Here is a 72,089-nt window from a genome sequence, read left to right as displayed (position 1 = left end):
AGCCCCGCGATGATCCCTTTCAGCATCTCTAGAGACTGCTCGTTGGGAGCCATTACACCTCGCTGAGTGCTTCATCGGCTTTGTTGTTCTGATCAGCCTCCCTACAGAGAGCTGACTGTCAACAAAAATTAAATTCGATTTAGCGCTGCGACAATCATATAGAAGATACGGCAACGTACCCGGGCACCCGAAAAACTGATATATTCGTATCTCTACAATTTTAGCAAACATGTGGTACAAGAACCTTCCTATCGATGTGTTATGTAAAGGGATCAGTCTGGCCAACCTCGGTTCCTAAAAATCCGTGAACATATCCTAATACTATACTACTCCTCATCAATCACCTGACTACGCCATCCTCAGGCTTGTTAATGGCCGTCGATGTTCTCCGGTGGTTCTCGAAGGCTTCGGCCACCTTCATCCACTTTGTCCTCCCACGACGGCTCTAGTAGGGCATAGTTTCTTAAACATAGTTTCGCGATCCCCAACTGCTGCAGGCACGCTTCGAATGTTCTATGAGAAGCGGGTAGACGCAAGACTGGGGGGTCGCGAGAACCAACTTTGGGAAACGATGCTCTAGGATTTTGTCTTTATTTAAGGACATTTTTTTATTATCGTACAAATTGGTACCAAGGTTTTCAGAATTCAATGAAATTTGTTTCACAGGTAGGGTTCATATATATATATATGAACAAAAACAAAATTGCAAAAAATCAGGGTCGCCTAATTTTCCGGAAAATTCCAGTGAAAAACCAACATTTTCCACAGACACCACCTACTTTAAAAAATCATACAGGGGATACTCAAAATAACTGGGACAGGTAAAATTTTCACTTTTCAAAAAATGTTCAACTCGGTGTAACTTTTCGAAAAGGGCATCAAATATTCTCAAATTTTTACTGTTATTTCATCAACTAGTTGTGTATCAGTGGACAAAATTTGGAGAAGATCGGGCCATTCTACACAAAGTTATAAAGATTCTAGAAAAAGGTATAATTATCCGATAGCCAACTTTGAGCTGTTATATCTCCGGATTCAATGAACCGAATGCAATGAATTTTTGATCATTTAAGACTTATATAATGAGCTATCAAAAACTTTTGACATAACTTAAAATTCTTTACACAAAAGAAAATTATAACGAATTGATTATTTTTCTGATATAATACTAATTTATCCAAAACTTCATCACCGTTTCAAAATTCGAGATAGTAATTATAGTTCATTTAAATTCCCTCTAATTGACTTGAATATATTTATGTTTCAAAGGAAAGCTACCAAATAGCCGGCATTAAATTGAAAAAGTAATGGGATGCACATGAAAAATAGATAAATTTACTAAAAAATCATAGAATAAATGAAATCGCTATAACTTTTTTTCTTATTAATAATTTCAAATCAAGTCAACTGTTTTTCAAAGTTCATTATATAAGTCATAAATGATCAAAATTTCATTGCATTCGGTTCATTGAATCCGGAGATATAACAGCTCAAAGTTGGCTATCGGATAATTATACCTTTTTCTAGAATCTTTATAACTTTGTGTAGAATTGCCCGATCTTTTCCAAATTTTGTCCACTGATACACAACTAGTTGATGAACTAACAGTAAAAATTTGAGAATATTTGATGCCCTTTTCGAAAAGTTACACCGAGTTGAACATTTTTTGAAAAGTGAAAATTTTACCTGTCCCAGTTATTTTGAGTATCCCCTGTATCTCAAGAACGAAGCATCGTAGACACAATATTTTTTTGTGAAATCATAAGCAAATTTTCTCAACAATTAAAAAAAAAATACAAAATGAAAATTGTTTTCCACAAAATTTTCCACTGTTGAGGAAAATCGGTTGGAAAAGTCGGAAAAACTATTTTCGTACTCCGGGAAAATTCTAAAAAAATATATTTTTGGAAGGGAATTACATAACCCGAGCAAAGTCTGACAGCAAATTGAAAACAAATTTTGATGTTGTGATATTGCAAATTATGATAACTCAGGTTGTTGTCGTTTTGGTCGTTTTAACGGTTAAAACATTAAAAATGAGAGCAGAAAAATGTTCCCGTAACAGCAAGTTGAAAACAATTCCTGCTATCAGTGATAGCAAATTGATAACTATTTTTGCTATCAGTACGAAAAAATGGAAAAATCGTTAAATATGTAAAAGATTGCCTAGAAGTAATGAAATAACTTAAAAACTTATTTTTTCAAACAGTTTGAAGTGACAGCAAAACGAAATCTAAGTTTGAAATCAAATTTAGTCAAGACCAACTGATATCAAAATGTGATATCAATTTGCTGTTGAATACAAATCGAGTTTTCGATTTGCTATCATTTTGTTGTCAGACTCTGCTCGGGAAGCTATATTCGGTGAAATTTTCAGGATGTCGTTTTTCTCCGTTCCTGAGTTATGACCAATTTTGTGACCAATTTTCCAGATGTGCTACATGAGCCGTTTGTTTTAAATCATAACTTAAGATCGAAGCATCGTAGACACAATGTTTTTTTTGTGAAATCGTAAGCAAATTTACTCAGCAATCTAAAAAAGGTACAAAATGAAAATTGTTTTCCACAAAATTTTCCACTGTTGAGCAAAATCGGTTGGAAAAGTCGGAAAACCCATTTTCAATGTTCGGAAAAATTCTAAAAAAAAATTTTTGGAAGAGAATTACATGAGCTATTTTCTATATAATTTTCAAGATGTGGTTTTTCTCCGTTCCTGAGTTATGACCAGTTTTGTAGAAATGGTCCAGATGTTGGATGATTTTCCACCGTCTTGATTATCAATTTTCACAAAATTGGTCATAACTCAGGAACGGAGAAAAACCACATCTTGAAAATTTTACAGAATATAGCTTATGTAATTCCCTTCCAAAATTTTTTTTTAAATTTTTCCGGACTTCAAAAATAGTTTTTCCGACTTTTCCAACCGATTTTGCTCAACAGTGGAAAATTTTGTGGAAAACAATTTTCATTTTATATTTTTTTGGATTGCTGAGAAAATTTGCTTACGATTTCACAAAAAAAAACATTGTGTATGCGATGCTTCGTTCTTAAGTTATGATTTAAAAAAAACGGCTCATGTATTTAGCATATCTGGAAAATTTACACAAAATTTGTCATAACTCAGGAACGGAGAAAAACGACATCCTGAAAATTTCACAGAATATAGCTTATGTAATTTTTCTTCCAAAAATATATTTTTTAGAATTTTTCCGGAGTACGAAAATAGTTTTTCCGACTTTTCCAACCGATTTTCATCAACAGTGGAAAATTTTGTGGAAAACAATTTTCATTTTGTATTTTTTTTCAATTGCTGAGAAAATTTGCTTATGATTTCACAAAAAAAACATTGTGTCTACGATGCTTCGTTCTTGAGATATGCTTTTTCAAAGTAGGTGGTGTCTGTATGAAATGTTGGTTTTCCACTGGAGTTTTCCGGAAAATTAGGCGACCCTGATTTTTTGCAATTTTGTTTTTGTTCATACATATATATGAATCCTACCTGTGAAAAAAATTTCATTGATTTCTGAGAACCTTGGTACCAATTTGTACGATAATAAAAAAAATGCCCTTAAGAGACTTTCAGCCCTTGGCTGGTTCGTCTGATGCTCTAGGAATTCTTAGCTGAACCTTCCTATGTGTTCTAGGCTTCTCATATTGATTGATCGGTCTTTGATCGACAACGTTGCCGGAATACACCCAGATTAGGGCCCATGGCTTCGTAGAGCTGGTGTTAGAAAATTGTTTTTTTTTTTAATAAAAACAGTGGGGTAAATGAAAAGATACATATTTCATACCAGGGTACTAGAGCAATGGTGGTTTACGGCAGGTACCTGGTATTCACTTCCACTTTTCCTCTTCATCCACGCTTTTCACTCACATTAGACTTTTAAAGCTTCTCTATAACCTGTTCGGTTTTTGACCTTTGATCACTTCTAGTCAATCTAACATTAACATCTATTGGATCAAGTGAACGAGTGGAATTCTAGACTCTGCCTAGCATGAGCCATCATTACCCCTTCATTTGGGTTTGTTATAATGGCACCTATTCCGCCGATCTTGTCTGAATGGACCGCTCGTCGGGCATATGGTGGTGTATTTCTGAAGCTCGATCGGTGGTAGCTAGCTAGTAGGTGGTGATTTTGGCTACTAGTAATATACTTGTATACAAGGCGGGACTGCTAAGGAAAAATATATTTCTAGATTGAGTTTAAATAAGGACGAAAGTAACATGAGAGAGTTCTCTTCATCGACTCTCTCTTCTCCAAATTAAAGTGACAAGATGCAAATTCAATTGAACTTTTTTACACTTAGACGCTAGATTGCATCGCAACCTAGCGATTTATGACCTAAAAGTGCAACTATACTAGCATCTTGTCACTTTAATTTGAAGAAGAGAGAGTCGATGAAGAGAACTCTCTCATGTTACTTTCGCCCTTATTTAAACTCAATCTAGATTTGTCCAATCACATTTCCACTTTCAGAAGTACAGTAGACGTTCGCTCGGTGCGAACGCTTTAACTGCAATGCTTTTAACTGCAAGTCCGCCAAGTGCAACAATTTTGCAGTTATCGAACCGCTATCCGTCAAAATTAAATGTCAACAGCGATGCGATGTTTAATGCATGCACTTTTGTTGCAATGCGATGTTTTTTGTATGTACATTGGTTGCATTCTGCAACAACTGACAGTTATGTGACGTCTGTCAATTGTTGCAGTTATCGAATTTCATTCGGTAAGTGAAACGTAAACATGTTGCACTTATCGAACGTCTACTGTACAAACCTACTTCAACACAACCAATTAACAAACCATACACTTATGAACAATATGGGATAGAATGAGAAAAATATGCTGAGAAAGGGCAGTAAACAGGTCGTTGAAGTAGCCAGCCTAAAACGAAAAAAAAACTTTGCTGAGCTATGCTTGTTGAGGTCTTATGTTCGGGTGACACAGGTTCTATCAGTAACATGATTTACCCCCGTATGACCTGCTATGAAAAACTTTGTCCAATACCCTCTGAGTTCATCGTACAGCAGCCGTTTTTTTTTGTTTCATACAAGCTTGAGTCATCCTTGGGTGTAATTCAATAGGGTTATCGTTCCGTCCGTATTTTTACGTTCCCAAATTCATTTTATTCGAATACAAACGATTGTAGCACCGATTGATTCCGTTCTTTTTGTTATTAGTCGTGAATACTTCTGACGAAAAATACAAACATAAGAAACGCTTCAATCCTTTATTTTGAATAGATGAAAATATGAGCATTTCCAGTTAAACCATCATATCTACTTAAAATATCCGAAAAGGTGTCAAGTCAGATAACAAGAAAGATAAATTTTCGTTCCAATTAACATTATCGATTCCTATTTGGTCCCATATTATGATGCAAAACTATAGCCCGGACGTGGAAACGAAATTTCAGTGATTTTCTGATTGGTTGTTATTGAATTACTTAACACAACACCTGTATCGAATCGCTGTACAGTCTTTGAAGATCTGATTCCTCGCTATATGCATTGGCGTAGCTAGGGGGGGGGGGGGTTCCAGGGGTGCCTGGCACCCCCTAGAACAAATTAGGCACCCCCTAGAATTTTTCCTTGACTAGCATCTAAAATTTAAAACTTTACACAATAATTCCAATATTTATTGATGGCACATTTAAACAAAACATAAGCAAACCTATAATTACTTATATAACTGGTGTTTTGGATATTGAAGAGCATTGTACAGACTTCTATATTTATTCAATGATTTCTCTATGCCTCCTTTATGGAATCCTTTCGATATTTCTTCAATAAACTTCCCTTAGGATTCTGCTTCCTGATGGGGTTGTACATACAAGAAATGTCTGCAGAGATTGATCCAGCAATTTCTCCGGTAATTCTTCTAGGAATTCCTTCAGAGATTCTTTCAGAAATTTCTCATGGAATTCCTCCAGGAGGTTATATTGGCCTTCCTCCAGAAATTGGGGCTATAATTCCTCAAGCAACTCCAGCTGAGATTCTTCCAGCAATTTCTCTTATAACTCCTTTAAAAAATCTCACTCTGGTACCTCCAGGAATTCTACTAGGGAAGTTTGAAATTCTTCCGGAAAATCTCTCTGTGATTTATCTAAAAATCCCTTCGGTGATTCTTCCAGAGATTTCTTCAAGAATTTATCTTCTAGAAATACCATAAGGGATTTCTCCAAGAGCTTCTATTGACCTTCTTCCATGAATTCTAGCTGGAACTTTTCAAGCAATTCCCTTTAAAACTCTTTCAAAAATACTTCTAAAGATTTCTTCTGGCATTTTTCCTGTGATTCCTCCTGCGATTCCATTAGGGATTCCTCCAGTATAATTTTACCGATTATTTCAAGGAGAACTGTAGGTATTCCTCCAGGTATTTGTTAGAGGATTTTCTCTTAGGATACCCCCGACATTCCTGGTTCAAGGATTTCTCTAGAAATTACTTCTATGATTACCTCCCGGAATTCTTGGAATTCCTCCAAATATTTCAGCTGAGATTCCTCAAGCAATTTCTGCGGTTCTTCCAGCTCCAGAAATTCTAACCGTGGTACTTCAGAAATTATGCTACGGATTCTTCTAGAGCTTTCTTCTGGCGTTTTTGCATGGATCTTACCAGGGAATCTTCCTGGAATTCTTGCAGAAATTCTTTTGGTTGTTCTACCAGGGATTTCTCTAAGGACTCATTCAGGAATTCCTCAAGAAGTTTTATCCAAAGATTTCTCCAGAAATTCCTCATGGAATTCCTTCAGAAACTCCGTTTGGCCTTCCTCCAAGAATATCTGAAACAACTCCTCCTGCGGTTTAACCAGCAATTCCTCCAGAAGTTCTTAACTATGATATGGCCAGAAATTATTCTAGAGATTCCTATATGAATTTATCCTAGCATAATGGCTGGAATATATCAGAGAAATCTTTCTGAGAATCCTTCATATATTCCTCCTGCGATTCCTTTAGGGCCTTCTTTACATATTCTTGCAGAATACCTCTACCGGTTCTTGCAGGGACTTCTCTAGGTATTCCAAGGATTTTTCTTTAGATTCCCCCCAGGCATTCCTGATGAGGTTTCTCTAGAAATTTCTGTATAAATACTCCAGCAATTCTTCCTAGGATTTCTGCTGAGATTTCTACAATGATCCATTTTAGAATCCTTCTAAGAATACCTCCTGAGATTTTCTTTGCGATTTGTTCAGACGCTCTCCGGTGATTCCTCCAGGAATTTTAATCCAAGATATTTTATCCAAAAGTTCTCTCATAATTTTCTCATAGATTTTCTCTCATGAACTCCTCTTGGCCTTCCTCCAGGAATTTCAGCTGGATTTCTCAAGCTATTTCTGCTGTTATTCTTTCAGCAATTCCTCCTTGGACTCCTCCAGAAATTCTTACTATAATACATCCCGGAATTTCTCTAAGGATTCTTCTATGAATTATTCCAGGGATTCCTTCAAAAACTTACTGGGATTATTCAAGGAAATCTTCCTATGAGCCTTGCAGAAATACCTTCGGTGTTTATTCCTGGAAATCCTAAAGGGTTTTTTCCGGAGATTTCTCCAAATATTTCTCATTGGATTCCTCCAGGAACTCTTCTTGACTTTCATCCAGGAACTCCTCCTGGAATTCTAAAGCGATTTCTGTTGCTTCTAATGTTTCAGGCATGCCTCCAGGAATTCTCACTGTGGTACCTGCAAAAATCCCTTTACGGATTTCTCCAGGCATTCTTGCTGGGATTCTTCTAGGAAGTTTTCCTATGATACTTCCAGAAATGCCTTTGATTTTTTCAGGGGTTTTTCTTAAAACTCATCTGAGAATTCCTCTTGAGTTTTTAATCATGGATTACTCTAGAAACTAATCATGGTATTACTTCTAGAACTGCTGTTGGCCTTCTTCAAAGAATTCCAGCTGAAGGAATCCCAACAGAAATCTCTGTAGGAATTCCTTTGCGAATTTCAAGAATAGTTGGAATTTCCAGAGAAATCCTAGGAGGTATTACTAGACAAATCTCTAGTGAAATCCTATAGGAATGAACGGAAAAAACTTATTGATTAGAAGGCACCGAATGTTGCTATTTAACAAATTGAGAGATGAATTTGTGAAAAACACGCGTTCTGGTGGGATTCGAACCCACGACTCCGTATTCGCTAGACCATTTCTTTGAAAGTTCCTTCGGCATGGTTTTTTTTTGAAAATTTCTGTGCTAGTTTTTAATCAGCAATTTCTTTGTTTTTTTTCTATAATTTCAATGGGTATTCCTCTGAATTTATTTCGGCAATTTCTTAATCCGTTATTTTGCAACTTTCTCAGGCAATTTTATCGTGATTACTTTTGTTATTCTTTAGGATTCAATTGTATTTACATCTATTGCTTCCGAAAATTGCTGAACTGGAAATTCAGAAATTCTCGACTGGAGTTGCTCAAAAAAAATCCTATAAAATTCACGAAAACCTTCCTGACAAATTCCCAAAGCAATTGCCACAAAAAAAATCCATCAAAATAACCTTAGAACTTTCAAAGTAGTTAGCAAAAAAAATCATATAAGAATTACCAGAGGTATTCCGGAAGTCTTTTTAAATAAATTGGCCAAATCCAATCTCGAAATAAATTGCCGAAATATATTCTATAAAAAATTACACAAACATTCACAAAAAAAAATCGAAGAAATTCTCGAAGAATTTTCCGAAATCATCAAAGGAATTTCTGAAGAAAATTTAGAAAGAATTCCAAAAGTGATTGCAGTGACAGAATTTTTAAAGAACCGCCAGAGATTTTTTTCAAAGAAATTCCCGAAGGAAATCTCTAAGAATATTGCCCAATCAATTACCAAAGAAATTACCGAAGAAGTTCCTAAAGTAATATTAGAAGTTTCCAAAATTTCAAAAGGATTTGCTGATAAAATTCTCAAATAAATGTTCAATGCAAGTAACATCGGAAATGCCCAAGGTGTTCCGAAATCATCTGCTGCAGGAATTCCTTACATAATTACTGAAGAAATCTATAAGAAATTGTCTAAAAAATTTATATTTATATTTTAGAACTGATTTATAAAAGAACTTCCGAAGGAGTTTACAAAAGAATTGGTAAAGAAATACCTAGCATGGATAATGAAAGTCCAAAAAATCAACGAAAATCGGAAAAAAATGTTGAATGACTTGCCGAATACATTGAGAGGAAGTTCCCAGAGTCAATGTCGAATGAATCACTGAAGGCTTCACTAAAAGAATTCGCAAAGGAATTGCCTTAAGAGAAATTAGAGAACTTTAAAAAGCAATTATCAATAGAATTGTTGACATTAACGAAACATCGCTTGAAAGACTACTATAAAATTGGCGAAGAAATTCCCGAGAAAACATTTTAAAGGATTTGCTAATAAAGTAAAAAAAACTGCTAATGGAATTGCCAAAGAAATTTATAAAAGAAATTTCCGATGAAATTTTCAAAGGATGCGTAAAAGGTGTTCAGTATCAAATTCTAGACATATGTATTACCAAATAAATTCCTAAAAAAAAATTGCCGAAGAAATTTACCAAATTCAAAGGAATTACTGAGAGATTTCATAAAGAAGTCTTAATTCAAAAAAAATGCAAAACAATTTCCAAATAAGTTGCCGGGAATATTCCCTGAGGAATTACCGAAACAATGTTTTGCCGAAAACACAAATTTCTTTATTATATTATAGCATAGAATCGGAATCCTGCACACTCAATCCTGAATTGCATGTTCAGTACTTTTTTGACGAAAATGGAACAGCAGAACTATTTCGGTAGCTTCGGTTTTCGATTTTACTGAGGCTCAGTACATCAACTGTCAAAACCTGGTGCAAAAGGTAAACAATGCAGTATAGCTGTATACAGCTGTTCTATTTCGTCAAAAACTTACCGAACACGGTATTCCAAATTAAGTGTGTACAGAGAAAAATCGAAGTTCGCTATCAATGTTGTGGTCAAACCAAAAATACAAATATGTATCCTGATTTTACAATTTCACACAAAAGATACACAAAAGATCAGCTTATTGGACGCAGTGGCTTAATTTCCACAACATGGGAGGGAAAAAAACTCTTACAATTGTTCTTGAAAACTATTTTATAAGGGTTGTTATCATGCAATAAAACAAGAGGGTGTCACGATGAATACAAGTTAAACGCAAATTTGTGGATATTTGATAGTTTCCGAGATTTACATTTCTAATAATTGCTCTGAACATGCATTCCTTATCAATATATTCAATCCACAAAGGGGTTGTGATGATTGTAAAGTTCCAACTGAAAATACAAATTCCATGTATTATAGGTAATCAAGTTATCAAGTTCTCAAACCTCACATGAGTGTTAAGTCAGTACAACGGTTTGGATTTTTCAAAAACAAAAAAAAACTGTTCTTTAAAATAAAGCGCGTTTAAAATTTTGGGCTTATTTGTCCCGCGATATTTTTGTACTAAGAAATTGAAGGTGGATCGGTATTTCTTTTTGCAAAAAAAAGCAAAACAACCTGGAAGCCACTGAAACTGGCACCCTCCAGGCACCCCCTAGGAAAAAATCCTAGATACGCCAATGGCTATATGTTGTACGTTTATTTTAGGAAAACACGCGATTACAGATGATTTTTTTTTTCTTAGAAAAAGATTTTTTCTTATAGGTAGTAAAAACAGAGAGAACAGGGTGAACAGCCTTATCAAACAATCTACCTTCATCTTTGCTATTAAGTCGTTGATCTCCTTCTTCAGAGCTGCCACCTCTGGATCATCCTTTGGAGCCATGGTAAATCACTAGAAAAATGTCTTCACCTAATACCAAATACACTTTAGAGCAATCACTTATCAGTAGGTATCCAGCTATCCGTTACTCGAGAATATGTAAATTTGAGGCAGTTCAATCACTACCAATCACTTATCATCTACTGCGGTGAAAACTATCGCGCAAAACGGTTGCTTCTGGCCACGGCTTACGACGAGTACGAACTGGTCCCTGTAAGCGTATGGACAACGCAAGGAAGTCGATGGGCAACGCACAGTGCGCGTGGACTCTACAGCTAATTAAATTTCCCATTTTTTCCATACAACGGATACCATATCCGCGCGACCAATTTTCCAATATATAGGGGATGGAAGTGACGTTGTGCGGCTCAACAAGAACGCAAGAGATATTAAATCATTGACTATCAATTCAAATCGCAAAAACCGAAAAAATGCATTTTACTTATTTAGATGACAAGTTTTATACATCCCAAACAATTTGAACTCTCAGAATTGATAAGTTAAATCGAATGCCAGAATACCCTATCTCGCCAGGTCATTTCTCTGGACTATTTTCCGTTCCATCTATCTTCGATTTTTCGCGTGCATATGATGAGAGACATGCAGGAATCCTTGTTTGCCACCGCGTTTTACTATATTACTATTATTGTCGTCGATCGATGCTTACCGAACACTTGGTGGGTTTCTGTCCCTCGCCGAGCAGCAGCTATTCGAGCTGAATTGGCTCGTTTCGCATGATAAGGTTGTGCAATTGGGTTCGGAAGCAACACATCGATGCCTGTTGACAGTTTCCCAAAATTGAAGAAAAAAATGTGCTTTTCCAGTCCTCTGTTTCTTGTTCGGGCTCACGTTGTAAAATCAATGACTGAAGGTATTTGGTGTACATACATACAAGGGTGTGTCTTCGCGAGCGATTCGGTAATAATAATTTAATTTAATAGACGGGAATCTCCCTAGGGATTTTTATTTATGCATTGATAGCAGGACACCATAGAGGGGTATAGACAGATATCTACAATCGTACACGTAGGATAAGAAGGTGGTGTAGTTCTGGTTCTACTCGAGGGTTACAAATTTAAGATATATCGAGAGAAACTATTCCTACTGGTCAGCCGGTTGCTCTGTTTTCATCCATCCATGAGGCAAAGAAATGGAGTAAGGATGTACGGGGAAGAATGCAGGGAAATCTTGAAGTTATACGCCAATAACAGTCGAAAAAAAAAGATGTTTATATATTGTCCTAACTTAACGTCAATATCAACATTGGAAAAAAAAAACGAAATTAGAGCCAGTGCAGCTTTCATTAACCCTTTAGTAGTCGAGCTGCTTTATTGTGTACAACACTTTGAGAAATAGAACTCGCTTCCCAAGTAACACATGAAACTAAAATGGAAATAATCCACGCTGCAAACAAGTTGTAACTGAGTTGGCATGTAACAGTTAGTGTTAAAATAGTTATACAGTGGTATGGAATGTTTCCATTTTGTTTGAGGGAATACTTGTAAAACAATAATACAAAGGTAATCAAAACCTGTAGTTTTTAGCAACATGATAATAACAACTTAAAATATCACATTTGTCATCTTTAGTAATTTGAACAAAATCTGGGCACAGGAGGTAAAACCCTTTATTCAGATTATAAATATATAATTTTGGTTATTTTATTCTACCCTTAGCTGATTTGAGGTTCTTTGAAAAACCGATTAGAGGCTTAGGGTAAGTGTGCCCATCTTTGTGGTAATAAGATAAATTCATAAAAAAAAGATCGTAACATCTAATGAAGGGTTTCAAAACGTTAATCGATAGTTTTCTATCCAAATTTGCTGGAAAAATATAAAACTTGATCTTATGTAAAAATCTTCAGATATTTCGAAAACAACTTGAACTGATATCATATCACTATTCGTGCGATTCGTGCGATTTTTATTAAATTTTTGTATACACATCGAAATCATATCGAGCTATGACTGTAAACATTGTTCGATTTGGGATATGATTTAAATATTCTTGTCTACCCGGGTTGTTGCACGTTTGCTTTCGTTTACGAAGGTCACTTCCCGACTCTTGATGATGTTCCTGGATTTGGGATCGTACAGCCTGTACCCTTTGGTACCTTCGTCGAAACCAGTCAGGATATACTCGTGGGACTTCGGATCCCACTACTGCATTTCTTCCACTTCGGCTTCGGAATGAACACCATCGCTTTGGTTCCAAAAACCGTCACGTGGGACAGGTTCCGCTTCGTTCCCGTCCAGGCCTCTTTAGGGGTACCGTCGTGACCGTGGAGATCGACTCAGCAAATACACGGCCGTCGTGATAGCTTCCGCCCAGAAAGCTTTTGGTAGTCCTACTTCTGACAACATGCACCGAGCACGCCCAAGTAACCACAAGCATTATATCATAACATTATTTCAATCGTATTATAGTATGGCTAATGCAAAATAACATTTATTCTACATCTGTCAAGTACATCTACATTATGAATGCATTGAAGCATTACGGGTTTTTGACAGTTCAATTTAGTTCGATATGGCCTTTGTTTAATGCTTCATTGGACGGATTTCGCGCCAACTCGAACAAATGTTGGCAGCACCCTCTCAGATTACAACGAACTTTCTTGGTGTGTAGACCTTGCCCAGATAAGCCACTTTGCATACTCATTTTTCTAATTTTTTTCTCGACTGACTTTTGAAAAGGGCTAAACTTTTTTTATGGATTTTTTAAAAATGTTTTTAATCAAAAAATGACTACTCCTACAAAAAAGTGTTGTATGGGTGATTATCACAAAATAAGTCAAATTTTAAGAAAAAAATACTGAAAAAAATCCAAAATGAGCCCTACACTGAAAAAAATCATTTCTAAAAATTCAAAGTTGATTTATAAAAAACACCATTTTTGATTTTGATGAAATTTTGTCTCAAGACAGGTAATTATGTTCCCTACCAACCGTCCATACATCACAAGATGGGCACTTTTAAGGAAAAAAAGTTTTTCTAACAAAAACTTTTTCTTGTTCGAATGATTTTTTTTTTCAGTGTATTTTGTTATCAACAATAAAACCAGTGAAGGCCATAACAATCCCAGAATCCAATGAAACTCAATTTTCTAGGAGATTTTGTGTTATTTATTCAATCATTTGGAAGGGTTTTCCTATACATAAAAAACTTCAAAATATTACAAATGTATTTTCTTAGGAAATGTAATGTTTGATCGCAATAAATATACAATTATTTATAATTATGAATTTTTCAAATATATATATATGTGTCTTAGAGCCAATTTCAAACATGTTCTTTTCTATTTTTTTTCCGATCATACTAAATATTTTTGGTTCATCTTCTGAATTAGAATACCTGTTTGCCTTTACTTTGTCGCCAGGAATAGGCAAAAAACTATGGAATTTCTGAGTGCCTGGTATTGTTTTGGCGTTATTATATATTTCTTCGAGATCTTCTGACATTTTAATGTACTGTTCAGTGGATACGTAACAGAAATTTAATTTAGTTATATTTTTATCTGTCTGTACAACTGCCCAGTTATATAACTCTCGTGGAGTTGTTATGGTATTTGGGTTGGGATATGGTATTTCGCTTGAGAGTGCCACCAATAGCATCACATGAACCTTTACCGTGGGACGTTGCAAAAAAAATGCCATTCTGCTCTTAATGCATGCTTTGACTGGAATCTACATAGACTAGCAAAGTTCTTCTTATTTTTGTATTGTGATGCTGCCCCATCAGACATAAAATAAATTTTAGAAAAGTTCGTTAATTGTTTCATAAAATCTATCATTTTTGAGATGAACAACTGGACCGCAACTGTATCGTGAGCCATTACTTCCGATATGATAATGAAGCTAACATTTACAAGTTTATTATCTTTCATATAGTAAATTTCAAATGGGTGTATTGTTGCTTGCGAGTTGTTCCAATGATATCCTTGAGCAGCGTTTTGAATTATGAATGAATAGTTTTCAGAGAAATCACAAATCGCAAGAATTTCATCATCCTTTAATGTATCTTTTTTATTTCTGAGAAATGATGATTGTTGTTTATGAATAAAGTCGTGTGTTATAAGTTTGTCAATTTTATCAACAAGATACGGAACAAATTCATCAACAGGTTTAATAATCGTTTCTTAATTACAGCGATCAGTATTCAACCACTGCTGAAATATAATCTCTTCTTTGTCATTTGATTCTAATATCAATGTAAGTTCCTCTTCAATGTGTTCATTACAAGCACACTTTTCACAAGCACGGAAAAAGCAATTATCTGTTCTGGTGGAAATATCGCAAAGCATTTTTTGTATTATTTCATCTTGTGACACAATTCTTATACCGTTGAACATTAAATTTACATTTTCATGAATAGTACATATGCATACATTATGTATACCAGTAGAATCAAGTAAAATACAATGCTTTGGTCGCAACTGTGTAAATACTGTGAAACCAATATTCACAGTTTTGTACATATCTACAAAAATCATATAAGCCTCTTTGAGCGACATCATCAAAAGTCGTTTTTGAACTTGTTGTTTTTTTTTCCATTTCGAACCTCAGAAACAAAATCATTTGTTCCTGGAATTGGCCTGCTGATATCATTATCATCAAAAAATTCTCTTACTATTTGTTTTGTATCGTCATCAATACCATGCCCCCTTCTTTTTTCGGTGGTACAAAGAATACCCTGTTCATAAACAAGATCCTTCACCTGCCTCGCCATATACATTGGTGCGTTAAACTCTCTTGTGATTTTATTTACCGACTTAGGAAGTACAGATAGTATTTTAATCTGTTCGCTTCTGTCAGTTGTAGGGTGATTGAACTTATCCTTTAACTGCATAATTATCTCGTCATACGCCTCCACTTTGCCAACATCCGTTGAATCTATTCCGAAGATATTTTTTCGAACTGCTTTCGTAATCTGCAATGATTTGTTTATGCGATATTCCATACTTCTCATGTTTCTAGATGAGATTGGCGATAAACTCAATGTTTCAGCAATGGTATTAAACTTCTCAATATTATGGGGACCCTGTAGTTGATCTGTTGACGGAATTGACTCCAATGATGGAATAGATGGTACCATTTCTGTAAGATAAAAGTTAAGGTTAACAATATAATAATGAATGCAGTGGAAAGTTAATGATAGTTATTTATGCAACGAGTTGCAAAAATGATTTTTTTTCGCACAAGTAGTACATTTATCCAACGAGGCTTGCCGGGTTGGATAAATACGAAGAATACTGAAAAATGTAGTTAAGTATGCAAAGTGGCTTATCTAGTCTTGGTGTACATACCCAGAAAGTTTCATTGTAATCTGAGAGGGTGCTGCCAACTCCGAATACGATTTGGGGCGAAATTCGTCCCAAACGTTTCTACCCCATGTTCTTACCTAATATTAGGTAAGGCTATTTATTAGATTCGAACTACCTAATCGAAAAAAAAAACAAATCAAGAGTTGTACCGTCAAGGCACCATTCACCGTGGATTTAAGAGGATTCGGGGCAAATAAGGGCTGTCATTTGACACCAGTCATATAAACATTGTTGGTGCCGCTTTTAATTGCCTTCATTATAGGTTAAAATTAAAGCAATATCCACAGAAGTAAAAAAATTTTCTCAAAATTTGGTGATATAGTACAATTAGTAAAGGGTAGTAGGGTCGCCTAATTCCGTGGTAGGTCACCATTCACCGTGGTAGTAGGGACCCATTCACCGTGTATGAGAAATTTTATTCTACTTTGTTTGAAAATGATCAAAACAACCCAGCCAAGGGAATTTTCTTCGTTTAAATTCATTTCAAGTAATAACTTGCCAGATTATATTAGAAAAACGAATGTTCAAATTTTCGATTTTTTCTAGATATATGGGACAATATGGGGCACGGTGAATGGAGACCATTGATTTTTAGGGTACCCATTTACCGTGCCTTTTTGTTTCAATTAAAAAGTACTAGTAATCGTACTTTCTTGTTAAACTTACTTCGGTAATGCAAAATACATACCTGATATGTGAATTTAATTGCTTCTTGGTGGAATAAAAACGTTACTACATTTAGTTCATCGCTTAAATCATCTTAGCGCAGTTTTCGTTTTTTCACTATGAATGCAGTGAACAAGCAGAAACCCGCTTAATGTAAACACACTTTAGTGTCAAAATGATACTTTTAAATGTTTCACTAGTTTACAACATTTTTGAACTCGGTAAGCTTATGATCATTTTTGGTGTAGAATCATGCCCTGAGTTCGAAAACGCGAAAGAAAAAAATTACAGTAGAGCGGAATTTTTTTCGACTTTCCATACAAGGTTGATGATTTGAAATCGATTTCTGTTCTATTTTTAAGCAAAGTCGCTCAATTCAAACATCTCATTCTCCGTAATCAATGCTCCGATTGAGCTGAAATTTTTACTGTAACTCGCCTACATATGATATGTCAAATAAACGTCGGGAAATAATTTTTAAGTTGTTTTTTTTCTTTTTGAAAAAATACATTTCTTCAAAAATATTTGGGAATTTTGCTAAAATTTAAGAAGATCGTCCCTAAAACTCGTCAATATCTTGAATTTCATCAATCTGACGCAAAAGCTGTTCAGATGATCGAATGATATCATATTCAGCTTTTAATTTATGGAAAATGATTTAAAATTGGTTGAACAAAATGCAATATATATGAATTTTAGTAAATTACATATTTTGAAAAGTTGCAAAACTCGATATTGAGCTAAAACTCAAAAACTGTTCTACTTAAAAATTTTTGAAGGTCGGTTTCGAAGTCAGCACTAAATTGTGTTTCAAAAATTTTGGTCGTTGACAGAAGTTCACGACTTTCGTTTTATTTTGTAAACTTGTGTTTCAAATGAGCGTTTTGACATGGTAACAATACATTAGTGTTGTATTGGTGAAATTGAAGGGAAATTGTCATATCATTCAATCATAATATGGAAATAATGAAAAAATATTCGAAGGCACACGGTGAATGGAGCCCCCACGGTGAATGGCGCCTTGACGGTACCTAAAGCAAATATGAACAAAACAAGAAAATGAATCGGTATCATTCAACGTGTTACTTCTCTTTGGTTATTAAAGGCAGTTCTGAAAAGTAATGGATCAATCGTATAAATCAAAATTCAACAAATTCAAGTGCAGTGCAAAAATAAACAATCCAAAGTGCAACCGTCATAATCTACGGGGCATGTCATTAAGATTGATAGATAAAATTCATTCCATGGGATATACACATGAAATCGACGAATCGATGAGTATTTGTGAGTCATGTCGTGGATTGATAAGTCACAACAGAAGCCCGAATACGAAAAAACGCCGATCGGATGGAAACGACGAAACTATGCAACCATCATTTAGTGGGCAGCAACATCATGATGTTCCAGAACCAGAACCGTCAACGAGTGGTCAACAAATCGAACATGAGCTGGGTAAGTAAGCCTTCAACGTGTTAGCTTCTTTTATATAACTCATTTTGCAGCTCGTTGCAAAACTACATTTTTCAGTATTCTTCGTATTTATCCAACCCGGCAAGCCTCGTTGGATAAATGTACTACTTGTGCGAAAAAAAATCATTTTTGCAACTCGTTGCATAAATAACTATCATTAACTTTCCACTGCATTCATTATTATATTGTTAACCTTAACTTTTATCTTACAGAAATGGTACCATCTATTCCATCATTGGAGTCAATTCCGTCAACAGATCAACTACAGGGTCCCCATAATATTGAGAAGTTTAATACCATTGCTGAAACATTGAGTTTATCGCCAATCTCATCTAGAAACATGAGAAGTATGGAATATCGCATAAACAAATCATTGCAGATTACGAAAGCAGTTCGAAAAAATATCTTCGGAATAGATTCAACGGATGTTGGCAAAGTGGAGGCGTATGACGAGATAATTATGCAGTTAAAGGATAAGTTCAATCACCCTACAACTGACAGAAGCGAACAGATTAAAATACTATCTGTACTTCCTAAGTCTTGGTCGGTAAATAAAATCACAAGAGAGTTTAACGCACCAATGTATATGGCGAGGCAGGTGAAGGATCTTGTTTATGAACAGGGTATTCTTTGTACCACCGAAAAAAGAAGGGGGCATGGTATTGATGACGATACAAAACAAATAGTAAGAGAATTTTTTGATGATAATGATATCAGCAGGCCAATTCCAGGAACAAATGATTTTGTTTCTGAGGTTCGAAATGGAAAAAAAAACAACAAGTTCAAAAACGACTTTTGATGATGTCGCTCAAAGAGGCTTATATGATTTTTGTAGATATGTACAAAACTGTGAATATTGGTTTCACAGTATTTACACAGTTGCGACCAAAGCATTGTATTTTACTTGATTCTACTGGTATACATAATGTATGCATATGTACTATTCATGAAAATGTAAATTTAATGTTCAACGGTATAAGAATTGTGTCACAAGATGAAATAATACAAAAAATGCTTTGCGATATTTCCACCAGAACAGATAATTGCTTTTTCCGTGCTTGTGAAAAGTGTGCTTGTAATGAACACATTGAAGAGGAACTTACATTGATATTAGAATCAAATGACAAAGAAGAGATTATATTTCAGCAGTGGTTGAATACTGATCGCTGTAATTAAGAAACGATTATTAAACCTGTTGATGAATTTGTTCCGTATCTTGTTGATAAAATTGACAAACTTATAACACACGACTTTATTCATAAACAACAATCATCATTTCTCAGAAATAAAAAAGATACATTAAAGGATGATGAAATTCTTGCGATTTGTGATTTCTCTGAAAACTATTCATTCATAATTCAAAACGCTGCTCAAGGATATCATTGGAACAACTCGCAAGCAACAATACACCCATTTGAAATTTACTATATGAAAGATAATAAACTTGTAAATGTTAGCTTCATTATCATATCGGAAGTAATGGCTCACGATACAGTTGCGGTCCAGTTGTTCATCTCAAAAATGATAGATTTTATGAAACAATTAACGAACTTTTCTAAAATTTATTTTATGTCTGATGGGGCAGCATCACAATACAAAAATAAGAAGAACTTTGCTAGTCTATGTAGATTCCAGTCAAAGCATGCATTAAGAGCAGAATGGCATTTTTTTTGCAACGTCCCACGGTAAAGGTTCATGTGATGCTATTGGTGGCACTCTCAAGCGAAATACCATATCCCAACCCAAATACCATAACAACTCCACGAGAGTTATATAACTGGGCAGTTGTACAGACAGATAAAAATATAACTAAATTAAATTTCTGTTACGTATCCACTGAACAGTACATTAAAATGTCAGAAGATCTCGAAGAAATATATAATAACGCCAAAACAATACCAGGCACTCAGAAATTCCATAGTTTTTTGCCTATTCCTGGCGACAAAGTAAAGGCAAACAGGTATTCTAATTCAGAAGATGAACCAAAAATATTTAGTATGATCGGAAAAAAAATAGAAAAGAACATGTTTGAAATTGGCTCTAAGACACATATATATATATTTGAAAAATTCATAATTATAAATAATTGTATATTTATTGCGATCAAACATTACATTTCCTAAGAAAATACATTTGTAATATTTTGAAGTTTTTTATGTATAGGAAAACCCTTCCAAATGATTGAATAAATAACACAAAATCTCCTAGAAAATTGAGTTTCATTGGATTCTGGGATTGTTATGGCCTTCACTGGTTTTATTGTTGATAACAAAATACACTGAAAAAAAAAATCATTCGAACAAGAAAAAGTTTTTGTTAGAAAAACTTTTTTTCCTTAAAAGTGCCCATCTTGTGATGTATGGACGGTTGGTAGGGAACATAATTACCTGTCTTGAGACAAAATTTCATCAAAATCAAAAATGGTGTTTTTTATAAATCAACTTTGAATTTTTAGAAATGATTTTTTTCAGTGTAGGGCTCATTTTGGATTTTTTTCAGTATTTTTTTCTTAAAATTTGACTTATTTTGTGATAATCACCCATACAACACTTTTTTGTAGGAGTAGTCATTTTTTGATTAAAAACATTTTTAAAAAATCCATAAAAAAAGTTTAGCCCTTTTCAAAAGTCAGTCGAGAAAAAAAATTAGAAAAATGAGTATGCAAAGTGGCTTATCTGGGCAAGGTCTACACACCAAGAAAGTTTCGTTGTAATCTGAGAGGGTGCTGCCAACATTTGTTCGAGTTGGCGCGAAATCCGTCTTGGGTAGAAATTACAGCAGCACGTATGAAATGCGTGTTCTAATTGTATATTGTTTCGTACTTCTAGAGTGCTGCTGCGTGAATATGGGTGCATTGCATTGTCGCATATGACACAAAAAGTTTCATTGCATTTTGAGATTACTAGATAACCTTCACTGGTTTAGTTTGTTTTTAAAAAAAGACGCTGAAAAAATAATAATTTGGACATGAAAAAGTTTTTGTTAGAAAAACTTTTTTTCCTTAAAAGTGCCCATCTTGTGATGTATGGACGGTTGGTAGGGAACATAATTACCTGTCTTGAGACAAAATTTCATCAAAATCAAAAATGGTGTTCTTTTTAAATCAACTTTGAATTTTTAGAAATGATTTTTTTCAGTGTAGGGCTCATTTTGGATTTTTTTCAGTATTTTTTTTATAAAATTTGACTTATTTTGTGATAATCACCCATACAACACTTTTTTGTAGGAGTAGTTATTTTTTGATTAAAAACATTTTTAAAAAATCCATAAAAAAGTTTAGCCCTTTTCAAAAGTAAGTCCAGATAAATTTTGAAGAAACTAAGTATGCAAAGTGGCTTATCTAGTCTTGGTGTACATACCCAGAAAGTTTCATTGTAATCTGAGAGGGTGCTGCCAACTCCGAATACGATTTGGGGCGAAATTCGTCTGCTTTATCATATTAAGTCGAAACTGGAAGCATTTCCTCACTTTTTGGTTTTTGATTTTTTATTAAATAACGAGACAATATTTTAAAAATCGGTTTTCGTGCACATGTAGAGTATGGATCAAGGTATCTTTTGATTTTTTTTTAGTGGAAAATGTTTTTCGTTTTTGCAAAAACCATTTTTGAACAAAATTTCACAAAAAAATGGTTTCTGCAAAAATGGAAAACATTTTCCACCTCAAAAAAATTCAGCAGATACCTTGATCCATACTCTACATGTGCACGAAAACCGATTTTGAAAATATTGCTTCGTTATTTAATAAAAAATCAAAAACCGAAAAAATGAGAAAATGCTTCCAGTTTCGCCGTAAGGAGAAACTTCAGAGAATACAAACATGGCTGCCACAATGTCCGACTTGGTCCCCTGTTCACGTTTTCAAGAGCACTAATCTTGAAAATTCGTTAACAAATGCTCTCGATTTGTAAAAGTTGCCTTTTTTTGCAAGTGAGCAAAGCCAGGAAAAGCAAGTGCGGCTTGGTTCGATGCTTCGATCGTCGGGGCCCTGCACCCCCCTCCCCCCTCCTTGCATCCGGCTCTGGGTGCCGGGGTTCGTTTTTGCACTAATCCGGCCAATATGTATATTTTGCTGAAGACGCGATTCTTTTTTAGAATAAAATAGACTCACTGAAAAAATAAATCACATATCCAATGGAAAATTTCCATTAGTTTGGCTATATAACTGTTATTGGATTTTCCGATGAAAATTTCTTCGGAAATATCACATGAAATCAATACGGTCTATGGAAAACATTGGGAAATCACATAGTTTCTATTGGAAAATCACATAACTTCGCAAAATCTATGTCATATTCCTATAAAATTCAATGGACACGCGTATGAAAACAGTCCATGTGAAAATCAGATGAAAACAATGTGAAAACTTTTTTCAGTGTGGAATAGACTAGAATAGAATTGAATAGAATACTGTAGATAAGAATAGAATAGAATAGAATATAATAATACAATAGGTAGGAGGATTAGGGGCATAATGGACACCCTAAGCAAATGATGTGAAATTAGTACGTTAGGCCTGTATAACAGAATTAGAGATGGGCAAAACAGTTCTTCTAAAAGAATCGTTCTCATTTGAACAGTTCTTTAGAAAGAACTAGTTCTCGTGAACCGTTCTACCGTTCAGTTTCTTTGGGTTTTTCGTTGTTTGCTTAATCTAAAGATCTACTAGCGAAGTCGTTATTTTACGTGTTAAAATATTTATAATTACGTAATCACAGAAACCATTTTATGTTTTGCAAACCCAACTCCGCAAACATATAAGATTTGTGATCTTGTGCATTCACTAGTCATTTCTCAAATGCCGTTCTTTGACCGGCTGCATGTCATCGGAGAACTGTCTCTCAGAAACCAATCTTCGTTCTTTGGAAAAGAAGAATAAGCGGTTTTCCCGATTTTGAGAGAACGAAGAACTACCGTTCTATTCAAACGAACGACAGTTCAGTCATTCTTTCCAAAGAACTAGTTCTTTTGAACCGTTCGCGAACGGTTCGCCCATCTCTAAACAGAATACAACTTAACATATTATCAGTTGACTTACAACTTAAATTTGTTTCCTACGTCTTTCAATCATTTACAGCAGGTAGGATGTCTTTATTGTGAAGAAATAATGAATTGTAAACCGAGTGTTTTCAGGGCTGGCAGGAAAGGTACGGGGCGAAAGGGACACCCATCGGGGCATAATGGACACCCCTATATATATCTATATATATAAAAATGCAGTGGCATACGTGGGACCGCGCATAACTTGAAAACGGAAGGTCTGATTTGGATCTTCTAAGTTTTGTTCTGTAAGTTTTCACCCAAGGAAGGCTTATGAGGCAAAAAACATGGAGATACTGAGAGTTTTTGAAAATCGATTTTTCTTACTTTTTGAACGGGGACTTGGATTTGGCGGGGGTCTTGAAACGTCAAAATCACAGTAGGCAAGACAAAGTTTGCCGGGTACAGCTAGTATATATATATAAATGCAGTGCCATACGTGGGACCGCGCATAACGGATGGTCCGATTTGGGTCATCTAAGTTTTGTTCTGTTAGTTTTCACCCAAGAAAGGTTTATGAGGCAAAAAACATGGGGAAATTGAAAGTTTTTGGAAATCGGGTTTTCATACATTTTAAACAGGGACTTGGGCTTGGCTAGGAATTTGAAACGTCAAAAAACGCAGTAGGCAAGACAAAGTTTGCCGGGGACAGCTAGTTTTAAGTAAATTTTGATTATAAATAAAATACTTCATCCATTGCTAAATCTTCGTATACATGTAGATAAGGTAACAGTTCACTTGTTTTTATGGTGGACACACTCCAACACTCGTAATACCTTATTTGATGCTGCTTTGGAATTATTAGTTAAATGCAAGGTTAAATGTCATTGGGGTGATTTGTATTACCTGTTGACTTTATGTAAATAAATAAATAAATAAATAAATAAATATAAGAATTTCACCATATGAAAAACATTTCAATTTCTTTTATATTTTGGTTATTTTGGAGCAATATAAATGATACTTTTGAAAAATAGAACCATGACTTGTTCCTTTACACTTATGCATTAAAAGTTATACATAAAAGTCAACGATTTCGGCAAAAACAGGGGTGTCCATTTCGCCCCGGATGTCTATTACGCCCCTAATCCACCTACATAGATAGATAGAAAAAAATGGATGGAATTAAATGTAATGGAATAGAATGTAACTGCATAGAATAGATTGGAATAGAATAAAATAGAATGGAATATAATAGAATATTAGGTATAATGATAAAAAGACTAGAATATACTAGAATAAATTTTCCCAAAGTTTCACGTCTTTTGTTATTGAATTAAAGGTAGTTCTTTGGTTTCATGAGTTCTTTTTCTTTCCTACTATTTTCCTCAAACAATTCCAAAAATATATTGTCATGGGAGAAAGTTTTATTGCTTTAAAAATATAAACATTCACTCTGCACATATAATTTCCATAAACTGAAAATTGCTAATCAGACACAATGGCACATTAAATATTCAAAAACTGAAATGCAGTTCTGACTTAAAGGGAACGTTCCCTTAAGTTTATTATAACTAAAGGTTGTCGTTGCACTGAACTAAGTAGTTCCGGTTGACTTGTGCGCTTTTCCAACGCTGCTGATAATTTGCGGACTTTCCAAATTCACGGATCAACGAACGAAATCATGATGTACCGTGTTCCACTGGTAGTTCTCAGCCCTTCGTGGAAGTGGGTTAGCCGTCCTGGATGCATCAGCATCCACCCTTTACGAGTGTCGGTTACCGAGCAGTTGTACCTGTTGGGGTGGGACGGTGTTTTTTTTTAGGAATTTGTAATGGAAATAAAGATACAATGCGAACTCACCTCAGGAAATGACAGCCACCTCCCTCGTAATCGATACCAGCTCGGTTAAGAGCGATGTTTATGGTATAGGTTGATGAATCGTGATGTGGTCTCAGCGATGGTTGCTCGTCTGGACGATATCGTACGACGAAGTTCATCAGCGATCGTGGGGGCTGTGAAAAATACCATTAGTGCATTTTCATTCAAACGAGTATGTCATTTTATACATTGTTTATGAATTCTAATATGGACAGCAATGGATAAAACCAATGTTGAAAGATCACCATTCCCTTACGTAACATTGTCATCACAAGCAACCTATAGGTTATTTGTATTTTTGTACTTTAGGGGGAGACTCAAATTCAACATAATAAGTACTCCCAAGTAACATTTTGATGGCCCAATTAGTCTTGTAGAGGTTTTTGGAACCGTCATAAAACCTAACACTTTTTAATTTGGTTTTATGATGGTTTTGATAATCTCTTCTTGTCTATTTGACTAAAAAAGGTTACTTGGGCTGTTAATATATTGATTGAACTTTGTCCTTTGGCCAGAGATGTGTACTTTTTCAACCTTTAGCGACAGTTTAACTTAAACGTCAGTTTGAAGTAAAGTCATAAGCTTGAACTGTACTTCCAAGCTCACAAACGGTTGCTACAAAACTTTTTGTTGAGTTACGTACGACGAAATCAAGTCTTGAACTTCTTAGTTCGCTCTTCAAGCTATATCCGAACTATTGGTTGCTTGGGATGTTCCTCAACTTGATATTACGAGATAAGTGCTTTTCGTTCAAAATGAAAATGTCTATCGAATGGAACTTATAAAAAGCGTAAACAATGTAAAATGACAAATCCTTTTCAAAAACTCCACTCACATCGTGATAATAACCGATGAAAACCTTCTCCTGCAGTGGTTTGACGTACAACTGTAGAAACTTCAACCACACCTGTTCCAGCCCAACCTGATTCATATGGATGTCCCTTGTTGGGACCGCTTCGTAACCTCCCTGCAAACGCTTATCGCTATGTGTTCCATCTGACCACTTTCCAAATGTTTCAACAATTTCCTTGAGGTGATCGCAAAACGTTTCCGTTGCAATAGCCAACCAGTACACGTCCGGGCAAGGTTGCGTCTGTACGTAGTCCTTTTCCAGCTGTTTGTAATATTCCGGCGAAATGTACTTGGTTTCCCAGTCATGCTTGTTGTTGAACAGCTGGTAGAAATCGGGATGAATTTTGGTCGTATCGTAGTAATCAGAATCGATTAGATGGCCGTACTGTTCTACGTTGATCACGTACATGAAAACCCCCTTAGATCGCATATGCCAGCAGAAGGCCATATCCGGATCAGTACCTTGTAGTTCGTAGCTGGCCAGAGGCAGTACGGATGACTTCACCAAATAGATTGTTGAGATAAAAGGAACGTTCCACTGCCCTAGGATTTTTCTGCTAACGATATCCATGTAGTCACTGGATCGTGCATAGAAGCCTTGACTGCTTAATGCACCCCAGAAATTGCTCCACACTTTCTCTGGGCGATTTAGCATAGGGCTAATGATGCTTTTATTTTGCACTATCAGTTTACGGAGCATATCTGGATTGTCGATGTGACCGTCCGCGTCAACCACCAGCAGATAATCGCACTGCTTCTTAAGGCACTGACTAACAGCTAGCGTTCGTCCTGCTAGCTCCTCATAATCGTCGGTGTAGTCTACCATGCGGTACGATCGGTAGCTACTGCTGTATTTCTCCACAAAAGCGTCGATCGTTGGTTTATGATAATCGACATTATTGTGGATGAGTAGATCCATCTTCTTCAACGGATAGTTGATCCTGGCGATTCCTTCAAACCATTCCTCGATAAACGGAGTTGCCTTTTCAATGAACAGTGCCAACATGACCGTCGGTAGATTTTCTTCATCCAGCTCAATGAGGTCTTCGTTAACTGTCTTGCACTCTCCGTCAACGAATGCTCCAGCTAGATAATTTGCATAACCATTCAGAACAAGCTTACTCGGCCCATTTCCGTGAATTAGGTGAGGAACCGTCGAATACTCCGTATTCTTCAGGAATGCTTCCTTAGTGTCCTCATCCAGCGCGAGTATAACTTGTTCTTCCATACCGTTCAAGTTTTGGAACAATGCAGCAGTGTGGTCTAGCTTAATTTTGAGCTCATTTCGCTGTTTCTCGTCCAGATAGGCCTTCGTGTAGTACAGCTGATCATCGTCCGTGTCCTTCACCGGAGTTTTCAACATGCGATACACCTTCGACGCATATCCCATGAATAACCCCGAGTTCAAATACCGCGTACCCCTGCCCTCCAGCACTGGGTACTTGGCTTTCAGTTCCTCATCTGGCCAGCAGAATCCTTCCGATCCGAACAGGATAGAGGCATCGAAGGTTCGGAATTTTTCGATGATTTTCTCCATGGATGCCAGGAACAGAACGTCGTAACTGTCGGTGAACAGCACGATGCGATCATCGTCGGCTTTGTAGGGTTTCAGGGCGTCTCGCAGCAGGTTGACTTTGTAGCCCCCGCCTAGTCGGGTCATGTCACCTCCGAGCCATGGCTTGCCCATGCCAAGTGTCGTTACCTAGAAGTGGTTGGAAAAACCGCTTTAATTTCTGTGCAATCTAAAACATTTATTGATGCTATACCTCTATTCCATGGTACTTTGCCGAACGGATATATCGGAGGTATCCTTCGGTTGCATTACTTGCCACAGTGAACACTAGAGGAGGTTTTTCTGAAATGAGAAACGATCGAAATTTACAAATTACACTAGCTATAGTTGCTTTTTTTCGATTTTCATAATTTCATAATTTTAAATTGAGTTGTTTGAGTAGAGGAAAAGAGTTTAAAATACACTAGTGGGCCCACGTGGGGTGAAATGACTCAACACATAAAACCTGACTGAAGTACTGAAAGTGACCTGAATATCAGTATTGGAGAATGGTGCTACGATAGATTTACATGAGAAACCTTGTAGACGCCTGGCAGCTGAACCTCCGAAAGTTTTTGATTTTCCAAAATGAATCGACAACTTTTTGTACCTATTCTTGCTTTTTATAAGCAGGTTTCTGGTGGTTTTGCAATCAAACGTGTTTTCTCGGAGATTGAGAAACACCTGGAGACGCAGGGTAGTTGTTGTCTAAGCTATCCGTTTACGAACGAACTTTTGAAATTGTTAATAATCAATAGACGAATCACTAAAGTTGATCTTTGCTACATGGCTTGTACATTCTACAACTGTAATTACTACAGTCGGCAATATTTTTGTGTCTGTGATTATAAGCATGGAACTGTTGCATTTTAAGCTTTTTGTGCTGAAATTCTTCTTGCATTCCTCAAATGCTTCAAAACTCAAGAACAAATAAATATGTACCTATTTCAAATTCCCCTTTATGCTCAATCAACATATTTCTACATAACGACCAGAGATGATCTCGCTGAATTCTGTCCAACGCCATGAGCAAAGCAGGAAGCACAAGATCACACATATGTATGTATGTCGCTTATGGTGCTCCCTAGTGCATGTGTTTACTTTAAACAGCAGATCACAGAATCCGTACCGACCAAAGCGGTAACATATGGCAGCGTAGTGACAGAAATATACCAGCCAGCGCAGCGTGCGGCCTACATGATGTGTGATTTGGTTGGCTTCCATAGCACTACGCAGAGTCGTGGGTGAATGCAACATGCTAAATTTGCATGGATGCGTACGGATTTTTTTAAACTATCGCTATCACCTAAACAACTACTAGTTAGAAGAAGAATTTTCGAAAATTAATCTTCTTCTTCTTGGCATGACGTCTTAACTGGGATAAAACCTACTTCTCAGCTTTGTGTTCTTGTGTGCACTTCCACAGTTATTAATTGAGAGCTTCCTCTGCCAATGACCATTTTGCATGTGTACGTCCTTTTTTTACGTCCATGCTTGGCTAAGCGACAAAAAATTCTACCGCCAAGACAATAAGCAAACTCAACATTTTTATATTTTTTATAACATCTCCGTGATTAGGAGAAGTGCACAAAAATATAAAAATGTCTATTTTGATTATTATTTTGGCAGTAGAATTTTATTTCGCTAAGCCAATAGTGGACGTAAAACAAGGTTTGGGTGTATATCGTGTGGCAGGCATGAAGATACTCTATGCCTATGGTATTTAAGGAAGTTTCCTTCACGAAAAGTTCCTGGACCGACCGGGAGTAGCACCCGTCACCCTCAGCATGGTCATGCTGAATATCTACGGCTTTACAGTTGTGGCCCACTTACCTTACCGGTCAGACTAAGGCCTGATTCGGTGAGAGCTAAGGATTCCTTCGTATAGGCGAATCATATTCATACACCAGTGGGACTTACCACTGTTATGGTAGTGTAATACTACACTTTGAGTAGCGAGAGCTGAGCTACCTCTCGAGTTTGTCTTGTACTATATGTGGAATGTATTCAGAAATGTTGTGATTGTGACCAGAGCAAGATGTGTTTTATTGTACACCGTGTCCCTACTCATTGGATATAATATTAAACCACCTCCGGAGGTGACCGAGCTCCGGATACATGGGTAGTTCAAGCGTATTAGACCTAGTTGTGAGGCAGCAGGGACGAAAGTCCTGGGGCCTGACGCACCCCCCCGCTTGCGAGTCAGCCGCGTAGTCGCCGGCTAAGAATAGGTCTACTAACCCCAATTCAAGGTGTCAAGCGACCCGTGCTGAGGAATGAGTGATCGAGGGGGTGAAAAAGATGCTCGATCTTTAACGGAGCCTGTGGGGTACCTGGGCACCCCCCACAGTAAGCTGTCCCTTACCGCGTTAATGCAGGGCTCTGGCGTGGTGGACATTCTTTCCCGTGCTACTCGTGGGATTTAATCATGAAGTCAAATAAAAATCAGAATCTAGGTGGAAATAGTGGTGGGATCAACCCCTTCGCAAGAAGCGGGTTGATGAGATCTCCGACAAGGAGAAGTGAGGAGATAGGCGCTGGGAGTTGCGTACGCAGCTCAAGCGTGGGTGCTCCAGTCCACTTCCCGGCAAGCCAGCCGGTGGAGGTTATGAACGGAGCGTGGTTGTTGAGGGCCGTCAACCGAGGATCCAAAGGACGGTCCGCAATAGAGGTGGCTGAGCAGCAGCTTGGCAAAATCATCGACTTTGCGTCCACTAAGTCGAACATAAGCAAGGACCTGAAAACAGCCTTGCTTCGACTTAGGGCGTCGATCGACGAAGCCAAGCAGGAGCACGCGGCACTCGCGTTGCTGACTGCTGCAGCAGCGGAGCCTGCAAATGAGAAAGTGCCGAAGTTTACCCAAACGGAGGCCTTCTCCTTCGCAGGAAGTCCGAATAAGGCGGAAGCGACTGCTCGCGACAAACGGGGCAAGCAATCGCAGAAGCGGGCGAGGCAACCGTCAGGCGAGGAGCTGTCTGGCGGTGCCCGCAAGGCCAGGCGAATCATTACCCCGAAAGTCGGTAATAATGCCGGAAGGTCGGACCCCAGCCAGGGTTCCCGGAAAGCTGGGAAGGGTGGGCCTGAAAAGGCTGGCCCGTCCCGGAACGATGGGAACAAGGGGTTGCGACCGCTAGTGGGCCCTCAACAGCCACAGAGTAGGGCGATCCAAGGGGAGGACCCCCCTTGGACGAAGGAAGAGGAAGAAGAAGGCGAATCCGCAGGTAGTAGCGCAGGACGCCAAGCCAAGGCGTAGGAGGGCAGGTGCCAAGCGCGAGAAAGGCGACGCTATCGTCATCAAGACGGAACAGTCCAAGTACTCGGACGTCTTGAAGATGATGCGAAGCGACGCCAAGCTTGAGGGTCTTGGAGCCGACGTACGCAGTATTAGACGTACTCGTACGGGCGAGATGATCCTGGAGCTGAAGCGCCAGAAGGAGCACAAGGGCGCCGCCTATAAGAGGCTGGCAGAAGAGGTCCTTGGTGAGGGTGTGCAGGTGAGGGCTCTGACACATGAGGCGACTCTGAAGGTCAAGGACATCGATGAGATCACCGAAGTGGAAGAGCTCGTCACGGCACTGCGGCAACAGTGCGATGTGCAGGTGGCCGCCGCAGCCGTTAAGCTACGGAAAGGGCCGGCAGGGACACAGATAGCTTTGGTTCAGCTACCTGTGGTGGACGTCAAAAAGTCCGTAAAAGTAGGGAGCATAAAGGTGGGGTGGTGTGTATGTCACCTGACATTCCACGAGCCACCAGAGGTTTGCTTCAGGTGTCTGGAACCAGGACACAAGTCGTGGGACTGCAAAGGCCCCGACAGGCGCAAACTGTGCAGGCGATGCGGCGCTGAAGGTCATAAGGCCCAAAGCTGCACGAGTCCGCCCATCTGCATGATCTGTACCGGGAAATCCTCGAACAACAGACATCCGATGGGTGGTCCAAGGTGCCCGGCCTTCAAGAAAGCCGCAGTGAACAACAAATCACAGTGCAGGTGACGCAGCTGAACCTGAACCACTGTGATGCGGCTCAGCAACTGCTTTGTCAGGCAGTTTCTGAGTGGGAGACGGATATCGCCATCATATCGGACCCATACCGAGTACCCGCCGGCAACGGCAACTGGGTCGCGGATGGGACCAGAAAAATGGCGGCGATATGGACGACGGGTAAATACCCCGTTCAGGAGTTGGTGTCTACTACCTATGAGGGCTTCGTGGTCGCCAAAGTAAACGGGGTCTTCTTCTGTAGCTGTTATGCGCCTCCGCGGTGGCCGATCGAGCAGTTCACGCATATGCTGGACCGCCTAACGACCGTGCTAACAGGGCGAAGGCCGGTGGTAATAGCGGGCGACTTTAATGCCTGGGCCGTGGAATGGGGAAGCCGTTTCACGAACCAGCGGGGTCAGATCCACTAGCGTGCGCAGGGTTCTTGCTTAGGGGGGGCACTATAATAATGGTGCAATATATGTATGATCATGGTGCAAAATAGAATTATGGTGTTACACGCAATATGAATTCCCAAGTAGGGGTTTCAACATGTTGTGGTGCTAACATCGCCAAATACTTCATATTGGGATTCTAGAGAAGGCTTCGGATGGTGATGATATCAAGGCAATACGAAACTTTAATATGAAGTCATTATCTCGACTCTTATAAAATTTTATAAACGTATCAAATACAATGGAGAATATCGAGAAAGTTATCAATTATAGAAAAAAAATATTGTCGTTGTGAAAGAATTTTGATCCTGGACGATTAGAATTGGAGAATGTCAGAATTCCTAGATAGAACATTTTGATCGGAATCCTTGTTGCAATCTACAGAGATTCCTCCAGGATTTCTCGAAAGATTCGTGCATGAGTTACTCCAGGAATTCCCCAAAAAAATAATTCCTTCAGAAATTCCTCCAGGAAGTCTCATATATTTCTCCAGAAATTCCTCAAATGATTCCTCCCGGAATTCCTCCAGTAAATACTCCAGAAATTCTTCCAAAATTACCTCCAGAAATTCCTCCTGAAATTTCTTCTAGGAAAAATCCTCTAGGAATGTCTACCAGAATTCCCCCTATATTTCCTCTAGGGATTCCTCTAGGAATTGCTCCACGGAATCCCCCAGAAAATCCTAAATGAATTTCTGAAGAATATCTTCCTGCAATTCCTCGAGAAATTCCTCCAGGAGTTCCTTCAGAAAATTATCCAGGAAATTCTCAACAAATTCCCCCAGAAATTCCTTCAGAAATTTCTCGAAAAATAACGCCAGAAATTCGCACAGGAATTCCCAAAAAAAAATCCTCCAAGAATTCCTCATGAAATTCCTCCAGGGATTTCGCCAGAAAATCCTCTAGGAATTTCTGCCAGAATTTCTCCAGAGAATCCTAAAAAAATGTCTCCCGGAACTCTTCCAAAAATTTCGCGAGGAATCTCTACAGGAAACCCTCCACATATTCCTCCAGTAATTTCTCCAGGATTTTTCCAGGATTTTTTTTTCAGAAATTCCTCCAGATATTCCTTTAGAAATTCCTCGAGGGGTTCCTTCAGACATTTCTTCAGAAATTCCTCCAATATGCAACCAGTGGTTTCTTTCAGGAATTCCTCCACAGATTCCTGCAGAAATTCCTAAAGGAATTTCTTCCAAAACTCTTTCAGGAGTACCTCCAGGAATTTCTTTAGGATTTTTTTTCCAGAAATTTCTTCAGGAATTTCTCCAGAGATTCATTTCTTCAGAAATTGCTCAGAAACTTCTTCCAGAAATTCCTCCAGGAATTCCTTCAGAAATTCCTCGAGGAGTTCTTTCAGACATTTCTCCAGGAAGCCTCATATATTTCTCCAGAAATTCCTCAAATAAACCCTCCAGGAATTGCTCCAGTGAATGCTCTTAAAATTCCTCCAGAGATCTCTTCTGACATTTTTCTAGGAAAACTTCTGAATATCTGTCTCTCAGAATTCCCCCAATATTTCCTTCACGGATGCCTCCATAACATGCTAAAGGAATTTCTCACGGAATTCTTCCAGGTATTCCTCAAGAAATTTATCCAAGGATTCTTCCATGGATTCCTCCAGGAAATTCTTAAACAATTTCGTCAGAAATTCCTTCAAGGATCCATCCATGGATTTCTTCAGAAATTACACAAAAAATCCTCCAGAAATTCCACCAGGAATTCTTTCAGAACTTTGTTGAGGAATAACTCCTGAAATTCCTCCAAGCATTCCTCCAGAAAATGCTCCAGGAATTTCTGCCTGAGTTCCCCAAGAATGTCTCCCGGAACCCTTCCAAGAATTCCTCGAGTAATTCCGCATTTTCCAGCAATTTATCCAAGAATTCCTGCAGGAATTCATTCATAAATTTCTTCAAAAATTCCTCAAAAAATTCCTCCAGGTATTCCTTCAGAATTTGCTCGAGTAGTTCCTTCAGACATTCCTCCAGAAATTTCTCCAAGATGCCTCCAGGGATTTCTCCCCGAAATTCATCCATGGACTCCACCAGAAAATCGTAAATTAATTTCACCCGAAACTCTTCCAGGAATTCCTCTAGGAGTTCCTCGAATGATTCCGCAAGAAATTCCACCAGGAAATCCTCCACGGAACCCCCTATGAATTTCTCCAGGATTTTTTCCTGAAATTTCTTCAGGAATTCCTCCAGGGATGCAATAATGAATGTCTTCAGAAATTCCTTCAGAAATGCCTCGAGAAGTTCCTTCAGACATTCCTCCATTAATTTTCCAGGAAGCCTCATATATTTCACCAAAAATTCCTCAAATAATTCCTCTGGTAAATACTCCAATAATTCCTCCAGAGATTCCTCCTGATTTTTTTTATCTATATTAACGAGATTCCCATGGATTCCTCCAGGAAATTCTCAAGGCATTTCTTCAGGAATTCCTCCGAGGATTCATCCATGAATTTCTTCAGAAATTCCGCAAAAAATCCTCCGGGAATTCTCCGGGAATGCCAGAAATTCTACCAGGAACTCCTCCAGGAATTCCTCCAGAGATTCCTGACGAAATTTCTTCTAGAAAGAATCATTAAGGAATTTCTCTCGTAACTCTTTCAGGAATTCCTCCTGGAATTTCTCGAGCAATTCTTCCATGGATTCCTCCAGGAAATTATACAGGAATTTCTCAAGGTTTTCAGGGATTTATTCCTTCAACGATTTATTCATGAATTTCTTCAATAGTTCATCCAGAAATACCTCCAGAAATTACTCCAGAAAATCTTCTAGGAATTTCTGTCAGAATTCCTCCAGAGAATCTTAAAGAAATGTCTCCCGGAACCCTTCCAAGAATTTCTTCAGGGATACCTCCATGGATTCCACCAGAAATTTCTCAAAGCATTCATCCAGGGATTTTTCCAGGAAATCCTTCACGGAATCCTCCACATAATCCTAAATCAATTTCTCCAAGAAGTCTTCTAGGAACTCCTCCAGGGATACTTCCATGGAATCCTCATGGAATACCTCCAGGGATTGCTGCCGGAATTCCTACAGAAAATTCTCTAAAAATTTCTGTCAGAATTCCTCCAATATTGTCTCCAGGGATTCTTCCAGAAATTCCTCGATTAATTCCTAAAAGAAATTTTCGCGGATCTTTTCCGGGAATTTCTCTAGGAATTCTTCCAGAGATTTCTTCATGGGTTCCTCCGAAATTTCTTCGGGAATTCATCCATGAGTTTCTTCATAAATTGCTCAAAAAAATCCTTCATTAATTCCTCGAGGAGTTCCTCCAGACATTCCTCCAGGAAGCTTTAAAGATTTGTCCAGAAATTCTTTTAAGAATTCATCCAGGAATTTCTCTAGTTATTCCTCTAAGAATTCATAAATAAATTCCTCCAAAAAATTCTGGAGAAATTTATCCAGAAATACCTCCTGGAATGCAAACATGGATTCTTCCAGAAATTTCTCCAGAGATCCCTGAAGAAAATCATCCAGGGATTCCTCCAGGAATGTTTCGCAAAACATACCTCAAAGAATTCTTTCGGGAATTCCTCCAAGAATTCATCCATTCATTCATTCAAAATTACAGTAATTCCAAAATACAGTAATTCCATCTTGAATTTCTACAGGGATTCCTCCAGGAATTTCTGCAAGGATACCTTAAGGAATTCCTGCTCGAATTTCTCCAGAAAATCCTGAAGAAATTTCTCCCGGAACTCTTCCAGGAATTCCTCGAGAAATTTTTCCAGGGATTTCTACAGAATATTTTTTCTGGTATTTTTCCAGGAATCTCTCTAGAAATTTCTCCTTGGACAACTATAAAAATTTATCTAGTTTTTGCTCCAGAAAATCTTCTAAAAAAATCTTCATGGATACCCCCAAGAATTCTTCTAGGTATTCCTCCAAGAGTTCATCCACGGATTTCTCCAGAAAAAAAAACTTTTCCAGGAACTGTTCGTGAAATTCCTCTAGCAATTCCTCGAAAAATTTCGCCAGGAATTCCATCAATGAATTTCTTCAGATATTCCTCAAACATCCCTCTAGGAAATCTTTCAGAGGATTGCTCGAGGAATTCCTTTAATCATTCCTCCTGGAAGCCGCAAATATTTTTCCAGAAATTTTTCAAAGATTTCCTTCAGGAAATCCTCCAGAATTTTTTCCAGAAAAACCTTTATGGATTCTTCCAGAAATTTCTCTAGAAATTCTCCAGGGATTCATCCTTGAATGCCTTCACAGATTCCTTCAGGAATCCCTCCTAGGATTACAGGGATTTTTCCCGGATCTTTTCTGGAATTTCTCTAGGGATCCTTTAGGGATGTCTCCATGGGTTCCTCCAGAATTTCTTCGGGAATTCATCCAGGAATCCATCCATGAGTTTCTTCAGAAATTACTAAAAAAATCCTTCACAAATTCCTCGAGGAGTTCCTCTAGACATTTCTCCAGGAAGCCTTATTCCAGAAATTCCTTAAAGAATTCATTCAGGAATTTCTCTAGTTATTCCACCAAAAAAAATTTCAGGAATTTATCCAGAAACACCTCCCAGAATGCAAACAAGGATTCCTCCAGGAATTTCTCCAGAGATTCCTCATCAAAATCATCCAGGAATTTCTCCAGGAATGTTTCGCAAAAAATACCTCAAAGAATTCTTTCGGAAATTCCGCCAGGAATTCCTCCATTATTCCTTCAAAAATTCCCTCGTTAATTCCATCTTGAATACCTCCGGGAATTTCTACAGAGATTCCTCCAGGAGTTTTTGCAGGGACTCCTAAAGGAAATCCTGCTTGGATTTCTCCAGAAAATCCTGAAGAAATTTCTCCCGGAACACTTCCAGGAATTCCTCGAGAAATTTTTCCAGGGATTTCTACAGACTTTTTTTAGGGATTTTTTTTTTCTAGAATTTTTCATGGAATCTCTCCAGAAATTTCTCCTGGGACAACTATAAAAATTTCTCTATTATTGCTCCAGAAAATCATCTAAAAAATTCTTCATGGATTCCTCCAAGAATTCCTCTAGGTATTCCTACAAAAATTTATCCACGGATTTCTCCAGAAAAAAACTTCTCCTGGAACTGTTCCAGGAATTCCTCGAAAAATTTCTTCAGGTATTCCTCCAGGGATTCATCAATGAATTTCTTCAGATATTCCTCAAAAATCCCTCTAGGGATTCTTTTGCTCGAGGAGTTCCTTTAATAATTCCATTTCAAAGAATTCCTTCAGGGAATCTTCCAGAAATTCTTCCAGGAATTCCTACATTTTTTAGGAATTTCTCCAGAAAAACCTCTAGGGATTCTTCCAGAAGTTTCTCCAGTAATTCTCCATCCAGGGATTCATACTTGAATTCCTTTACGGATTCCTTCAGGAATTCCTCCTAGGATTACAGCAGGGATTTCTCCAGGAATTTTCCAAAGCTTTCTCTAGGATTTCCTCTATGAAAGTCTCCAGGGATTCCTCCAAGTATTCCTCCTGAAAATCCTCCAGAAATTCTTCCAATGATTCTTGAAAGAATGCCTCCAGGGAATTCCTTCAATAATTTTTCCAGCAATTCCTTTAGTAGTTCCTCCTGCAAATTCTACAGGAATTTCTCTAGACTCCTCTTCCAGTTTTTGAGAGCTCCGTTCAAGAATTTTTCCAAGCAGTTCAGTTCAGTCCTTCAGGGATTCCTTCAGAAAGTCCTTCAAGGATTCCTCCTGAAATTTATCCAGGGGTTTCTCCTAGAATGCCTCCACGAATTACTCCAGATATTTCTCGAGCTGGTAAAATGATTCTCAAAATGATCCACGGAATGCTGTTTTGGTGCGCGAATCACAAAATGGTATATAAAATTCAATTGTGGATGATACAATGAACACCAAGAAGGTGCATAGAATTTTAAAAAGGTGTGTGATGTGAGTATGGTACATTATATACCTTAATGATCAAGGAAACGTCTAGATAGTGCATGCGTGACAAGTAAATGCAATTTGATTTATAGAATGCTAAGATAAAACATGAGATTTGGAGATGGTGTAAAATGTTGGTGCTGCGTAAAAATTAAATTGCGTACGGCAATAGAGGTGTGATGTCACCGTTATGGTGCATTAAATGCTGATATGGAGCATGTCATTCAAAGAGACATTAAAGTTGACATCTTACAAGAAATGCTATTTCGATGTACGAAACTTCATACAACAATAATGGTGCTATAGATGCCTGGATGATATAGTGAACGCCACGATTACGCATTGAAAGCTTTAGTAATGCATGAAATTTAACGAAGGGGTGCATTATTTCGCAATTAGAACGCAATGTGAACATCATGGTGGTGCATGGAATGAATGATGTCTGTATGGTGCATTAGCTTCACCATGATTCTGTTATACTCGTTATTTTTCATATTAAGGTGCACTTGCAATTCGTGCAAAGGTGCAGGAAACTCAATGTGGCACAGAAATCAACATGTTCCAGGTACGTGGAATACTATTTTGTATGCAATATGCCAATATGGTGCATCAAATTCAAATGTAAACCACATCAGAATGGTGCATAAGATACCTAGATGGTATAATGAATGCCAAAATGGTGCATGGAAAGCTTTGAAGAAGGCGTATGATGCTAGTGTGCTGCATTAGCTGTCACCGTTATTCAAAGATTGTCAACATGTTGCATGGTTAGGTGCACGAATTGCAAAAATGGTGCATAGAATACAAAAAAAAGTATTTTATTATTTTATGATTTTATGCTCCCAACATAATGGTGCATCAGATGTCTAGATGATATAATAAACGCTGAAATGGTGCTTGGAAAGCTTTGATGGTGCATGAAATTTCATGATGGTGCAAATCAGTATGATGCATTAGATTCCTAGTTGATTAAAAGATAGTGCATGAGATCATCATAATGCGTGGATACCAAGATCATTCTGTGGACGCTTTGAAGAAGGTACATGATGTTAGTGTGCTGTATTAGTTGTCACCGTTATTCAGCGACACTCGACATTGTGTATGGCTAGGTGCACGAATTGCAAAAATGGTGCTTGGTATTCAATGTGGTGCCGAAGTCACCATGGTTTACGTACATGGATTACAGTTTTGGAATACGAAATGCCAAAATGGTGCATGTTATTCGAATATGGTGCTGACATCACTGATTAGTTCAAAGATGGTGCGTGAAATTAGCCTAAAAATGATTCTGAGAACATCATGGTTGTGCATGAGATACTAAGAAATTGTATGTATCAAGGCTGCATTTGTTGCCACCATGATTCAGTGATTCTCAACATTGGGTGGTTATATCTAAAATGCAAGAAATGCAAAAATGATGCATAGAATTTAATGTGGTGCGGAAGTCAACATGGATCAGGTACATGGAATACAATTGGGTGTACGATATGGCAGAATTGAGCTTATAAAATTCAAAGGTGAATTAAATGACGCGTAAGATGGTGCTTAAATATTCATGTGATCATCATGGTGGAGCATGGAATGCAAAGGAGCTACATGATGTCTGTATGGTGCATTAGTTTTACCATGATTCAGTTATACTCAACAAATTCCATATGTAGGTGCACGAATTGCAAAAATGGTGCAGGAAACTCAATGCGGCACAGAAATCAACATAGTCTAGGTACAAGGAATGCTATTTTGTATGCGAAATGCCAAAATTGTGCATCAAATTCACTTGTGAACCACATCATAATGGTGCATAAGATGCCTAGATGATATAATGAATGCTAAAATGGTGGATGGATAGCTTTGAAGAGGGTGCATGATACTAGATGATGCATTAGTTGACACCGTTTTTCAAAGCTTATCAACATGGTTAGGTGCACAAATTGCAAAAATGGTGCATAGCATACAAAAATGTATTTTATGTGATGCTCACGGCAATACGGTGCTTTAGATGCCTAGATGATATGATAAACGCTGAAATGGTGCTTGAAGAGCTGTGATGGTGCATGAAATTTCATGATGGTGCATATCAGTATGAGGTATTAGATACTTAATTGATAAAAATACATTTCATACGATCATTATAATGCGTGGATATCTAGATCATTCTGTGGACATCATGATGGTGCATTGAAAGCTTTGAAGAAGGTGCATGATGTTAGTGTGCCGTATTTGTCGTCACTGTTATTCAGTAATTCTCGTTATTTTGTATGGTTTGGTGCACGAATTTCAAAAATGGTGCTTAGAATTCAATGTGGTGCTGAAGTCACCATGGTTCACGTACATGGAATACAGTTTTGGAATACGAAATGCCAAAATGGTGCATGTTTTTCAAATGTGGTGCTGACATCACTGATAAGTTAGAAGATGGTGCGTGAGTTTAGCCTAGATGGTTCTGAGAGCATTATGGTTGTGCATGAGATACTAAGAAATTGTATGTGTCAATGGTGCACCATAGGTCAGTGATTCCCAACATTGCGTGGTAAGATCCAAGATGCAAGAATTGCAAAAATGGTGCATAGAATTTTTCATAGAAGGGGGGGCAAGTGCCCCCCCTTGCCCCCCCTCTGTGCACGCTAGTGGTCAGATCCTGCTAGAAACACTGGCCATCTTAGATGTCGACTTGGCTAATGTCGGTACCAAGAGTACCTTTAGTCGAAACGGAGCGGAGTCAATTATTGACGTGACCTTTTGTAGTCCTGGCCTAACAAGTAGTTCGAACTGGAGAGTAGATGATGGCTACACTCACAGCGACCACCTGGCGGTTCGCTACAGTATCGACTACAATAATAGCAGACAGCGGATAGAAGAAGAGGCGGCTAGGCCAAGGCCAAGCCCTCGCAGGTGGAAGACATCATACTTCGACGAAGGGGTATTTAGGGAGGCGCTCCGCCGTGAGCGAAACTTAATCGGTTTAGACGGCGACGAGCTGGTAGCGGTGCTCTCACGTGCGTGTGATGCAACCATGCCTAGGCGAGTCCACCCTAGAAATGGGAGGCCACCGGCTTACTGGTGGACCGACGCGATTGCGGACCTGCGCCGCGCCTGCCTACGGGCTAGGCAGCGGATGCAGCGAGCACGATCAGAGGAAGAGCGAAACGAACGGCGGGTGGTGTTCGCCGCTGCAAAAGCCGCGCTTAAGACCGAGATAAGAGCAAGCAAAAAGGCCTGCTTTGAGGGTCTCTGTCAGAGTGCCAATACGAACCCGTGGGGTGACGCCTACAGGATCGTTATGGCCAAGACGAGAGGTGTGATGGCTCCTACAGAGCAATCTCCAGAGATGTTGGAGGGGATCATTGGAGGACTTTTTCCGCGTCATGATCCTAGTCCTTGGCCTCCTTTCGTAGGACAGCCGGGGACTGGGGCTGGCGATGAGGAGAGGGTCACCGATGTGGAACTTGCGGGGATAGCTAAGTCCCTTAGCGTAGGTAAGGCCCCAGGTCCGGACGGAGTTCCGAACCTGGCCTTAAAAGTAGCTATTGCAGAAGCTCCCGAGATGTTCAGGTCTGCTATGCAGAAATGCCTGGACGAGAGAGTTTTTCCAGAAGCTTGGAAGAGGCAGAGCCTGGTACTATTGCCAAAGGCGGGGAAACCACCCGGAGACCCGTCGGCATATAGACCAATATGCTTGATTGACACGGCGGGGAAGGTGCTCGAAAAGATCATCCTCAATAGAATGTTGCGGTTCACCGAGGGCGAAAATGGTCTTTCGAGTAACCAGTACGGCTTCCGGAAGGGGAGGTCCACCGTAGACGCTATCTTGTCGGTTACAAAAACCGCCGAGAAAGCACTCGAGCCTAAGAGGAGGGGAATTCGCTTTTGCGCGGTAGTGACTCTGGATGTAAGGAATGCGTTTAATAGCGCCAGCTGGTCTGCTATTGCCGATGCGCTCTTGCGTCTGGGGATACCGGAGTACCTGTACAAGATTCTCGGAAGTTACTTTCAGAATCGTGTACTAGTCTACGACACGGAGGTGGGTCGGAAGTGCTTTCACATAACCTCAGGAGTCCCGCAAGGTTCCATCCTGGGTCCGGTGTTATGGAATGTCATGTACGACGAGGTGTTGAGGTCAGAGTATCCAGTGGGAGTGGTGATTGTCGGATTTGCCGACGACATTACGCTCGAAGTCTACGGTGAAACGATCGAGGAGGTAAAGTTGACTACCAACCACTCGATCAAGGTTGTGGAGGCGTGGATGCGGTCCAGGAAACTGGAGCTGGCTCACCACAAGACAGAGGTGACGGTTGTTAACAACCTGAAGTCGGAGCAGCAGACGGAGATCAGTGTAGGGGACTGTACTATCCTGTCAAAGCGCTCCGTCAAACACTTGGGCGTGATGATCGACGATAAGCTTACCTTCAGTTTGATCGCAGATGCCGTCGTGAATAGACGCATGCAAATGTGCTCTTAGCAGTCAGCTTTGTCTTTGCCATCAGTTTGTGCTGTGTAGGCAAACGTTATCGCGCGCGCATTGTCTCCCGGTCGTTCACCGTTGTGTCGGTCGTCTGTGGTGCCGCTTTGTGTCGTCGGAAGCAATTTAATTGCACCGAAATGTGTGAGTTGATCAACACCGCACAGTTTCGATTCCCGGTCGGTAGCCCTCGACCAACATGGACAGATATTGCAAACTTTTTAAAATCGCTGGAAACGGATTTGCTGCTCGTCGAGACAGCATATAAAACAGCAAAGGATCGCTCGCTGTTTGTAAAGTTTGTGTCTTCGGAAGCGATGATGGAGGCATTGAGAAAAAATGCGGACCCGAAGAAGTTTCTTTACGCAAATGGACAAACCGTGGAAGTGTGTATGTGCGTCGCTGGCGCCAATGTCCAGTACGTCCGGATTTTCGATTTGCCCCCGGAATTGAGTGACGATCGTTTGTCGCTGGTACTCGCAGAGTATGGCAAAATCGAAAAAGTAGTTCGCGAAAAATTTCCGGCTGACTCAGGACTTGGACACATTTTCAACGGCGTGCGTGGTGTATACATCGACGTTGAAAAGGACATCCCTCCTGCGATTGACATCGGAAACTTGAAAGGACGTATTTTTCACGACGGACTGAAAGATGTGTGCTTCTTGTGTCGAGCAATGGGCCATAAGAAGAGTTCCTGCCCTCAACGTGGAAGTGGGAAACATCAGGAGGAGCAACGCAAAAAGCCGGAGTCCACCTCGTATGCCGCTGTCGTGTCTCGGGGCGGGGTGACATCATCAGAAGCATTGGTCATTTCGGAAGATGATATCATTGAAGTTTCGGAAGACATCGTTGAGTCATTGGACACACTAGATGTGGAACAAGATCAACCAACTGATTGTGAATCCGGTGTTCAGGAAAAACGTCCGATGACACAAATGGAAAAGCTGGAACAAGTGGCCAAGGCAATACATGAAGCGATGGGGAATCCGACCGCTGAGCAGCGCCGAGCTCAGTACGCCGCGTCCGGCTCCAGTTCAGGTGTTAGGAAGAAATGCGCACGAAGAACATTTTATTAGTTTTTTTTCGATTGTTTTTAGAATAAGAAATTATTCGCCCAGAAAAGTGGCTCCGTAAAGTTTTTATGTAAACAAATGAGCCTTAATAAATGACTTGGAAAAAAAAAAAAAGCTTACCTTCGGTAGCCACGTCGATTATGCCTGTAAAAGAGCCTCCACAGCTATTGCGGCACTGTCCCGGATGATGTCCAATAGCTCTGCGGTGTACGCCAGTAAGCGCAAGCTTCTGGCTAGTGTTGCTACGTCCATACTTAGGTATGGCGGCCCGGCGTGGGGCACCGCGCTAAGTACTAAATGCTACCGACGGAAGCTGGAAAGTACTTACAGGCTTATGTGCCTGAGGGTTGCGAGCGCGTACCGTACCGTGTCACACGACGCTCTCTGCGTCATTACTGGTATGGTGCCTATCAGCATTCTTATCAGTGAGGACATGGAGTGCTTCGAAATGCGCGGCACAAGAGGCATACGCAGGACTGTCAGGATGGCCTCTATGGTCAAATGGCAGCGCGCGTGGGACAGTTCCACCAAAGGAAGGTGGACCTATAGGTTGATACCGAGGGTAGATAGTTGGATTAATAGGCGCCATGGGGAAGTCACATTCCACCTGACACAGGTCCTTACAGGACATGGTTGCTTCCGACAGTATCTACACCGTTTCGGGCATGCGGATTCTCCCGAATGCCCAGTGTGCAATGGTTTAGAGGAAACGGCGGAACACGTTTTGTTCGTGTGCCCGCGTTTTCGCACAATGCGTGACCGCATGCTTGCCACATGCGGGGAGGACACAACTCCGGACAACTTGGTCCAGAGGATGTGTAGGGATGAGTTTGGCTGGAACGCCGTTTCAACGGCTATTACCCACATCGTCTGGGAGCTACAGAGGAGGTGGCGCGTGGACTCGGAGAATGGCTAGTCCAGATGCAGTACAAGAGGTGGTCCAGGGGTTCGGAGTCGGCTTCGTAGGTCATACCGGTGCCCTGCGGTCGAGATCGACCCTTACAACGATTAAGTGGCCGCGGAGAGGAAGTCCCGGTAGCGGTGCTGTCGTGGCGTCGGTCTACTGGGTTGGATCCGAGCCCGCGGTTGGAAAGGGGTCCCCGGCAAGGGTCGGGGTAGGTGAGATCCTGCTGTCTGCAACCTACGGGTGCATCTGATAGGGCCTGAAGGGTAGTTATACCCTTCCTTTGCGGGCAGGTCAGATCGGGTTGCACGTGGGCATCAGTTCTTGATGTCCGCTCAGCAGTAGGGCGCGGGCGGGGTTGACCCTGCCCGCCTTCCGAGGACAAAGGGAGTGGCGAGGACCACTCGGGAAACTGGCTAAGCGCCAGCATGCTACCGTGATGGACTCTCCAAAGCGAGCCATCGATGTTCGTTGCTGCAGGCTACGCAGCTAACCTTGCGGGTGCGATGTGCACTAGCCCCTCTCTGAAGCAATACCTTCTTGGTGGTTCCGGAGAGACGTAGGGTTTGGCGATCATAGGAATGGTTTAGTGGGTACGAGGAGAGAGTAGTCCTGGATTTTACTTTTGTTGTAGAAGACGGCCTGTCAGACCTACACTACCCTAACCTTCTGTTAGGGTGTCTGTTGTGCAGATTATCCCCCTATGGTTGAGAAGGAAAAAAAAAAAAAAGACCTAGTCGTGGCTATAGATAGTAGAGTAAACATAGATACGCGGACATCGCCGAGTAAAATGTTTCAAGCGTGTGAATAGCATTTTTCAAGAGTGCGGCGGCTGAATATGACGTCATGCGTACCATCTGTGTTGTTGGAATCATGACGTCATGCTCGTTTGGATACAGATTTTGACAGTTCGTTTGGATACAACGGATTTATCATCACGGATCTATGTTTACTCTACTATCTGGTGTCCGGCCATTTGACCGAATGCCGTTTGGCCGAATGCCATTTGGCCGAAAGGGTCGTTTGGCCGAATGTCGTTTGGCCGAATTATTATCAAAACGATTTGGAGGCGTGGGCAAACTCTGGATAACATTCTAGCTGTCAATATGATCATCAGAAATATTTCCTTCTTTTAATCATAGGCTATTCTTTCAAGTTTTACCATCAAGGGATTAGTTGGCGTTGAATCTGGGAATATTTTTGTCAGAGATTTTGCCTTCTTGGAATCAAAGGCAGTTCTTTCGAGTTATACTGTTATAGGAAACAGTGGCAAGATCACTAAAGTTCATCATCCTTTTTCGGCCAAACGGCATTCGGCCAAACGGCGTTCGGCCAAACGACCCTTTCGGCTAAATGGCGTTCGGCCAAACGGCATTCGGCCAAATGGCGTTCGGCCAAATGACCCGGAACCCTACTATCTATAGTCGTGGCGAGGGCTCAGCAGTGGCCCCTGTTGGGCCACTTCAGAAATTCTACATATCCGGAAGCAACTCTGTACAAGCAATATAGCAACTTACTAACTTTCAGTCCTGGGCACTTTGAGGGCCGAATTGAAAGATCTTCATCCTGGGCAATTTCCTGTCATCGCCTTGACATGTAGCCAGGTCAAATTTCTGTCGACTTGCTTGATTTCGTTGTTGAGGCTGTGCTGCAATGAAACTCTGGGTATGACTCTGCTACGATGTCCTGCTGGGTTCCAATCTAACACTTGCTTGCAGATATCATTTCCGCTCCTGCGTAGAGTGTGGCCGACCCACCTCCACTTTCGCTCCCGAAATTCTGTCGCTATCGGCTTTCGATGACATCGACGATGGAGCTCCACGTTGGAGATCCAATTGTGAGGCCACCATGCACGAATTATATAACGCAGGCATTCATTGATGAATACCTGCAGCCTTTGAGTGTTCTCCACTGATACACACCAGGTTTCACTGGTGGATAACAGCACAGATATCACATTCGGGATGAAAATTCGGATTGGGATGCGTCGTCTAATCTGCTTGTTTTATCCATACGTTTCTTAAACTTACAAAAGCAGCCCTCGCCTCCTTGATCCGTGCACCTATGTCGATCTTGGTGCCACCATCGCCCGCCACTTGGATACCAAGATATTGGAAACTTTCAACATTCTCCACTGATTGCTCAGCTACCATAAAAAGCTTACATTCAACGATTTGGTCTTGAGGAACAGTAGCGGTGATAGTATACATCCTTGCCTCACACCAGCAACGACTCGGATGGGATCGGACAAGACACCGTTGTGCAGTACTCTGCACGAAAATGCCCTGTACTGTGCTTCAATGAGGCCAATGATTTTCTCAGGAAGACCCTTGCGCCTGAGGGCTTCCCACATGTTTCTGTGATTGGGACGGTCGAAAGCTTTTTCGTAATCAATGAACACCAGGTAGAGACTCTTGGAATTCATTGATTGAAGAATGATACGGAGCGTGACAATATGGTCCACACAGGATCGTCCGGCACGGAATCCTGCTTGCTGCCGTCGAAGAGTTGCGCCAATCTTCTCCTGTATCCGGTTAAGGATCACTTTGCAGAGGACTTTGAGAACGATACACAGTAACATGATGCCCCGCCAATTATCGCATACAGTCAGGTCACCCTTGTTGGATACCTTTACTAAGACGGCCGGAAATGTCACGGTTTCCCATATGTTGCAGAATAGTTGATGCAGTAGTTCTGCGGATACTACGGGGTCAGCGTTGAGCATATCTATCTTTTGCTCTGAAGGAGCTTCGTTATTGACACGGGTAATGCGTCGAACCCTTGGCGGATCATGCTGAGGTGTTGATGGCGTGGCCGACACTTGAAAAAGCTTTCCAAAGTGCCCGCACCATTTGATCAGCTGGGTCGGTCAGTAACTGTCCAGACGTGTCTTTCATGGACATCGTAGTATTCGTCTTAGTCCCACTAAGGCGACGTGAAACATCGTAGAGGAGACGGATGTTGCCGGTGTTTGCGGCTTTCTCGCCTTTGTCGGCTAGGGAATCCGCCCACGCTCTTTTGTCCTTCTACATGAGCGTTTCACGAGAGCCAAATAGCGCTGACGGGCTACAGGTTTGGCTCCTCGTGTTTTCGGTCGTTCTACTATCGCGGCTTTGGCGTTCCTTCGCTCCTCTATCTTCCTCCAGGTATCATCTGTGATCCACTGATTTCTTCGGGTGCGTAGCTCACCCAAATTTGTAACCAGTGGTGTGTCTGTCTGTCCGAGATTTGTGAGATTTTCGCGGTGTAGTGTTTCGTTGTATATGTTTAAAAGTAATTACCAAGAAGATGTTTGACCAACCGCTGAGCATCACACAATTCCACCCACCGCCCACCAGACAACAAGCAGCCACACCACATAGTTCCGCTATTCACCACTAGGCTTCGCAGGCAAGGATAAGGCGGCCATGAGGGGTGGCGTATAAGGAGCCATGATGGGGCGAATTTCGTGTAAGCGGGAAACCCTCGATCGGGGAGTCTAGATTGGTCATGCGCCATTGCTCCACATCATTACCAAACCAAAGCTCAGACAAGAAAGTCGAAGAGGAATTATTCTGAAGAATTAAATAAATCGGAAAAAGTGTACACGAATACGTTTTAGTGAGAGACAGTGGAAGCAGTAGATTAACGGAAAATATCCAGGTAACCAACCCACCGACTTGAATCCCAATCGTCCCCATCACTAATGCGCCACCCATCCGTTTCCAAACCGCCCGCAGGACCCCTTGTGTTTACCTTGGTTTATCTTGGTGAAGTCCGTAGAGTGCGCGTAGTAGACCGAGACCTTTGCGAGGTCCTACCGCCTCTCAGTGAACCGCAGATCTCGTCCATTACACCCGAGACTGCAAAAGTAGGCCAGAAATCCGCCCGTCGTAGTTCCGTTACTCGACGGTGAGTGAGCGCCGCCATTTTGCCTGGAGCTTCGCGGCATCGTCAAGTTAAGACCGCGAACGCTCGGCAGTTGAAGCCAACGGAAGGGAAGCAAACGAGGAAGAGGAAGGAAGCCGTCGTAGTGTCGAGGGACGAGAGGAACGAGCCAGCGACGAGGAAGGAAAGTGGTGAAAGTGGTTGCAGAAAGGAAGAAGGGGCCCCGCCGACCGTAAAAGGGAAGAAGAAGAAGATAGGAAGTTAAGGTAGGAGATAGGCTGTAAGGAAGTGGGAAGGACGAATAAAGGTACCTGTGTGCAAAAGTTTTGAATAAAGTGGGAAAAGTGTATTGCAATCCGGAGTTCAAGTGTTTTCTTGGTCGCGGTGAGTCAAGCGCGTATGCCGACCCTGAGGCAGTTGTAGAAGGGGGTCTCATTGATGCCGGATAGGGGGAGGCCCCATTAGTTACAAATTATTCTCGCCGATGGCGCTGAAGGCGTTCTTGATGGCGCTCCATTGACCTTCTACGCTTCCACCTTTTGGAATATTCGCAACACGGTTCTCTAGCTCCTCAACGAGGGACCTTTTCACCACAGCGTCTTCCAATCGGCGTGTGTTGAACCGGCGCTCGATTTTCTCTTCCTGTCGATAAATCCTAGCAATGCGCAGACGGATTTCGCCGATTTGGATTTGATTTTGATTTGAGATCGATTTCATTTTCCGTGACGCCATCACGGGAAACCCACGTCACTTTGTGCACTGGTCGATGAGGAAAGAGCGATCCCCCAATCACCATGTCATTGTTGCCATCAAACTCTGCAAGCAGCGCTCCGTTTTCGCTCATTCCCATGACGTGCTCATAGTCCGAGTTTTCGGAACCAACCTTCGCGTTAAAGTCGCCCATGAGGATCTTGATATCATTTTTCGGAATCTTGTCCACGACAGCAGTTGACTAAAAAAGTTCTCTGAGGCTTTCCACGAAGCAGCACGAAAAAAATCCACTTTTTTTAATTTTGCATTTTTAATTTGCATATAATTTTGCACAGCTGTTCTAATCAATATAAATAACCATTTTTTCATATTAAAACTTTTTATGGAGTCTCGACTAACTTTCAAATAGGGCCTATGAAAAAATAGAACACATGCGAATGAAAAATCATATCTCTGAAACTGCTTGTTTGATCGGAAAATTGTCTTCGGCAAAGTTGTAGATTAATAAATGGTGGCTCTCAGAAAAATACACATTGAAAAATTTATTTAGTTTTTCTTCCGAAAAAACTGAATTTTGTTACTAAAAATTAAATATCTCAAAAAGCTATTTTTTTACCTTCGTGATATTTTGTGAGAATAAAGTTCATTCTGTTAGCTACCATCTGTAAAAATTTCATAATGGTAAAAAAATGTACAAAAATGTTATGGCACTTTGAACATTTTCGGTTGTGTGTTTTTTAGAGTGTATGACGAATTCGCGCAAACTCGCCGTAGGGGTTTGGCAAAACTGTCTCAGAATCCGATGGAATTTCTTAGGTTTAAAGACTATGTATTTTAAAGCAAGATTGCATACATTGTTTTTTTATTTATCTAGACTAATATTTGAAAAGGGCTAAAGTATTTGACCGTTTTTTACTCAATATAACTTAAAAATGACATTACCTACAAAAAAGTTATGTATGGGTGACTTGTAGATAATCATGTGAACTTTTATAACATTGAAAAATGTCAATAAGCTTTAAAAGTCAAAAAATGCAAATAAGAAAAATTATTTCAATTTGCAAAACATGACATTTTTGTTATTATTGAAAATTTTGCCATATATCGCAAGATGGGCACTTTTGAAGAAAATCATTTTTGAGGTACCGTGATTTCGGGTGAAATTGATCAGTGGGGTGAAATTGATCGACGTGAGGGTCATTTTCATTTGTTAAAAATATTGCTTTAAACTTAAAACAATTTGTATAAAATGACCATCATCTGGCTAAAGGAATTGAATGATGAGTTACATGTTTTACAGTCAATTAGTCACATATTTCTGTATTAAATTAAATATTTTCCGTAATTGCGTGTTTGGCACCCTTTCAAACTTTTGTTACCGTGGCTGTATCGCACATGTAATGAATATTCGAATAGATGCTTTTAGCTGCCAAGTATTTGCTAAACACGATTTCATCATCAAAAATTTTATAAATATTCGAATTTATACATAAAATTGCACTTTTCCGGAAGTAATCACTTTTTCAGTATGAAAAGTGCATACTTTAAGGCGTTTTCATAAAATTTACTAAATTTAAAACTTGAATAATTAAAAATTGAGAAAACTCGTAAAAGTTTTGCGTAGCATTTCGCATACTGGGGTGGTTAATTCAGGTGGAAAACATATTTTTGACACATGCAAAGGTATTTCATTTACTGATCAATTTCATCCCGAAAGCAAAATTATTGATTTTTTATTTTAAATGATATTTACCTATTGCAATAAAATGATTTGTAGTAAAAGTTTCAAACTCGTTGACTGATGAGAATCGTGGTCGTACTTGTTTTATTGCTTTGAGTTTGACTTTCTTTGGGTGATCGACTGTACGTTGGATGATATCTTTAATTGGCATTTCAGTCTAATTTGGTCAATCAAAAACAACTATATGTGTTCTCAACTCGACGTTTCGGTCCTAATTGGACCTTTTTCAAGGATTCTGTAATGTTTGAGTTTGACCATATCGCTGCATTCGAAATCACGGTAGCATAAGTGGAAAATTTTTGACAGCTCCTCCCCTCTTAAAGTATATTCTCCCATACCTAATAGAAGACTCCTAGCAATATCATAAACTTCCCCTAAAATGCTACATCTTTAATGGACGGTTCCTAACAATAAATACTTCATGTCATCATTTTGCGTGAAAAAAAAATGTTTTTATCCAGGGCGTTTTTACAGATATTTTCATATATTAAATTAACATTAACACTTAAATTAAATTAACATAGCTTCATATGCTTGATTCACAAGTCTATCTTATGCAAAGTATTTGTTTTATTCTCCTATGAATAAGGAAACTTTTAAGTTGAAATTCGACTTCTGGTTGATATTCTGAATTTCTGTGTAACAGATCTGGTGTTCTGGGTCAAAAGAGAATCCTAAATTATATTCTTTGTATTGGATAGATTTATAATTGAAACAAATAAAGCTATGTTCAATATTAATTTGTGAAATCCACGTATAAAAATACCCAAAAATTGGTTTGACTCAAAAAAAAAAAAAACATTTTGTGTTGGGTTGGATTCAGATAATAGCAATTTAATTACTTTGATCCATTTTGAATTCTATTCTTAACGGTTGGTGTGGGGTTTGGTTCTCTGAAATAGGATTAATTTAATTTCGCAAATGGGCATGTATTCCAAATTGACTTCAATTTATTTTTTAACTTTTTTTAGCGTGATCGTTTTTTTTTTCAATATTTTAATTTTTTACTTGAAAGTTCACACAAATTCCTTAAAGTCACACATACCACACTTTTTTGAAGGTCATGTTATTTTTAAGTTACATTGGTATAAAAAATGGTCAAAAACTTAAGCCCTTTTCAAATATTAGTGTAGATAAATTAAAAAAAAAAACAACAAAGTATGCAACGTTGTTTTAAAGTACATAGTCTTCATACCTACACAATTCTATTGAAATCTGAGAGGGTGCTGCCTACCCCAAAATCTGGTTTGCGGGAAATTCGTCATGCACTCTAAAAAAAAACACGCAACCAAAAATGATCAAAGTGCCATAACTTTTTTGTACATTTTTTTACCACTATAAAAATTTTAGAGATGATAGCTAATAGAATGAACTTTATTCTCACAAAAAAAACACGAAGGTAAAAAAATAGCTTTTTGAGATATTTGATTTTTAGTAACAAAATTCAGTTTTTTTATGATGATATTTATTGTTCTACCATCTATTGTAGCAAGGCAGCTGCCTATAGCACTGGAATAATCTGAAAAGCGATTTGATCAAGATTGTGCTGTTGTTAGTGGTCAGTCATTCTCCTGTATGAAGGGCCAAAAAGGGTTGTGCGGACCCGCAAGCAGAGACACTTGCGCGAAACCCGCGTCAGGGGGAAAGAATCTCCTTCCAGAAGAAAGTTCTCACGAGCAACTGCAAAATCAAGCCCTCGATTGACAGAATACTCCCAATAGATGGGGTCGAAGAGCCCGCCCTCAATCCACGAAATGTTAACAACAAGGAGGAGGCAGTTCCAAGCTCCTGTCCAAATCGTTTCAATCGGGTGCCCTGATGGTCCCTCCCTTTCCCAATATATGATGAGATATGTATATGTAATGTATGTCAGTGTGGGTTGTGTATGTTTTGTTATACATTTGTTTGAAAAACAATTAGCATTTATAAACAAAGCATTTACCTGATTACTCCTGGAATAAAATGTGGTTTAGCAACAAAACATTAAAAAAAGCACATCAAATCTCGATCCTGGAATGTCTTCTCACCACTGATCGGCCACTTTAGGCATGAAAACATTAACAAGATCGAAATTTGATGTGGTGGTAGATCTTACGCCGCAACGCACCATTCTAAGGTGATCTACCCACGTTACGGGGCCAGTAACAAAATTCAGTTTTTTTATAAGAAAAACTAAATTAATTTTTCGATGTGTATTTTTCTGAGAGCCGCAATATATTATTCTACAACTTTGCTGAAGACACCTTTCCGATCGAACAAGCCGTTTCCGTGTTATAATTTTTTATTTGCTTGTGTTCCATTTTTTCATAGGCCCTAATTGAAAGTTAGTCGAGACAAAATATGAACTTTTGATATGAAAAAATGGTTTCTCACATAAAAAGGAATAGTATACAAAAATATCAAGTAGATTAAAAAACATCGATTAAAATGGATTCGTGCTGGTCCGTGGAAAGCCTCCTCTTTGTCTTGCAATTCGGCAGCATTCGTTTAGCGCGTAACATTGGATCATGGTAAGGTTTCGAACCCGTGTTCTGAATCTGGCTACAAATATCCTTTCATTAATAAGTTCCCACTTCACGCTACGGGCGTGAGCGCTGAACAGGAAACCAACTCCACGGTGGCAAGGAGCGTGTTCACCTCGTAGGCCAGAGTATAGCAGAATTTGACCCGACGCCAATCTGTGTTCTCCAAAGTTCGGCCAACTGATTTCGCTCAGTCCTAGGATCTCAAGGTTCATACGGCATGCCTCATTGGCTAGTTGTGCCAGTTAATCCTGCTGAGCTAGGGTTAATACATTCCATGTTCCAATTCTTGTCCGTTGTTTCGCGCAAAAAGTCGTCGCCGTTGAATCAGTTCGTAGTCTTTCATTTTCGGTTTCTGTAACGGTTTTTGGGTTTCGGAAACAGTAGGTTGTTGGTCTAAGGTCCCCTATTCACCGTGGTGGGGCTGCCACTTTAGATATAGCTTCAGGTGGAAGAGCATTTCATGCTCAGCCGCTGAATGCCAGAACAGACGCTGTTTGAGCCGCACCTCTTTGGTGAACAGACGCACGAGACCTTCTAAAGTCAGAAGGATAACAGTGGCTAGGCTGTACTACCAGCTAAGCACACAACTCTTAGCTGGCGGTCTTTGTCATCGCTGGACCCGTATGAGGTAGGAACTTGTGACAACCAGAGCTATATGTTGGACGCTCTTCTTTTCAACTCAACGTTTTGCAGCTCTCCTTATTACACCCTCCTAACTAAAGCAATGTTGAACTGCAAGCACGAAAGATCATCACTATGCCGTAACCCTCTATGGGATTCGAAGGGACTCAAGAGTGTCCCTGATACTCGATCTACGCACATCACTCGATCCATCGTCACCCTGATCAATCGTGTCAATTTATCCGGGAAACCGTATTCGTGCATAACCTGCCATAGCTGATCTCGATCGATTGTGTCATACACCGATTTACAAACTTCTTCCTTTGACAATCGTGGAGACGCAGAGGTGATCTCGGTCTCTAGTAGCGCCACGCGAGTTACTATCATTCCTTCTCTTTTTTGGTGGTTTTAAGGATATGGTCAACGTCGTTATTTATTTAGTCAGTTGATGCTACTCGAATGTCTTATTTTCATCGAATTCTCGGCATATTTCTGTAAAGCATTCAGGAACAATCCTACTTATAGAAGTATTCCTGGAGCAAATCATAAGATGAGCAACCGGAACTTTTTTAAGGATTTCTTGCAGAAACCGATGAATTTCTGGAGAATTCCTTATACGAGTTCTTGGAACAGTTCATTTGAGAAATTCCTAGAACTAAATTATTGAACTGACGAAGAAGAGACGAATGCCGCATAGCGGTAAAGCTTCTAAAAATAAAAACCAAATTAATCCACCTAGTGATGATAGTGCCTATCTCGTCAAATATGATCTTGCCGTCGACGTAAGCATCCTGAATCCTGTGAATTCTTTATTTATAAAAGCAAGAATTTTATCCAAGCCATCATCGAGTTGGGAAACTTATTGATGGCACATATTTCCGACGTTATGTGCAATGTATAGGCAGAGCTGAAAAATATCATACCTCTTAGCTGACTGCGTGACCACCTTTACGAAAACTGGAGGCCGATCAATATTGAGTGGTGCGCTAAAAATGATACACCGCGCAGTCTTTGTAATGTTTTCAAATGCGCATTTGCACGAAATTCCACGCAGCAAATCCTTCTGGAAAGGAACGGCCGCACTTGAGAAAACGCCGCAACGTTATCTCCCATAAGAATTAAGTAAACGGGATGCAAAAAACGCGGCTGTTCCTTTCCTAGGGGAATTGCCGTGAGCACTTTTGGCGAAAAAACTTTTTTCCGCACTCTTTAGGCTATATTTTATTATCATTGATTACTAGATTCATAAAATATGACCAAAAAAAATAGAAGCAAGTAAAATTTTTCATACTGAATCTAATCCAAATTTGAACCATATCCCAAAGCGCGAGGAGCAACCAGTCGGATCAAAATTTTGCGCAGTTTTTTAGACGCAAAAGGGGATTGAAAAACTTTGTTCGAGGTAGATGCGATTAAATTTCAATTTTCCCATGCAACCCCCATTCTACAGTATATTTACACCTCAGGAGTTTGAAAAGGTTATTTGATGAGCCTACTTCAGTTTTGTCAAGATTTTGTTCTCTTACACATATTTATCGCTTGCATTGATTATTTCCACTGTTTTTACCACTTCCTGTGAGATACCCGGAACTGGTTCCACGACTATACCTACTGTCTCAAATATGGTCTGAGGCTAGTTTCTTGCTAACTGTTCAACAGGTTTTCTGAAAAGCCAAAAATTGATGTGCATGCATGGATTTAATTCATTTCACATTTTGGTCATTCTGGCGGGACATACAAAACGGGTTCTGGAACACTACCGGTAGTCTCTGATGTGATCTGAAACTATTTTCTTGTAAACTGTTCATCAGGTTATCGAAAAAGCCATGGTTTGATGTGAACTGATTCTGGAGCACTAACGATAGTCTCTGATTTGACCACAGGATGTGTTCTTGCAAACCGTTCATCAGGATATCAAAAATGCCGCATTTTAATATGTCGCTTGCATGGGTTTGGCTTCCATCATTTGATCACTTCCAGCGGGAAAATGGTCTGAAACCATTTTCTTGCTAACCGTTCATCATGTTATCTAAAGAGCCGCGATTTGATATGTCGCATGCATTGGTTTGGTTCACTTTTATATTTGACCACTTCCGGCGGGAGATCCGGAACCGTTTCCAGAGCACTACCGGTAGTCTCTGCTGTGATCTAAGACATTTTCCCGTTTACCGTTCACCAGGTTATCGAAAAAGCCGCGATTTGATGTGTCGCATGCATGGGTCTGAATCACCTTTATATTTGACCATTTCCGGCAGGGCACCCGGATCCGGTTCCAGAACACTACCGGTAGTCTCTGCTGTGCTCTAAGGTTTTTTTCCTGCTTACCGTTCTTCTGGGTATCGAAAAAGCTGCCATTTTATGTGTCGCATGCATGGGTTTGGCTCCCATCTACATATGACCACTTCCGGCGGGTCACACGGAATCGGTTCTGGAATACTACCGGTTTTCCTAAATATAGTCTGATTCCATTTTATTGCTAACCGTTCATCAGGTTATCTAAAGAGCCGCGATTTGATGTGTCGCATGCATGGGTTTGGATCAATTTTATATTTGGCCACTTCTGGCGGGGCACCCGGAATCGATTCCGAAACACTAGCGGTTCAGATTTGGCCTAAGACTATTTTCCTGCTTACCGTTCGCCAGGTTATCGAAAAAGCCGCGGTCTGATGTGTCGCATGCATGGGTTTGGGGTCGTCCATAAATGACGTAGCTTTTTGTGGGGGAGGGGGGTGTTTGTGATTTTGTGACGAAGTGTGACGATAGGGGGTAGGGGTTCATGATATTCTACGTAGCTTTCTACTAAGCTCATTGAAAAAAACATTTCGTCATTAATAAAATTTTTACTCTAAAGTTTTTCGGCTACGCAGTCTTTAATAAACTAAAAATAAAAAAATAAAAAAATTTACTTGCATTAAGTAGCATTATCCAGTAAACCAAAAAATAAAATAAAATATATATTGCATGATCTATTTTTTTTTTCATCACATAAATGTATATAACAAAAAATGGACATGCAGTTATCGGATGCAGCAACTGTATCTGAGAAAATGGTTTTGAAATCGTGCGTAAAGAATAATGAATAACGAAAAAATAATGTATAGTTTGCCGCTTGCACAACACTGCAAGCCGCTAAGGTTACAAAGGAAAAATGTTCTACGTTTTTGGCATTGTGGCATTATTCTAGGAGTTCCTTATATAGTTTCTGCAGGACTTCCTCGAAGAATTCCTCCAAAAATTCCTGAAGGAGCTCCTCTAGCAGCTTTGAAAGGAATTTCTCATGGCGTTCTATATATATTTCCCCAACAGGAGAAGGATTTTCACAGAAATTCCAGTTGAGAATCCCAGAAAAAGCTTTTGAAAACACCCCAAAAGGATTTGGAGGAATCTCAAAAGGAATCCCTCAAGGAGAATTTCAGAAGAAACTCCTGGAGGAATCTTGAAAGGAAATCATAGAGAAATCCCAAAAGAAATATAGTGAAGAGTTCCTGAAGCAATGCTAGATGGAACTTTTGGAGAGAAATTGAATAAACTCTTGGAAGAACCTCAGAAGGAGCTATTTGTAGAGTCTCAGAAGGAACTTCTGGTTAAATTTCTGAAGTAAATACGGAATTGAAGGAAACCCGGAAGGAACTTCAGAAGGAACCCCGAAAATAACTTATGGGGAATCCCGGAAGATATCCAGATAGAACTCCTGGTGAAATCTATAAGAAAGGAAATGCTGGAGAAATTCCAGAAGGAGTTAATGGAGGGATGCCGGAAAAAATTCCTGGAGGAGTCCTGGAAAAAAAAACCGGGATAAATACTAGGAGGAAGTCCTCGAGGAATTTCAGAAGAAACTCCCAGAAGAATCCAGGAAGGAATTCCTGAAGGAATCCGAAAAAGAACTCCTTGAGGGGTTTTGAAAGAATTCCGGAGGGGTTTCCTGCAGAGATCTCGGAATGAATATCTGAGTGAATTCCTGAAGGAAACCAAGAAGGAATTCCTGGAGGAATCCCGGAAGGGACTTCTTTAGGAAACCCAGAAAGAAGTTCTGATGGAATCTCAAAATAAAATGAGGTTAAAATTCCTGAAGAGATGTCCGAACGCGAACAAAGTGCTGGTGGAACAGAGGAGAAGAAAACCTTGAAAGAACTCCCGAAGGAAACCATGGATAAACTTTTAGAGAAACCTTAGAAAAAAAACTCCGGAGTAATCTCAGAAGGAAGTTTTGGTGGAATATAAGAAGGAAATCCGGAAGGAGTTTATGGAGGGATTTCTGAAGGAACCCCTGAAGGAATCAAAAAAGGAGGAAATCCCAAATGGAAACCCAAAGGAAATTCTTGGAGAAATCTCAGAAGGAAGTGCTGAAGGAATTAAAAAGGGAGGAATTCTCAAAAATGGGGATACCAAAAGAAACTCCTTGAGGAATTCCAAAATGAACTGCTGAAAGAATTTTAGGAGGAGTTCCAATGTCCTTCAAATGTCATGGTGAATTTCATTCAAATGAAACCAAATTGATATTATTAACAGATTTATTAGTGACCAAACTAATATCTTCGAAAGAGCTCCTAGGCTAATAAGGTATTGTACTGTGTTGGGAGCATCAACTTCCTGTTCTTCGGCATCAAGCAGAACGATGGGAGGTTTATTGAGTCATTAGCTTTGGTGCACCTATAGTCATGATGTTGGCGATCTGAACCTGACAGTCGGCAATGTATTTTTTTTATTTCTATGTTAACGAGATTTTAAGCCCTAGGCTAGTTTATCTTGGGACCCACGCTTTACTTCCCTTCCGAAGGAAGAACTCACATTTTGCGAGTTTTTTTTTAGGAGTGGGCTTCTATCCCAGGTCCTTGGAGTGACAGTCACGTGCTTTAACCATCACACCAGATCCGCTCCACAGTCGGCAATGTATTCTTGCTATGGTTGTTTTCTCGTAATATTCGTTAAACATACAAGTTAAATTTGAAATCAGAACTAAGTTTAGAGTTTAGAGTTTTAGAGCTTGAGCAACTTACAACTTTTTCTTAAAAACAATTTTAAGTTAAGTCATACGTTTTCAGCCGCAAGCTGATTCACATCCTATCCTTAAATTTCAATAATTCAACTGAGTTTGTTTTACAGCGTGTGCCGCACATAGCACATTACAATCAGATTTATAATCTTCCATGTTGTGTCGCACAGATGGACAATGTATATGCCTGCTGTAGCACAAAAATTAGATCAGCAGACTGATGTTTATTGTACTGCGTTGGCACGCCTCATCATCAGTAGTGAGAGCGGAAGCATTTCTACTGATTTTCGTTCGTTTCCTACGGGACACCAACTTTGTATGGTTACACTAGTATAGAGTTAAACGTGTCAATGGAGCAACGCTTATCATCTGGTCTTGTTCGTATCTGGTTTTTAGATTGCGTTCTGAAGAATATACATTTTCAACGGCTTTTTAAGACTTTAAAATTAGTTTGCGAAAGTAATTTGATTTTGACTTCTGTAAAATGGTTTTTGATTCTTAAAATCGAAGCCAAATAGTTTCGTGTTTGATTTTGTTATTAGATGTTATAGCCATTGCACACCACACCAAGTCATTCTGGACATTTGATCATTCTCGACTTACCTTCGACCACGCACCGGTGACTTAACGCGATGACGCTCACCGCCAACAACTGCATCAAAACTATCCCGGAGCACATTTTCACACGCTGCGTTAGCAGTAATACTGCATTTAGTTACTAAATTGTGACAAAAATCGCCCCACAATTGCACTAATCCACAACGCGTCCCCTTCTATCGTGCACTACTCACAGTGGAAAAGAATTCGAATCCTTCCCAGCTCGATGACGGCGAAGACGACGACGAGCAAGACGATCCGCCGTTCCAGAATGTACTCACTCAATTGAATCGCCAGACGCGCGCGGTTCGTATTCTGTAATACTAATTAAAACTGCACGACTCAGCAACAGTAGCGTCGTACATCGACATGATTTATACAAAGTGTAAATGTATCGCCATCCAAGCGCAAGAATAAAAATGCTTGCTATAGTCCGTGCGTGCGTATGTACCAATGTAGAACCTAATGTGTTGTATACACATGAGGAAAGATTATGAATGGCAGGACCATAGCAAAGAAAGGCAAAAACAGTAGGTATTGGATTGCTGATGCACATCGAGATGAGAAGAATGACGTTTTTACGTCATGCGCCTAGAGTTCACTTTCAGTCGCGTTCCGGATGGAGGCGTTGTACGCTATGTTGAACACAAGCTAGCGATGTTGGGCAGTGCCTTGAGGCGCAATGTATGGCGAGCATAACAAAGCACGTGGCAGATGATTATATTTTTTGAGATAGAAATGATTATTTTGTGTTCAGATGATATATTATATGTTTAAAAAGCTTCAGCGCGCCCTTTTTATGCCATAAGGTTCTTGGTTCCAGAACAACCTGATGGAGACGCATGGTTTTTCTTCTTTGTACTCAAAACAGTAATAATCACGTCGATTTGTGCATTCCTTGGTCTGCCGAATGGTGAGGCGACATCTTGGCCAACAAATTAAAACTCATGCTTCCTCGGTCTTCGGATCCATATGGTAACAACGACCACCAGCTAAGAGTTGTATGCTTAGCTGTTAGTGCAGCATGGAGCACATTGCCAGTTTGATTTCCATGTAGGGTAAACAGGTATAATATGCCCCCCCTAAGCAGATATGGCAATATATCTGAAACTGGCGCCTTATTCCATCTATTGTTCACTGCAAGTCGTTGTTACTAAAGTTAGTGAAGTGTTGCATGCGAACTTTGCCTTTGGAGAGGTGACTATGGAAGCCTTGAAACGTTTTTCGAAAACGTTCCAAAATTTGCCTTTTCAAAACAAACGGGGCAATACGCCCCATCAAAAGAAAAACGTCCAGCCCCGTGACAAAACTGTCCCAGTGGATAATTCCTCCACATGCTTATCCTAGAAGGGTCTTTCAACAAGTGTTTAACTGCATAAAAGTTGCAAAGTAACACAAGCGAACAGAACTAGCTTCGTTTACAATGAAGTCAGCTCACAAGAGGTAAAATATTACGCCAAAAGCCTCGATTTCAGACTTTTTGATATTTTTATTGCTTTTCTGTACCAATCCACTAACGGACCAGCTCGATGGCAATAATTCTTCAATATTTGAGATTTCTTATCGATCACGCATGCGAAAAGCGCTTGAATCGCTAGAAAATGAAGAGGGGCGTTTTGCCCCGGTGGGGCGCATTATACCCTTTTACCCTAAATTGAGAAGGTGCATCCCAAGCGTCTGTTCACCGAGCAGAGGCGTCTCAAAAGGCGTGTGTTTTTGCATCCAGAAGCTAAATATGAAATGCTCTTCCGCTGGAAGTAGCTGGCAGCGGCAATCTTCCAAGATGGAGATTTTTCATATCGGCCCTATGAAGGAATGTTCAGACTTCTTTTATTTTTTTTATTAGGGCTGCTCCGTAAAAGTTAAATCTTCTAACTTCAACATGATGAGCCTTCAGATCTCTAACGCCTGAAAACCCCGATGGAGACGCATGGTTTGTACTCTTCTTTTATAGCACATCTTTGAACCTGGATCACTCGATGTTCTTTGTGGCTCGTATGAGACGCACAAATTATGCAATAAATGAGGATTTTGTTGCGCAAAAGTCACTGTGTCACTGTTCCAACAAATAGATACTTACTTGCTAGAAGTAAGTCACAGTGACTTCTGCGCAACAAAAATCTGCGCTACAGTGCTGTAATAAAACAAAACAAAAAGCCGTTCGTTGGATCACTAATCGGTAATAAATCAATATTTTTTTCCACAAGCATCCAATCGTTTTGCGGTCTTCGAAGGAAAGTTTCATAAATGATTTTTCTATAAGAAGCATTGATCGATTTGAATTAAGGAGACAAGAGCATAGGTCGTCTGATTTTTTATCTGAAAGTGTAACTTTTCCCATAGTCAATTCTATGAAAGCTTTGGTCCGCTTGCGTTAAATTATAGTTTCATCGATTGTGCTGAAATTTTGCACAGTTCATATGGGACCTAAATGAAATCAAAAAAGTCGACTGGAGCGAGAATTTGATGTTTGTCCCATACTAGTGGTCAGGGTGGGTAAGCCCGTTACCCCAATGATTTTCCCAGAAATCAGTTATTTTGTATTTTAACCACATGTCTTATTTGTTTTTATCATTTTTGTGATTTTGAGACACTTTATACCACTTTATAGCAAATTGACGAACGCATTGGCGTATCTAGGATTTTTTTCCTAGGGGGTGCCTAGGGGGTGCCAGTTTCAGAAGCTTCCAGTTTACTTTTGTTTTTTTTTTTTTTGTAAAAGGAAACACCGATATACCCTCAATTTCCTAGTATAATAATATACTGCGCGAGAAGAACTAACCCGTAAATCTAATCGCAATCGTAAATAGATGTGCGCGACTGCGTCAAATCGTGTTGGTGGCATCAACGCATTTTTCTTGAGCCCTTGAGAAGTTGGTTGGCTTTTTTAATTCCATCAACAAATCATTCGGATTTATTAGGTATTCTCTCAAGCATTTTTCAATTACCTCAGCAGTTTTTTTGGTAATTCATTCGACAATGACACTAAATAGTAACTTCCTCGCAAATGATGTCCGTTGTCGAATGTTTATAATGTTCAGTCTGTAGAGGCCGCCAGGTCGATGGCGGTGTAATTGTCTTTAAATTCCTTTGCAAATCCGTCGGATTTTTTTTAATGTTTCAACTGTGCTATTCACTTTTACTTCGCCATTTTCTTCTAGATTTCTTCAGTAATAATTTAAGGAATTCCTAAAGCAGATTCTTTCAGAATACATTCGGCAATTCCAATGTTACTTGTTTCGAAAATTTCTTTAGAATTTCATTAACAGTTCCTGAAAAATTATCCGGCAATCCGGCAAACCTCTCCGATTATTGCTCAGAGCCGTAGCGTACGGTTGGTCAGGTTGGCCCCGTCAAGGGCGCCGAAAGAACCTAAAGCTTGAAGGAAACAGGAGTATGCTAATGTTTACTTGAATGTTATCAAGATTTCTTCATCAACAGTATCTGTTAATGATCATATGTTTTTACGTTCTTCCGCATTCTTTAAAAAAATCAGATTTCTCTAGATTATTTTGAATATTTATATAACCTTAGAATTTAGATACTTTTTAGTTTTTTTATTGAGCAAAACATAATCAATAGGCTTTCGACAGTTTAGTAAAAATTCCAAAACCTTGGCACTGGGGAAGGTCTTGACACAGAGAGTTGTGGTTAGGTGTGTGATCTTGAGGTTAAGCTCGAAGATTTTCTTCGCATTTAATGGAATATTTTTCAGTGTTTAAAAAGTTGGTACATATTTTAAATGAAAAAAAAATCAACTGTTATTTCCAGTGAATGCTTGTTTGCGCTTAATCTCTTGCAAATCTAGCAGATTTTTTAGGTCGTTTTCAAAAAAAAACTACCATTGAGTTTTTTTACTCCCAGCCCCCAAAATAAATTTTTTATATTCCAGAAATTACTTCATCAATTTTCCCAAATATTTTTTTAGAATTTTTTAATAGGTTGCCTTCAGAAAATCCTACACAAAAAAATTCAGAAATTTTCTCAAATGATTTCTTTAAAAAAATCCTCAAGAATTCCTTTAAAAATCTCTCAGAAACTCATTCAGAGATCCTTAAAAAAAAAAGAATTCTTCTGCAGATTTTTCTTGATATTTCTCAAAGGAATTTCTAAATACCATCAGAAATTCTTTCAGGCAGTTATCTAGGAGTTTATAAAGAAATTAGCCAAAGGATTTGTCCCGATATCTTTCCAAGAATTGTATTGAATAATATTCTACGATTTCTCAGAATTACAAAGTTTTCTTTGGAACTCTTCTAGAGATTCCTGCAAAAGTATCTTTAAGGATTAGAACCTAAGAACCAATGGAAATGGAAAATCCTGTACAGATTCAGTTAGAAATCCAAAGATTTCCTTCAGAATTTTTCCAAGGTTTTTTTTTGTTTTTTTAACGGCTTACTTTGGAAATTCAACTAAAGCTTTCTTCTGAAAGTCATCTATAGATTTCTTTAAAAACAAGAAATCTATCACATCGCTTAGAAACTCTTCCATGTTTACTAAGAATTGCTCCATATATTTCTGCTAGAATTGCGCTAAGAAACCTTTCATGAATTTCCTTATAAACTCCTCCAGAAAACCGGAAATTTGGAATTCATTTAAATTTTTTTCCAGATTTTTCGTTAAAAAAATCGCATTTGATATTATCCAAAATATCTCTAAGTGTTTCTTTTGAAAGCCTTCCATCGACTTCCTCCAGGGATTTCTTCATAAAACCTTCTAGAGATTTTTTTTCTAGATCTCCAAAAAAAATACTTGAGAAACTTTTTCAGGGATTCCTTGAAAAAATCTTCCAAATACATTTCAGAAATTCTTCCAGTTGTTCTTTACATATTCTTACAGGCCTTTCTTCACAAATTGCTTCAGAAATTCCTGCAAGAGTTACTCCATGAATTCAATTGAAAATTTTTGCTGAAATTTCTCCAGGATTTTCATCCTGTATTCTTCTGGATATTTTTGCTGAAACTCCTTAAGAGATTTTTGCATAATTTATTCAAATGATTTCAGCAGGAATTCATCCAGAGAACATAAGCCTCTGTAGAGATTCCTTTAGAAATTTCTCCTGGCCGAAAATTAGTAAAATAGTTCGTTTGACGATTCCTGAAATCCCGTGAAACTCAATTAAGTACAAAATTAACAAAACTTAAAAAAAAATACTGTAAGATTTCCTGTAGAAAATTATGCATAACTAGCTGTCCCGGCAAACTTTGTCTTGCCCGGTTGTGATGGTTTGACAATTGTTGAGATCATTGCAGCACCGCACTCTAGATTGGTTTTTTTTCGATCGTGTCGAATTTCTTCCCAATACATAAAAAATCAGTAATTTCACAATTTTCCTACTTTTTCGGTTGATTGTCCTAACTTTTACTACTTATAAACACAGCCACCATGAAAACGAATCGAACCGTGCAAGAGCCATCCTAATCAGTTCAGCCGTTTGTGAGTTTTGTTGCCTCAAAGGGATTTCAAACTCATTTTTATATATATATAGATGTATTTATATTATGAATTTGAAATATTATTTCTAATTATTGAGCTGGTCTTAGTGAGATTCTTGAAATGCAAAATGTGCAAATTTCGGAGAGTTTATGGGTGACTCCAATTGAAATTCCTACAGAAATTACACAAATGAAAAAAAAAAAACTATAAGAAAATAAAAACAAAATCGAAGGGAATGTGTTTTTTTTTCGAAACATCAAAATATAACTTTTGAAGAAAATTTGAATAAAAAAAAACTACAAATTTAAGCAAATTAACAATGTCAATGTGTCGTGGGGCGCCAACATGGACGCTTGCCAAGGGCGCCATGGGACCACGCTACGGCTCTATTATTGCTTTGGGAACTTTTTCGGTAATGCTTTGGAAGTTTCTTCAGCAAATTTCTTATAGATATCCCTCGGGAATTTCTTTGAAAACATCTTCAGCAATTCTTTCAAAATTACGGCAATTCCTTTTGAAACTCTTTCTGAAATTCCATCAGAAATTCCTTTAATGGTTTTGCCAACAATCATTTAAGAATTTCGCCGACAATTTCTTAGGAAATTCTTCAAGCAACTTTTAGAAAATTTATTCCAATTTTTTTTCGAGAATCCCTTCGAGAAAAAAAGTATTTAATACTTGTGGAAAGTTTCATGGAAATTTCATCGGTAACCCCTTTGGAATATATTTCGGCAATTCAATTTTGCATTGGTTCAGATCGCATTTTTTCGAAAAGCTTCCATAATTTCTTCAGGAATGCCTTTAATAGTTTTTCTCAGAGATATTCCCAAATGAAAAGCTGGATAAATTTGGATCAAAATTACCTAAGAAATTTCTAAAACAGTTGCCAATGTTTTGAAAACTTTTTATGTAACTTTGATGGAATGTATCCAGCCATTTCTGTGGGAATTTTTCAGGATTTTTTTTGTTATATCTTTGTTGTTTTTTATTCGAGAATTCTTTGCAAATAGATTCCGAAACTCCATTTTAAAATTTTTCGGCTATTGTTTGGGAAATCACAATTCCGTTGTAAAATGTGAATTTTTGAGTTTCCAAAGGAACTGTCAGAGAATTTGCAAAGGAATGGCCGAAGAAATTCACAAAGAAATAGCCGAAAAATCCCCAAAGAATTTGTATATTCTTGTGAAAATGTGAAATGAATTCCCATGGAATTCCCAAAATAATTGTTTGAGAAACTTCCAAATTCACTGCCTAGGGATTTTACAGAGGAATTAACGAAAAAGCTTGAAATAAAATTGCCGAAGATGAGAAAGAAATTACTGTAAGATTTCCCACACAAATAACAAATGAAATGTTCAAAGAAAGTGCTGAACACCGAAGTAATTCACAAAGAAATCACTGCAAAAATTATCGATGATGCAGCCAAAGGAATTCCCCAAGAATTTTCCGAATAAAAGAAAAAAAAACCATGCTGAAAAAATATAGACATATTGCCGAAGCAATTTTTAATAGCAATAATTATAAATAAAATGAAATCATAAATAACTACAAAAGAAATCACCATGGAATTGCCAAAGAAGTTTGCAAAGAAACTGAAAAACGAATTGTAGAAGGAAATTCAGATGAGTTGCCGTTGAAATTTCAGAACAAATTTTCAATGAAATTGCAAATTAAAAAACCAAGCTCGTCGTATACAGCGCTAGCGCGGTGCAGATTTATTGTCAATGGTTAAAGTTAATCACCCAGACCACTGCCAGAACCGAAAAACTGATACACATTTCATATAGCGTCTCAGGATAATCCTAAACTAATTAATCAGCAAAAACATAATTTTTAGTGCTTTAATTATAGAACATAAGTCCAAAACGCTAATACGTAAAATGATTAATGAAGTCATTCCATTTGTAGCTTTAGTTTTGTTCAAATGCGCCATTAATAAATGTTGGAATTATCATGTGAAGTTTAAGTTTTAGGCTAATATCAAGGAAAAATTCTAGGGGGTGCCAAATTCATTCTAGGGGGTGCCAGGCACCCCTGGAACCCCCCTAGCTACGCCAATGGACGAACGTCAAGAAAATAAACAAAACAAACGAAGCATCATTGCAGCAACACTGGATGTAATTTTTGGTATATTGATTTTAGCTTCTAAACTACAAAACAAAACTAATAATTAATTTTCATCAATAATTTATTCTCATATATACTGTTTCTTAGTGCCAACATTCATTGAAAAGCAGTTTCATCAATATATTCAGGAATAACAGTGGAATTCAGAAAAAAAAGCTTTTGGGATAAGCCACTCATCGGCGGAAGTACCACCGTTATGACCCTTGAATCACCGGATGATTGTTGAACTAACTTGTCATTTTTATTAGATGCTGCGCAACTACAAATGGACCATGGAAATAAGACCGAGAAGCAGCTGATCCAGATAAAGGACGCACTGGATCGTGAGTTTTTCGTGAATCGTGTTTGCAAGCCATTTGGAATTCCAGAGATTAAGGCATTGTCCACTTAGAATCAAGACGCAAAGTATAATTTTTAGTGACGTTCTGAACGATCATAATCATCATTTTTTACAGCAGTCTGATCTTTAACTAGTCTTCTATTAATGGTGAAAATTTCATCGATTTTCTTGCAACGAGTGAAAAGTTATTTCAGATTGAAGACAAGAGAAGGAAAAAATCTTGCACAAACACGTTGAAAATTTAGCGTGGTCAAAAATGCTAATATCTCCAAAACCATTATGTGTGATGTGCTCAGATGTTGTTAACCATGCCATGAGGAAGTGTCCCCGGAACATTAAAGTTTGTGTTCATCTGATTGGAATTCCAAGATTTTCCAGGATGTTCCAGCTCTGGGCATCGTTTTCTCAAATCACGATAATGACACCACATGTGTACAAGGATGATAGCCTCAAGAATCGCGTGCTGCTTTTCAAAAATGCACACGAGGGATCTGTAGAGGTTTGAGTTACTTTGGTGAACTGTCACGACAGCCGGAGTTGTTCTATGGTATCATCACGGATGGATAGTGTTTATTAACGAAAAAAAAACACTCAAATTTCGCCACTTTGGAGTCTCAGGACACTACAGAGAAGACCCAATTGTGAGACAAATACGCCGATGGGGTTGATGCTAAAATCTATTACCACTGTGCAGATTTTTTATGAAATTAACACGAAAAAAAAGAAAAAAGGTATGAAAAATTAAATTAAACAATTTCAATGATATTTTTCCATTAAACTATAATAAATTATCTATATTTTGAGGGCTTAACCTTTTCTGTTTGTTATTTCACCTCTGAGATATAAATGATTATTATCTGCGCCCGGATTCTAAATGGACAATGCTTTATGTTGGCAGATCATGTTATGGGGAAAGGTGGTTATTTCTACTAGGATTCCTCCAAGTATATTTGCTGAAAATGCTACAGGAATTCCTTCTGGGATTAACTAGGTACATATCTATGCTTCACTCAAAACTTTTTGAAGAAATTCGTCCTCAAATTCCTCCAGATACTCCTTTATTATTTCCAGAGGTTTCTCCTAGAATTTCTTCAGAGGTTTTTTTCTAGTGATTCTTCCAGTGATTGCCTAGGTGATGCCTCTGAAAATATTCGCTAGGATTTCTACAAGATTCCATGGTGGAATTTCTCCAGGAATTTACTGGAGCTTCTCAACTGGGGTTTCATTCAGAAATTCCTTCTGTTGTTCTTCCAGGAATTCTTCCGAATATTCTATCAAAAGTTTTTTCAGGAATTCCTCCAAGAATTCCTAAGAGGATTATTTTTGGAAGTTCCCTACCGATTGCTGCGGGGATCTTTCTAGGGATGAAGGGCGAGATACCTCCAGGAACTCTTGCAAGGTTTTCTTTAGGAATTCCACGAGAGATTCCCTCAAACATTCCTCTAAGGATTTCTTCAGTAATTCTTTTTGAAATTTCTTTGGAAATCGTAAAATCACTGCGCTCACAGAATAATATAGTATAAAATCAAGAAGATTTCATATTCTACAAATAAGTGTGTGAGGGTTTCATGGCAATGCCATATTATAGCCATCTGTGTTTGATCCCTGATACGGTACGGGATTCATTTTTGTTGTTGAAGGAATTTATTGCATTGAAAACAATGATGTTCGGTATAATAAAACTGCGAGAGTCGCCCTATATAGTACAAAGCTAGGTAGCAGGTTTGGCTCCCATATGGATGCAATATCATGAGGATTAGGCAAATTAAAAAAAAAACATTGCAAAATATTATATCTCAGTGTTGCTTATGCAACGGCAAGAAAAACACTGGTCCGAAATTCTAACTGTTGTATTTGGGTGATACGGTTAAAATTTTCCTAAAAATACATGATATTGAGCAACAACATTTTTGATACATAAATCATCTTACGTTTTGTGGAAGTTTCTGGTTTACAATCTTGTTCGTCGGCACTGTTTGTTTGTACTTGTTTCGTTTTATGCCCTATATTAAATTGCGTGTTCAAATATTGAAGTTAAGAAAAAAATTCAACTATATTTTACCTTAAGTTCCACGATTTTATTCCAACGTGCACTTCTAGTGCAATAGCATGTGTGACCTTAATTCAACCTGTACATGACAAATTTTGTTTTAAATGCTAGTTCATCTATTTGTATCCTAATTCAAACCTATCGTATACTGAGCCACCAGTTTAAGTGAATTCTAAGGTAGCAAAGTAAGATATATTCCAATTAAGGAAAGTTTAATATAATAGTTTTAAGAAAATAGGTTTTAGAAATAGACTGTACTGGTCGTATTTATTTTTGTTGTTTTTAACAATTCTGCCTCATCATCGCGATCCGTCATATAGTTCTTTCCGTCACCGTAGGACCTCGCTAGCATCAGTGTGACAAGATGATGAGTATCTCTTCAAAGTGGCGGACAGGGACCGTGCGCAGCACTCAGAAATATAAACTATACCTAATTCATAATCAATTCCTTCTTGAAAGATTTGATTTGTCGCATATATTTTAAAATAACGATTTTATCTGTTAGCGCAATCTGTTCCAAATAATAAAATGATGGATGTAGTATGATTGGTAAATCATCACAGAGGATTTTTTTTATTTTTATTCCTGTTCGGGTCTGTCACTGCGACCAGTTTTTAGATCTATTGTGACATAACCCGTATCCTTGCATGTCGCATTGTGCATTAGATCTATTGTGACATTACCCGTATCGTGCATGTCGCATTACTTAATTGCCATTGAAGGGCAATAAAGTATCAATTTTGATACAGTTTTTGTTTTGCTTTCTTAGAATTTTCTTTCTTATAGAAAACAAAAGAAGAGCACTGATAATTGGCCATGCATCGGAAACCTAGCATCACCCTTGTTTACCGCTAAATTCTCCCCAGTAAGAAGACCCGGGAAGACTGGAAGTCATCACTACACCAGTAGCAAGGACTAAATACTACAATACCATTAATTACACTGCTCAACAAAATTTTACAAAATTTGGTGTTATGGGATGAGAAAAAAAATAACAGGGGTTTAGGACCCTAGAAGTGTCATAGTGAAAGAATTTTTGAAAAATATTGGACCGGGCCTTCACAGTTTAAAACCGAAGTTTGTATGGAGAACTTGGGGTGTTCAATTGACATGTGCATTAGAACGTGCCGTGCATATTTTTAGGCGTTTTCGGTATTTGAGTTAGTTTCGTTATTGTCTAACGCCTAAATATATGCACAGCGCGTACTAATGCACATATCAATTGAAAACCCCAAGTTCTCCATACAAACTTCGGTTCTGAACTGTGAAGGCCCGGTCCAATATTTTTCAAAAAATTTTTCACTATAACACTTCTAGGGTCCCAAACACCTGTTATTTTTTTTTCTCATCCCATCACAAAATTTAGTGTTGAACGGTGTTACCAGAACACATATACCAAAATTGAAAAATAGGACGACACTAGATTTCGGTTTGGTAGATCTTTCACCGTAGCGCAACCCAAAAAGGCGATCTACCCACGCTACAGGCTCCGTTAAGGACAGACTTGTTAGAGTCCCAAAATGGCCGCCACAATGGCCGACTTTGGCACCTACTCACGATTTCGAGAGCACAAATTTCTTCGTAAACAAAACCAGCGCACCTGATCTTCTTATTTCAAGCTTATGAGCAAGAACAGAATAATGAAATGCACTGTTGTGTGAAGCTTGCTTCTTGAGATTTGTGCGTTTGAAGTTTTGATGCACTGTTGAAGCGGGATTTCAAGACGTTTGTCCTTAAAGATCGAGCATATTTTAAACCCCCTCAACCATCAGGATTAAAAACATTTGCACTTTTAACTTTATCAAGTTGAAATTTTTCAAAAGTATGCCGGACTAACCCCGTTAGGTGCGTGTGCGGTTTTACCCGCACTGAATTAAAGATTTCAATATTTAATATGTTTGTATTTTGTATGTTACTCGTTAGAATCAACATATTTTGACACTTCACTCATATATTCTTCGTACTGAAAATATCAATTGAAGTCTTATTTTAATTTAAAATAATTCCAATGCTTAAGTTACTCCTTCTTCATCTTTCACTTTAAAGTCATAAAACGGAGATATCTCGTATTTGTGTAATAATATCAAAATAAAAACGACGAGCAAAGCAAAATCTTCGTTTGAAGCCGATGAGCGATGGATATAATTGCGAAACATTTGGTAATTTCGGCGCTTTGTCATTGATTTTCAGCTGCTTCTCAGCTTAGTGTTCCTATGAGAACTTCCATAGTTAGGCTGATACAAATTTTATTTTGACTTTTTGTCTTCCCCCCCCCCCACTTCAAAAATTTAAAAAAATGAAATAAATATTTGTAACCGCCCTATTACGAGCTATGTATGCTGAGGTTGGTCAATATATCGACTTTTTTATTCTTTTATATTTGAGTATAGGTTCTCAAGAATGTTATATCAAAATATCCTGGATATGGAACCAGTAAAAGCAAAGTTATTGCGATTTTCATGTTGCTTCCTCACGGAGGCGTGAGGTATTTAACGTAGCTCACGTTCAAGCTAAGTTATCCTGCCAACCAGGGAAGGCCGAATGGCTCTCAGCCAACACGATAATTTGAAAGCCGAATCGAATACAGATGACTCCTACTGCGGCCCGATAATAGATCGTGAAAGTTCACCTAATTGACTACTACACAAGGGCCGGATTTAGGGAGGGGCCAGGGGGGGGCATGGCCCCGGGCCTGCACATTCCAGGGGCCCCTACCAAGTTCCATTTTATAAAATGTCAAACGGGGGAAAATAGTGTAACAAACGTCTCTATATTAGATTTCTACCAAACAATCTTCAAATTACTGTCTACTGGCAGGATGTTTGTAATATGTTATGTTGTAGTTCTAATTAGAAAGACTGCAGTTGTTCTGAT

General features: G+C 38.9%; 2 protein-coding genes across 2 annotated transcripts in view; both read right to left on the bottom strand.

Annotated features, from left to right (window-relative positions):
- LOC109423350 (guanine nucleotide-binding protein subunit beta-2) overlaps positions 1-10,982 on the bottom strand; it is a 20,982-nt gene extending 10,000 nt beyond the window's left edge. The window contains exon 1 of the mRNA XM_019698348.3: positions 10,685-10,982. Coding sequence (XP_019553893.1) covers positions 10,685-10,756 — 72 coding nt within the window. The 5' untranslated portion in view covers positions 10,757-10,982. The remainder of the gene's footprint in view (positions 1-10,684) is intronic.
- A 13,615-nt stretch (positions 10,983-24,597) lies between these two features.
- On the bottom strand, positions 24,598-59,781 carry LOC134289980 (procollagen-lysine,2-oxoglutarate 5-dioxygenase). The gene is made up of 5 exons (XM_062856867.1): positions 59,269-59,781; positions 27,690-27,778; positions 25,907-27,625; positions 25,054-25,205; positions 24,598-24,985 (listed from the first exon to the last, which is right to left on the bottom strand). Exons 1-5 carry the CDS (start codon positions 59,342-59,344, stop codon positions 24,853-24,855), a joined length of 2,169 nt encoding a protein of 722 aa, XP_062712851.1. The 5' UTR covers positions 59,345-59,781; the 3' UTR covers positions 24,598-24,852.
- Between the last annotated feature and the right edge of the window lie 12,308 nt (positions 59,782-72,089).

This window comes from Aedes albopictus, chromosome 3, assembly GCF_035046485.1.
Source record: "Aedes albopictus strain Foshan chromosome 3, AalbF5, whole genome shotgun sequence".
NCBI classification, from domain to species: Eukaryota; Metazoa; Arthropoda; class Insecta; order Diptera; family Culicidae; genus Aedes; species Aedes albopictus.
This window is presented reverse-complemented; position numbering and strand designations above follow the sequence as displayed.

What these genes read in the sequence shown, in the direction of transcription:
- LOC134289980 (XM_062856867.1), bottom strand. Translation starts at nt 59,344, where the DNA reads ATGTGCTCCGGGATAGTTTTGATGCAGTTGTTGGCGGTGAGCGTCATC. An exon ending in TCATCGGTTATTATCACGAT is followed by an intron (nt 25,206 to 25,906) that starts GTGAGTGGAGTT and finishes TATTTTTCACAG; the next exon opens with CCCCCACGATCGCTGATGAA. An exon ending in GGTGGCTGTCATTTCCTGAG is followed by an intron (nt 24,986 to 25,053) that starts GTGAGTTCGCAT and finishes CCACCCCAACAG; the next exon opens with GTACAACTGCTCGGTAACCG.